Here is a 72,089-nt window from a genome sequence, read left to right on the forward strand (position 1 = left end):
TTAGTTTTTAAGATATGGCGCCCGCTGTTTTCAGGGAAAGGTCTCGGTACTGGGTTACATCTCGGGGAAAATGCGACCCGGACTAGGTAGGGGCTTTTAAGATTACCGTCCCATCAACTTAGCGATTTTAAAGAGAATATTGCTAGCATATAACACCTAATTTTATCTATCAATGAAAATCTATTGAAAGCTCATTCAAATTTATTTCAGATTTAAGGGCCTGAAGCTTCCTTGAACTTTTCGGGGGTAGGCTATGCGAAGAATACGAGTATGTTTGTTCTGTTTTCAAAATGAATTTGATGATTCAGTCCATGCAGAGAGATATTCGATAATTCAGGCCGAGTCTGTGTAAGTTCGTCTTTCAAATTACCATTCTAAAACATGGGTGGTTTTCACATTTATTAATAAATTTTTTTTTTTAGAAAAATTTCGTTTTAAGGATGATTTTCAAACGGTATAAGCGAGTATGTGGCCTGTTTTTATATTAGTTGTATTAGATTGGTAAGTAAATGGAACAAAAAGCTGTCACTTTTTTCAAGTAGGTATGTTGTACTTCTTTGATAAGTCAAGCTGTGAGACATCGTCGAAGATGTAATGTACCCGAGCTACTGAGATATTAAGTTTGTTAAGAGAGTAGTTTGGGACTAACTGATTTATAACGCACACACACAAAAGAAAGAAAAACTCCCGTCAACAACTCATGAAGGATTTGAAATTCGTGACAACAACTTGAAAAACTATGTTTTTTCTGAGAACTAGCCGGAAAAATTAACTTTAATTCTTTGAAATATACTACTTAGCGCAAGCGACGAAAATTTTTATTGTTAAATATATTTAACTTTGCCAATACTTTTTAATTTTGCGATGAAATACACTAAGTCAGCGTTTGTAGTATTTTCATATTTGAAGATATTTCATTATGAAATATTACCATAATTCTTATTAGTAAAATGCCATTGCGGATGTGTATTCGTTTTCCTATATAACGAAGTTATATAAATGTTATAGTATTTTGTCGAATATTACACATCACTGCTAATGAGAATAAGTAACGAGAATAAAGAATTTCGTTGATGGAAGTCTATGACTGATTCTTGACACCCGTAATCCTTTTAAACCAAATAGGAATAATTCAGACATATTTTCAACCCTCTCCGCACGTACACCCCATAGCGACACTTACCTTATCTTCCCTTCCCCTAGGATATGGTGAATAATAATGAGGCGGAAGGTGACATCGTGATTGCCCTTATATACGCCTCAGTTTTAGCTTTGGTTGTCAACTCCGCGCTACGTCGACAAAAACCATTGCTCAAGGTCTGTTTCTATGGGTGCCGCGATGGTTTTACGGCTTTGCTTCCAATAACATGCTTTGGGACCACGTCTATGAATATTGAGTGGTTTTAATCAGGTAGGAATTTAGGTTGCGTATGGGAGTAAGTGCGTAAGCATGTTCTAATAGATGAGTGAACAATGGAACTTTAATTTATTTTACAATAACTTACGAACACTTATGAACACAAACACCGCATGTACACACACATGTACACACACACACACACACACATATATATATATATATATATATATATATATATATATATATATATATATGTGTGTGTGTGTGTGTGTGTGTATGTATGTATGTATGTATGTGTATTCATGTTCTGCAAATAATTTATGTATTTATTTTGAAACTGCTACCACTCTCGCTTTTGTATTTGCTGTGTGTTGAGGTATAATATGCAACAGGAAGGTAATTTTTCGTTTCATTAGTTTCAGCATTATGTTTGTCGTCACTCACTGACGTAAGCCAGAGCTAGAAAGAAAATGGACGTAAGAATTAACGTCATATTCCTATTACGAATCTGAGTACACTCGAACCGGATGACATAGAAGATTGAGGTGTAAGCCGCCTCCCTAAGATTCCATGTACATGAAGCTTGAAGCCAACCTTAGCACCCTGGTGCAAGAAAGTTTGTCTTAATGAGGCTCGAGCCAGTAGTAAATGCTTGAAGTAGTCGAGTACACTGTTCATTCGTGAGTCCCCCATACATTTTTTTTTTTTTTTTTAAAGGATTGCCGTATATGTAACGTATTTCTGGACTAACTTGAAAAGGCAGGAAATGAAGGAGATAAGGTTTCTCTCTCGTGTCATCATGAATGGTCCTTATTTTGCAATCCCAGGTGAAGACGGTGTAATTTGTGCCTGTTTACCGAAAAACTTGCTGGTTTTTGTTGAACTAAGCAGTGAATCTTGTACCTTGTAATCAGTCGACTGTATTGGTTCTCATCCAGTGGCTATGGATAGCCAAGGGGAGAGAGAGAGAGAGAGAGAGAGAGAGAAACATTGGTTATTATAAGAAGCAGAAGGCCTCGGCAAGGTATACTTTCACCCCTACGGGATGGAAAAATTCATCAGAAAGCCCTCCCCCCCCTCTCTCTCTCTCTCTCTCGTTAAAATAATTTATTTAATGGAGTTAGCAAGCATTGTATACGCAGCGTCGATCCGCTGTTGGTATAAATCTATTTGATTATACGATAATCAGTAATTTAATCTGCCCAGTACTCTGTATTTTAAAGGTGGAGGTGCTTGTTATAGGGTATCCAGATGTGGAAATAATAGTCACAATAAATAAGACGTGTAATTTCAGTTCGTTTTTGCACATTTTAATTTGAATTTATTAAATATGTGGAAGTCTATGTGCCTCAGTAGGTTCATTATAAGACTGACACGTATTATATATCATCAGTGTATGGGATTAACATGTGTATCAAATCTTCTTCCATAACATGATAGCAAAGCTGATTAATTTTTGTTGTGAAACCTGATATGAAATATATTTTGTCCTCCAGTGTAATAAAACGCTTTCGTTCAGGAGAAAGAAAATAATGGCATGGCCAGTTTAGGAAGATTAATTTGTTTCTGTGGGTGAAAAATTATAGCGACAATGGACAGATGTACCGTGACATCATTAAGTTTAATTATCGTGATTCTCTCGTCGCGGGGAGTCATCAAACGTCCATTTCGTGACTCGATTGAGCCTTGAGCTTGGCATGTTTGTAGAGAAAGTCATTATTCTCTCCGCTGGTTTGTAGTTAAGGAATGTGTCGACACCATCAACAGTTGCGATAAGATTGTATTTAGATGCACCTAATTCCATAGGTATGTGGGAGTTATGCTAATATTTTAATCTCTTGTATTGCCTCTCATCTGTATCATAATCATAATCATCATCCACGTGCATTCGCCCGAGTCTCCCTCACCCTCTTCTCCTTGATATTATCTCTTTATTTTCTCTTATTTCCACCTCGTTGTGATGGGATTTTGGACTGACCTTCGGGGAAAGTAATGTCGAAAGAGGAGGAAGGGTCAGGTCCTCGAACGTATGTGTGAGGGGGACGAATTCCAGAGGCCGAAGGGAAAGCGGGTGTTATTGATGCATATGTCCTGGACGGAGGTTTTCAGAATTGCTTCCTCTTAGGTATCCCTTGAGGCAAGAGGCTTGCGACCCCTGTTCCCATTATTTAGCACTTTATTACTGATTTTTTATAGATTAAGACTAGTTCATTATTAAATTGTTGTACAGGGGGTGTAACTGGATGGCATTTAAATACTGAAATGTCGAATGTTTGTAAATTAATTCTCGAAGTATTAAATGGTGCTACACTGGGTTTTAATGGATTGACTTTTCATCATCACCAACATTCACTCTCTCTCTCTCTCTCTCTCTCTCTCTCTCTCTCTCTCTCTCTCTCTCTCTCAGCAAACTGCAATAAATTTTCTTCATCCATCTTATCTAATAGAGGCAAACCTATTCAAGCCTTAAAGTCTCATGGACCCTTTGGTTATAATTTAGGATCCAGGATGCTGACTTTCTAGTTTGTCTTCTTTATAATGTTTATTACCAGTGAATATTCACATCTCTAACTTCGTTCCAAATAGACTAGTTTAGCTACGTCTAAATGTACGCTTCTTGTTGTACAACTGGTCAACTGTTATTTATTTATCTTTTTTTTATTGTAATTTGAAATTAACAATTATTTATGCCGTGACAGGTTCAATAAGCGGAAACGATGGGGAGAAACCTTTTTACTGATGTTTCCCTTGACAAGGTCAGTACTCAATTTTTGTCACGCAAAATGGAGAGCCTTGGAGCTTCCCTCCCGTCGCGCTGGGGTGATGTTTGTTGTCGTTTTCTTGCCCTTCCTTTTCTTCCTTGATTCTTCCTACATTATGGTGTTGATAATAGTTATTTCTATATTTTCTTAGGTTTCGATGCAAAATGTTTTGATTGATGTAAGTCACATTTAATTGTTGGGCTTTTACAGTCTTGTGGATGTAAATCTTGAAACAACTACATAAACCGAAATGCAAGATTTTAATGAAAAGTTTTAGGAAGATGACATAGTGAAGGACCGGTTCGCAGGATTTGGACGATACGATAATTAGACAGTTATGCTTGCAGTCTCAGGACTCTGAATCTTTGAAACGATGTATCTACCTCGTAAAGAGATTTCATTATAATAATTTCGGAAATTTTTTTATGATGTTAATGGAGGAGATGGGTTTTTTCTGATTCACTCCATAATAAATAGGTGGCCCTAACACTAATTCCAGTTTGCCATTGACGAGGTCAGTTTACCCTAGAGAAAAATTTTGTCACGCAAAATGGAGAGCCTCTGGAGCTTCCCTCCATTGTGGTTGTTCAAGTAATGGCATGTATCGATTTGGTTGCTGTGTGTTGTGTGAGGAAGGGGTGGAAAAATATTGCCCTGTTGGGGGGCTTTCGTATTGTCCAAAATCCTCACAAAATTCTAAGTTCTTTGACGGTGGATTTCAGATGTTACTCTAAAACAATTATTTACAATACATGAGGTGCTTTTTTTAGGAAGCTGACCTTTTATTTAAAGTCAGTGGGACTTGAACGTGGGAGGTGATTATCCCCTACATAAAATAGTTTAAGGTGTTGTGTCTTAGTTATTTCGGTTCTTGTGTTATCCTGAAACGAGAACAGGAAGAACCCATCGTCATTTGGTTATGCTTTAGCCATCCGTCTGTTAGCATAGCAGAACTTAAGCTTCTCAGAATATGATGTCCCTGTATTCACAGATTTGGTTTGTTGATTTGACTGTAAATTAATGTGCATCACGTTAGAGCTTTCCCGGTTAGTGATCTGCAGCATAAAACCATTTAATTGGAAGCTGCTGTCTGGAATCCTGGTTGTTTGCTGGTAGCGTATCGTCATTAATCCGTAATGGTTTGTAGTATGTACGTCATTTAATTAATGGGTGGCTTGATTGGTAAGTGCCATTCGTAGAGGTAGGAAGGTCTTTCTTAATGATGGTAACTGTTGTGGGAGTCAGGTTGTGTCGAGTTAGTTTACAAACCCAAATTTTGATGGTCTTAAGAAATGGTGCTTTAGAAAAGAGCTTCAGTAAGAAGTATTTGGAGATACATTTATAGCTATAGCGTTTTGTCATATTCAAGTTAAGTAACACGTATGGGAACAGATTAGTAACTTTTAAGTAAGTGAAGTTAGAGAATGCAAAGCATAGTTACGTTCCTTAGCTGCGTAATTAAGATCGTCTTGGTAATGTAGTCCGTATATAAATTCTAGCGGCAAATAGACCCTTGAACTCGGTAATGATGTATAAGTTGAATACAGGCACAAAAGGCAGTAAGTAAAATCCACAAATACGGAGCGAGAACGGTTCGGTAAATACCCATTACATCATCCGTATGACCTGAAAATGTCATTAAATTTTGTCTATTTTTACCCCAGGAACAACATTCATTTATGCTGACATTTAAAAAGTAAATATAGATTTGCTTTATTGGGATAATAGCTATGACGCCTGGAGCAGCATGTTATGTACACTGTAAATTAACCGGATTACAAAAACAAATTTGTTTGTGGGCTTTGTGCCTACAGTTTGATTAACTGTCGGGCACAGAATTCTGTCTTTCATGTATTGTACACTAAAATTAAAAGAATTTCATATATGGATATGTATATGTGTATATACAAGTAAATTATATATATATATATATATATATATATATATATATATATATATATATATATATATATATATATATATATATATATATATCATCCAGTCATTCCACATGCCTAAACCATCTCAAAACGATTTGGACCATCCGGTCACCTACGCTAACCTCTTTACCACTTCCACTTACCCTTACCTTTTTTCAGTTCTCACACTGTATAGGCTGTGCGAACAGTAAATCTCAACAGCTTCAACCTTTCTGCTTTCATACACTTCACTTCCATAAAATGGAGTGGGCTCAACAGTCCCTGAGTACATTTCCACTCTGGCTTTCGTAGACCCTCTGGTTCTCTTCTGCAATCTACACGTTAACTTGCATGTTCTCTTAGCCTTCTCCATCTTTTATATTTGCTTCCAAATATCTATATTAATCAGTTGCTTCCATTCTTCCAATATTCGTATTAGTAGTAATTTCTCCATCTTTCTGGCTTCCATTTAATCTTAACTTTACTCTGCTCCCATTTATTCTCAACTTTATCCTTTTGCAAACTCTTTCAGACTATTAATAGCTTCTGCATCTTCTCTTCACTATCTCCAGTCGGCACTATATCACTTGCAATTCCTATTTTCGTATCCAACTATTTTTCACCTGCATCTACCACACCTTTTACTTCTTGCATTAATCCGTGATTGGAGACATGTAACACCCATGAATTACTCACGCCCACTTTTACACAAAACCAGTCGTTCAGCTTTCTACATACTCTTGCATGCTTTGCTTTACTCATAGAAACCTTGATTCACCCTCGACAACTTATCTGGCATACCTCATAGTCGCAACACCCTCCACATTGCCCTTATCAATTTTATCATGTTTTTCTCCTTACTTTCAAACTTTCCTGTAACTGCTTTGTAACCCTCAATAGATTCACACATCAGCCTCTTTGTTGAAAACCGCACACTTCATATTCTGTCCATACCCTTATCATCTTTCTTGCTTTCTCAGAATCCTACCGAACCGAACAACTTGTCTGTTATTCTAAGATATCATATGCCATTTTAATTCTTACAGTAACCTTTATAACCTTCACCTTTATAGAATGGAAATTAATTCCTCTCAACCATTTTTTTTAGAACCTTAGCCTCTGCTAGACACAGTTTTAAAAACCTTGGCCAACACCTTAATCACACATTGCCATCATACTATAACATCTAATATGTAATCTCACCAGTTCGTGATGTCTTTCCATTCAGTCTCCCAATTACTCCTTGTATCCAGCCAGTCACTTCCAAGAACGTTCTCAAATTTAAATGAATTGTATCCAATGTCGATTTGTTCAGCTCTGCTGCTCCTCTGTCTTATGTATTAAACGAGTTTCAAAATAATCACTTCAAACAGTATCTCTTCATTTTCTTTTTTTCATTCTGAGATCGATTTAATTTTTAACCACTCTCGCTCTATATATTGATCCCTCTGTAGAATAGCATCTTATTCAGCATTAGGTTCTCATTCACCCCCTTCCTTCAATTTTCATAAATTGCCGCTTTTTTCTTTTAACTTTCTTCTTGATTACCCTCTCCACGAGCGTCTATTCTGTCAAAGAGCAGCACTTCTTATGATGTCCATTTTTCTTTCAGTAAACATTTACTTTCATATTTCTTGCTACCACTTGTTTTTATTTTCTCATCCTACCTTCCCATACCCACAAATACTCCCCAGTTACCTTTGACCCCTTGGAATTTTCACCCATTTTCCTCCAGGTTAATCGTACATCTATCTTGTGTCTTTTCAACAAATAATGATCAAATATACTCCAGCCGTTTCTTTCTTCACCGTTACATCTACCAACTACCGCTTTCATCTATTCTGTACCAACATAATATAGCAAACTCGTTTCATAAATAGAAATGATTAAGCAGAGATGTAACAGTTTTTTCTTTCCCACCGTAAAGATTTCTTCAGGCCCTATGGAATGTTTGAATAGAAAATTTCATAAATATTTGCTGTACATTCGTTCTCATCGTGTTCATAACATTGGAGTGTACTACAGTGTGTGAACTCTGAATATCAAATGTGATCAAATTATTAAAAGAACATGCTCAGGCTTTCATCCTCACAGAAGTAACGTCATCATCCCTGTGCAAATAACCTCTAATATAAGGCCCCTTTTGCACTGGCGAAGTGACGATGTAACTGACTGGTGTGACTAAAAGCTTATGCTCAGTTGAGAGAGAGAGAGAGAGAGTAAAGCAGTAACGGAACACATTTTCTGAATGAAATAACTGGGCATAATAGTTTTCCTTGTTAGTAGTAATGGTATTGGTTAAGCTATAAAATCCGATCCAATTTGAAAGAGAGAGAGAGAGAGAGAGAGAGAGAGAGAGAGAGAGAGAGAAGGTGGGAAGTGGTCGTTGTGGTGGTGGGGAGGGAGTAAGAAATACAAGAATTCGTTTTATGTATAGAGACAAATACAATAGCAGAAATCATTGTCCGATTGAAATAACTGTAAATTATATTCTCTAATAATGTTAGCCTATATATAGTATGTTTTCTGATCCAAATTTGACGTAAAGACAGAGATAGAGGCTGGGTTGGTTGGTAATGGGGGGAGGAGGGCGGTTGTTTGTTGATGTCAGACTATGCAATATCACCCGAAAGTGATGCATGTTATGTCCTTGTTATCCCTGGAATCTTCATATCCGAATATCAGATCTTCCTTGCAGAGCAGAATTTTCCATTCCACTCGCTGGCCTGTTATGACTCGGACATTATTCGGAAATTCCCCCTTGGAGCAATTTTCGCCGTATTTGTGAATTGAAAGGATGTTTTTACCTTCACTCGATATTGAAGCTACGTATTTTTTTTTTCTTTCGCTCTTGTTATGGCTCAGTTCTTTTTCAGGCGCGTTATGTTTACAAGAGCCACCGGGCGTGCATTCTCTCACGAGGTAATGAAATGTGGCTCTATTTCCTGCATTCTCTGGAGGTTTTTTCCCTCTTCTGACAATTTTTGTCATTTCTCCATTCCTTTTGCTCCAGTGCTTGCTTGATGGTCTCTGAACCCGTTTTTGCCTGAAACTGTTTTAGCACATGTAGTAGTCATTATACTTCGACCCTCCATTGCATGGGGTGCTGTTTGGTTCGTGGTATACTGGCGAAAATATATTGGCGAAAATAATTCGTTTTCGCTAGGAACTGCAGGGAACGATGGCAGCTTTGACTAGTGTATTTTTCGAGTTTTAATATTTGTCGAATTTCCATCCCTTCTCTTGTAACCCGAATGCGCGAAAAACATTTTTGCTTCCTCGTCAGTTCAAACATGACCTTTGACAGAGCTAATTAGACAGTCCGAAGATGCCTAATTAGCTGAGTGTGTTACGGGAGATTTCATCCGCAATTTTCCAGTTGTCGTAATGAGGATAGATCAATACTTCCTTGAACTGAGATGAGATGTGCGTGTTGCTTTTATCTCAGATCTAAAGGGAAAGTTAAGCAACTCTCTAGTTTGTAAAATTAGCCGTATTAGAAAATCAATAATTTGGGAAATTATTAGATTCTCCCTCTGACTATATGTGTGTGTGTGTGTGAGCGCGTGCGCCCGCGTTTGGTTCTTTCATGTACCCTTGTCAGCTAATATGCTTTGACGAAAAATTGTAGATACTGGAATCATTAATATAATGAAACATCATTACTATTTCCATTGATTCAAAGCTTTGAAGCCACAACCGAAAATAGTGCTCATCATAGGTTAATCATTGATCAGTTAACAAGGCGTAACTCCACAGATCCGTTAATCGGATTCATTGCGGACAATTAAGATAATCCGTAACAGTTCCGTCTGCAATGGAAATGTTGATATGTTAATTACATCTCACCTACGTCCTTCAGTTTGGTCTCGCATCCTTGGTGGATCTGACCTCTCCAGTCATGGGGCTGTATCCTAAATTTGTGTTTTGTTGTTATTTTTGAGGTTTGTTTTATTTTGGAATTGGTGTATTATGGTTCTGTTTAACGGCAAATTACTGAATAATCGTAATTATCACAAAAGAGCAGCATTTATCAATTTTCCCGTGCTGTCCTTTTTTTCCCTTATAGTTTTATATAGGAATAAATAATAGGAACTTTTTATGATATTGTTGATTTTTATGCAAAAAACTCAATGTCGTTGCAGTGAATTAGATTCATTATTGGTAATGATATTGGTAGCGGATCATTTAATGTTTATTAATTTTTTATATCAAGGTCAGAATTTGCTCTGGCGAATTAGATGATTTTTTAAATCCAGGCTTCATGATAATAAAATGATGAGTTAATAGTTAAATGTGATGGGGCTTGAGGACACAAACTGATTCTCATACCAATTATTGATAAGATCGCAGCTGTATCTGCGTTGATGAACAGACTCCCGTTCGAGATCGGAAATACATAATATAATTACATTTGAATGTAATTATATGTTTCTCTTTCAAAATGATGATAAAGGGGTAGTAGATGTGACTGTAAAAATTAACAAATTGCTACAGGATATAGCGAGTGAATAATTTATAGGAAAGTTGGTTGCATGAGAGGGGGGGGCCCCCCTCAAAAAGCTGCTGTTTTACCTTGAGAACTTTCTAGTTATACGTCCCGACAAAGCTTCTGATAACCAGAAACCTTCGACTGTTATAACTCCATCTAGTTAAAGAAACAGTTCTAGGATTTGGATTTTGAATTAACCTGCGACGTTGAAAAATTATTTGTGGTGAAAAATATGGAGATAAAATGATTAAAAACTCCTTAAGTGCCAACGTACCAAGCAATGTTGAAATTGATGAAAGGATTATATCGTGGTTTTAAAATGGGCAAAAACATCATTTTTGCGCAGGTATTCTACGATATACATGAGATCTACCACCCTACGATTATTTCACTCAGAAATAGTTTATTCTTGTGCAATGTATTAGGCTTATTTGTTCTTATGGTTTATCCTGATACAGTTGCCGCGGAGATTAATATTTTGTTTGCTTTCCTTGTTGACCTGATTAGATAAAGTCCTTCGCCCTGATAATATTTTGCTTGATGATGTCGCTGAGAATATAAACCAGTGATTTTTAATTATTGATGTCATGCAGTAGCATTTAGCTGATTATTTACTCTGCCAAGGAACCATAATGGCATTCTTAATTGAGGTTTTCATTTATATTTCCCTGATTCTTCACTGCCTACTGCTTCTGCCAATGAAGTTGGAAGGAGGCGATGTTTTCGTCCCTGTCTAACTGTGTGTGTGTTTTTTGCGTTTGTGATGTGTAAATAGCTGGTGCTATTAATATGAAAGGCCCCGTAGGAGGGTAGAGCCGTCATTGCACCTCATACGATGCACTGTAGGCATTACTTAAGGTTCTTTGCAGCGTCCCTTCGGCCCATAGCTGCAACCCCTTTCGTTCCTTTTACTGTTCTTCCTTTAATATTCTCTTTCTTTCATCTTTCCACCCTCTCCTAACAATCGATTCATAGTGCATCTGCGAGGTTTTCCTATTGTTGTACCTTTCAAACTTTTTACTGTCAATTTCCGTTTCAGCGCTGAATGACCTCGTCGGTCCCAGTGATTGGCCCTTGGACTAAATTCTATATTCAATTCAATTAATATGAAAGGGGTTGCCGAATCTTCCTTTCTGTTCTTTGATATGTTAACTGAAGTAAAATCGAAAGGGGTTCTGGGGCTTGATGAAAACTACGTTGGTATTTTTTTTTTTTTTTTTTTTTTTTGCTGATTACGGATGAGTATATTTTTTGTTATGAAGGATTAGTTTCTTTGAAATGTCATATTCCAGAGTCTGGAGGGAAGAAATGGTATGTTTCTTTGTTTGTCTTTGTTAGGCGTAACAATTTCATTACTTAATGAATCATGTAAATGCTGTTATTAATCATATGAAATATCTGAGTTACAACTAACAGAGGACATGAGATGTTAGTGTTTGATTAAATTTATTGTCTGGATTTTTTTTTTATACGATCTCTCGTAATGGCAGCAGTCTCAGTAATATAAATTTGCAAGGTTTTAAACAATGAAGCGTTTATGCAAATTAAGACTTTAAACCATCCACAGGAAAATAAAATTGAAGTTACAAAGCTTGTCGCTCTCCTACTTAATATTATCCTTTTAGGTGAAACTAATTAAGTTATTCATAAAACTGCTAACTTAAATTATATATATATATATATATATATATATATATATATATATATATATATGTATATATATATATATATATATGTGTGTGTGTGTGTGTGTGTGTATATATATATATATGTATATATATATATATATATATATATATGTGTGTGTGTGTGTGTGTGTGTATATACATATATATATATATATATATATATATATATATATATATATATGTATATGTGTGTGTGTTTATAGAGAAGAGAGAGAGAGAGAGAGAATTTCCTTTTTTTCTAAGCGTTATTATTAAGTGTTCCTCCTTCCCGCGCTCATGATTTGCCTGGATAATGAGATTACTGTAGATGTCAAACTTTTGTCATTCACAGAATTCGTCATAAATGGAAAAGGTTTTAGGGAGACAAAAGTGTATTAGTGTTGTTTTTGATACGCGTGCGTGTCATTAACTGTCAAGTAAACCCAATCGTGATAATGTCTCGCTTGTTTGTTAAAGTGAATAGTGTTTTATTTTTTTCCGCACACCAGATCCAGTTGATACTGTTTTCGCCTTTGACGGAAGTTTCCAAGGGAAATGTTATCCATGAAGGGAACTAGTGGTCAGAGGAAAGAATAAGTATTCATCTCATATAAAAGTTTTTTCTATCATGGTTTGTTGAACTGTAAACACGATAGGATGGATAAACTAAAAGAAAAGGTTTAAATGAGGCATGTAACTTCTTGCTTGTGATGGGTAAACCTAAAGAAAAGGTTTAAATGAGACCAGTAACTTCTTGCTTGTGATGGGTAAACCTAATGAAAAGGTTTAAATGAGACAAGTAACTTCTTGCTTATGATGGGTAAACCTAAAGAAAAGGTTTAAATAAAACAAGTAACTTCTTGCTTGTGATGGGTAAACCTGCAGAAAAGGTTTAAATAAAACAAGTAACCTCTTGCTTGTGATGGTAAACCTAAAGAAAAGATTTAAATGAAACAAGTAACTTCTTGCTTGTGATGGGTAAACCTAAAGGAAAGGTTTAAATGAATCGCATAACTTCTTGCCTAGTACGTCAGTGATTTAGAAGTATGTTAGTACAAAACCTTTAGTATTTAAGTGAAAACTGGTATCTGTTGGTGAAGGGACCTTTTTGTAATGCTGTAGGCAGGAGAAAAAACGGATGTTAGAATCATAATAAAAACGGTTTCGTTTTTTATATGGATTCATAAACAGCGATTTTATCGTCACTCCGATAGTTTGCCTCGATATATTTAATACCTCCAGTAATGGAAATTCGTCAAAATGATATCTCCTTCAATTTGGACACGAGTTACTGTAATCCTGAGATAATGGTCCTCTTGCGTTCTCTTTCCAAAAAAAAATTGGAAAGGGGATTATATCTTATCCCAGTACGAGCCATTATTAAACTTGAGATAGCCTGGAATTGGATGGAAGAGCTAAAATTAAATCCGTCAAAATAGCTCAACTTTCGGTGTTCTTGTCAATATGATGGCCTGGGTTCGTGGTTGAGTTACTGTTGTGGATCTTAGCTCTCTCTCTCTCTCTCTCTCTCTCTCTCTCTCTCTCTCTCTCTCTCTCTCTCTCTCTCTCTCTCTCTCTCTCTCGGATTAGGCAGTTATTAGTCTCTTTTCATATGCATAGGAATGTTAGATTTGAAGGTGTCTCTCTCTCTCTCTCTCTCTCTCTCTCTCTCTCTCTCTCTCTCTCTGAGACTGTTATATCATGATTGGCGTTCGCTTTCAAAAAGTTTTTTTGATTTGTTGGATAACAGCTTTTCGAAACGTTTTAATTAACATAATTGATTACAATTACAATGTACCTTGTGGTTTTAATTTTGCTAAATCATAATAATCAGTATTAAGGTCTCATTGCATGATAGAGGTAGAATTATGATCATATTGATTGCAAGAGAATATGCAAGAGTATTGGAAAAATAGATTGATCATGCTTCTAGTGTCAAATTCTCAGAACATTCATGCATTATACAATTATACATCATGAAAGTGAGATACTGAACCCTTAGTTAATGGCTAAAAGTAACGTGGAGAGGATACAAGGTGGTAGTTGTACTCATTTAGAAAATCCAAGGTTCAAGATAGTGCTATAGGAGTATGCTCCCTCAAATAATTCATTATTAATTTAATTTTAGACTTTACAAAAACTATTTCAAACGGTAAATTTGGTTGTTTGCAAAAACTATTTCAAAAGGTAAAAACGGTTGTTTGCGCCTGAGCAGAAACAACCTAGAATGCTGACTTTCAATTGAGTTCTTTCGTATTTACTGATTATCACAGAATCCTGGCCTCTTCTCTGGCCGTAGAGTCATTATCACTGTCTAAAGGGTAACACCTTTAGCTTCCAGAAAGCACAAGATGCAAGAATATCTTAGTGAAACGGATAGAGAGAACTATCTGTCAAGATATGAATCACAGATTGTGCAGCCCAGGATCAATTATCAGTTTGAAACAATATGCTTCATATCATAACACAGATTAACATATTCATAAAATCCGTGATCAACTTGGGATACAATACACAAAATAACACTGGAATTCTTCGTTGAATGAGTTGGTGCCATTAAATCAGAATTAAATCACATTCACTGAAATTCAGTATTTGACGAACAGTCACCACAGTCTCTCATGCCAGGGGAAATATGAAATCAGGATTTTACATAGAATAAATATAATAAATTTAAACGAATATTGAATCAGCAAAGTACAAATATACTTTATTAGTCATGCAATATTTTACACTGTTTCAGTAACTGACAATGAGCATAAAATGTGATGTTTTAAGCTCCTGAAGTACTGATAAAAATCAGTTACTTGAGGGGTTCTCAGACTCAGAATTAGACCAACCGGTTATGTCGAACAGTAATTAAATAAGACTGCTCTTCAGCTAGTTTGTAATTGACCCGTCGTTCTTAAAATAAGATGAATCAACACTGTAGTCATCTGTTAACAATGTTTTCCTTAAATAACAAATTTTATGTTAGTAGCTTAGGCTTTGCAAAAATGAACTTTACAACAGTAAGACTAGATTATTTAACATTAAGACTAGATTTCCATTAGCACCTAATCAGTTGCAAATACAGTTCTTTACCTATTCTTCAGTAATCCAGTAGAGACTCGTTATCTTCTACTACATGTGGTTTTCAGTGTTCCCATTACCTTTAGCTGGAATCTGACATCCGTAACAGGGAGGGTTCAAGGAGGCACTTATTTTTGGGGGGGAAGTTTCGCGGGCCCGTTGCTAGGACACAGTTCGCCTTGAAGGTTGGGCATGAGCAAAATTCCAAGTGTAGTGATTTCACAATAAAAAGAGTGCATATCATTTAAATGATCTGGTCTACTATATATATATATATATATATATATATATATATATATATATATATATATATACATATATATATACATATATATATATACATACAGTTATGTATAATATACATAATTTATATATGTATGTGTATATATATATATATTGTAAAAATAATAATAAAAATACACACGTGATTTGTTTATCAGCTGCAGCCAGCCACAGGAAAATCTTAAAAAGAAACGACAGAATGCCAAATACTCTCATGTAATTAACGCATCTTCGGGCACCGAAGATGTGTTCATTACACGAGAGTACTTGGCAGTCTTGTCGTTTCTTTTCAAGCTTTTCCTGCGGCTTCCGTTGTTGTATGTATGTATGTATATAATACATATATATATACACACACACAAGATGAACGTGATTTTAGTATAAGCAAATACCACAGGAAAATTACATGCAGTGCAGTTTACAAATGTGCTCAATTCACAAACTGAGGGACCGTATTCAGTTCTCTGACTGAGGGAGGAGGGACAAATGAGCACGTTACCTCAGATCTAGTGTATTCCTTCTGACATCTGCAGCAATTTATGCCCTTAGATTAAGTCGAAAGTTATAGGTCTCAACTAGTTTTTAGAAGAGAAAAATAACACTAGAGGCAAGATTTATTCCTCCTTTAAGAACAAAATGTATTACACACACACACACACATACATATATATATATATATATATATATATATATATATATATATATATATATATATATATATATATATATATATATATATATAATATATGGAACGTGGTGAAATAGTAAAGAAAAATCCACGAAGGAAAGAGAAACAGTGGATTGCTTTTACAAGTAAAGGATAAGTTGAAAGGCCTTGCAGCACTGCATTGTTTCTATCGTGATTTTCTCAATATATATATATATTTATATATATATATATATATATATATATATATATATATATATATATATATATATATATATAAGGTGCGTAATTAAACTGTGAAGTGTTTCCGTATTCACTATCGTTCTTTCGATGAAATTTGCGAAAGTAAATTTATATTCTGTGTATTCATTAAGTAAATACTTAAGTTTATATGCGGCTAAACAGAAATTTGACCAGAAAAAACGAGTTTTACCTCTTAAGAGTTCGCCCTTGAGCCCATTTTCTTTGCCTCTCTCTTTCCGGGAAGCAAATTCCTCAGATTTATGCTATTATTGCACCAGCCCCGGTTTTTGTTGCTATGCCCCTAGGTTTGTGATACTTCTGTTGACCTATTAATTTGGGTGCGGGAAACATAATGAGATTATTTTCAAGAAAATTCTATGGTTAGTTTTTGAGATATGGCATCCCGCTTTTTTCAGGGAAATATCTCGGTACTCGGTTACGTCTCGGGAAAATGCTTCCGGGAAGGCTGTCAGCCTGCTAATGATTCCTTTCCATGGGGGGTCTTTGGATCCTTTAGCCAACTAGCTCTTGCTTCGTAGAAGAATTTTTTTTATACAGTTCCTCATATGTAATAACACTCGCATTGGCGCTTTATTGGTTTTCCTTTTGTAGTTTGCTACGTTTGATCCTTTTATAAGCCTGTATTTTCTGGTACCACAGTTTCCTGTGCTTACGGATTTGATAGTTTCCGTCCACATTTTTTAACTTTTTCAGCTTTTCGAGTTAGGTAGTTATATATATATATATATATATATATATATATATATATATATATATATATATATATGTGTGTGTGTGTGTGTGTGTGTGTGCGTGTGTGAGCGCATGTTTGTAAATATCTATATCTGGATATCTATCTAACTCTGTCTGTAATTATATATATATATATATATATATATATATATATATATATATATATATATATATATATATATATATATATGTGTTTGTGTATGTGTGTACGTGTATGAGCGTATGTTTGTATATATATCTACTGTATATCTGGATATCTATCTATCTATCTATCTGTTATTATTATTATTATTATTATATATATAGCCTATATATATATATATATATATATGTATATATACATATATATACATATATATATATACATATTATATGTGTATATATATATATGTGTGTGTGTGTGTGTACATAGATGCTGAAGTTTCACTGACCATATTAATGATTGACTTCGTAGGATCGCCAGTGTCTTCCATTTTATATATATATATATATATATATATATATATATATATATATATATATATATATATATTTTATATATATATATATATATATATATATATATATTTTATATATATATATATATATATATATATATATATATGTAGTGATATATAAGAAGTTTATTTATTTTGGTTACTGTAGCTACCTGGTAGAGCTATTCTTTGAGAGAAATGAAGACCGGAAGAAATAAACATTCATCTTTTCTTCAGACATATCTTTATAAGCCGCGATCTAGATTTCTTGGTACGCTTCCAAGGCGTCTTTGGAGAAGCCCGAGAAACTTGTTGGGTTTAATTAATCCTGTTTTTTCTAAAGCAATCTCTTGCTCGCGCTCGCGAGTTTCGTAGTTACGAGGCTTAAGACAAATGCGTAACCTATGCAGTATTCACCTAATCCGACATATATATATATATATATATATATATATATATATATATGTGTGTGTGTGTGTTTATTCATATATATATATATATATATATATATATATATATATATATATATATATATATATGTGTATGTGTGTGTGTGTGTGTGTGTGTGTGTATATATTACGCCACGTACGCGCTCACATACACACATACATATACATATGACAAATTGTTTTCCTTTGTTCAGTTTTTCTGTAACCATAATCGTGCAAGTAATTGTTTGTGTAACATGCATATGATATCAGTAGTTGGTATGTTAGCCCTAGTCATGGCATTGTCACGTTTTGTGAGTGATCGAGTAGTTAAATTTGATGACAATATTGTACGTATCAGTTCCTGCAATAATTGTTTTCTCATTTGTAGTAACTTTTAATTAAAAATTTAGTGTATAAGTGGTGATAGTACTGGTGAAAGCGAATGTTAAGGATATGTTGTTTTGTTGAAAGTGATCAGGATAGATGAAAGATCTTAGAGGAGATTTTTTAAGTAAATCAGTGTATGTGAAAGCATAAGAGAACGACTAATTATATGAAAGTAAAATTTTTCAAAAGCCATTTGGTAACTATTTATTGTGGGAGTACCAGTTATATAAAATTTACTTTAATAACTAATTCTGAATTGTGAGAATAAAGGTAATAGTAGTAGTATGTTTATATAAGAGAAACTGTGCTATTATTGCATTATGACACTTTCCCTAAACTTAACTGACTGCACCCAGTTTTTAGCCTTTTTGCTTTATCTCCATTCCCTCACACCTCCATACCCATTTCCTTTCTCCATCTTGCTGTCCAACCTCTCTAGCTATTATTTCTTAGTGGGAGTTTGCTTTATCTTCTATATTCTCTGGATCTCATTATCTTGCTGTCTAACCCCTCCAACTCCCACTTATCATTGTCTTCAGCGCTGAATGGTTGAAAATACCCCCATATTTGGCTGTGCAGCCCAAATTTCACAAATCAGATTATGCCTATAATTACATATCCTGTAATGGTGAAGTATTAATAGTTCCCTTAAATATTATTATCCAGTGTCTGAATGAATATTTATCAAATTATGAAATTTCTCTAATTATATCGCCAATAAGATAGACCTAATCCACCATATCCCTTTAATTATACATCAGTTGAGCCCTTCTCATCCCAAAATAGCGTGAAAGTTTCACCGTATAATTAAAGTTGTGATTTCCTGGGATTAGGGTGACGAGCCTAAAATTAAATCCATCATAATAGCCTAACTTTCGGTGTCCTAATTTATGTGATAGCCCCGGGTCGAAGATAACGTTATGTAATCATTATTGGGTCTCTCTCTCTCTCTCTCTCTCTCTCTCTCTCTCTCTCTCTCTCTCTCTCTCTCTCTCTCGTTTTGACGTCTATTGTTCAGGACAGTTAAGATGCGGTTGGAGAACTGAACCAGAATAAAGTGGCAAAGAATAACTGGCTGTAGAAGACTGGAGGGAGGAAATTGAGACCTTGATAGACAAAGGACGGTATGAGAAAGCTTCGAAGAAGAATATATATATATCACTTAAAAGAAAACAAAGAATTTTTATAGTTTATGTAAAATTATGAAGGAACATCTTTGAAACTACCTCAAATTGAAAAAATGTCTTCATAAATATGAACCATATTGGTTTTCTGATCTGTAATAATTCAATTATTACAGATCAGAAAACCAATGTGGTTCATATTTATGAAGACATTTTTCAATTGTCTTCATAAATATGAACCATATTGGTTTTATGATCTGTAATAATTCAATTTTGTCAAGTGTTACCACCAGCCGATCGAGACTACGGTCTACCCTAAAGCCAAACCAGAGTCCTTCAAAAAGAAGGCATCGTGCTTACCCGATACAAAAATGGGAAAAAAGCACGTTAAAGGAGAAGAAGAAGAAGTTATCACCATGTTCAAAGGGGGCTTTGCTTTCTTTAGTGTTATGATTAGATAAGCCCTATTAATATGATATAATTAGGGAGATATCCTTTCTCAGCTAGCACTCTGCTGGTCCCACGTTCGATTCTCCGACCGACCAATGAAGAATCAGAGGAATTTATTTCTGGTGATAGAAATTTATTTCTCGTTATAATGTGGTTCGGATTCCACAGTAAGCTGTAGGTCCCGTTGCTAGGTAACCAGTTGGTTCTTAGCTACGTAAAATAAATCTAATCCTTCGGGCCAGCCCTAGGAGAGCTGTTAATCAGCTCAGTGGTCTGGTTAAACTAAGGTTATACTTAATTTAGGGAGATATCCTAGGATAATCATAACTCGGAAATATTGTTAAATCTCCTCTAAAGATGCCATTGTTAATTTTCATTAAACACTTAAACACATGCAATAAAGTTATTTCGGTTATACCAAATGACTTGAATGCAAAAGGAAAAGAGATAAATATCCTATCTGATATGCGTAGAAGGCACATGAACCAGAAAGAGCCACGTTGACTCTTCCAGGCTTCTACAAGAAGGAAGGGAGCAAAGAGGCCCATTTTATTAAATAACTGTTCTGGGAGTTATTTACCTCTCTCTCTCTCTCTCTCTCTCTCTCTCTCTCTCTCTCTCTCTCTCTCTCTCTCTCTCTCTCTCTCTCTCCACTGTATGTGTAACAAGTTACTGTTGTGAAAATATCTCTGCATACTAGAATGTGGACAGATTTGGGAAAGATGGAGATCACTGAAGATTGAAGAGTAGTCACTGACATTTTTACTGATAAAATAAGACCTGTCTTTTTGTAAAGCTAACCCATAAATATCAGTATGGATTTTCATGACAGTGGTAAATACTTGTGACAGATCCTGTGATGATCATCTTATAACAGTGTTTGCTGGGTAAGATTTCTATGATGTATATATATGTATATATATAAGTGCGTGGTTGTATATATATATATATATATATATATATATATATATATATATATTATATATATATATATATATATATATATATATATATATATATGTGTGTGTGTGTGTGTGTGTGTGTTTGTGTAAATATATTCATGTGATTAAATGTCACATGATTAAGTGAATCCTGTCATGCAGTGTTCTGTAATGGCAGCTTTATCATTTAATTTGAAATGTAATATCCGCATACAGTGACCCGTTTGCCCATGGTTGATGTGAAGAGGACGGTAATTGTTGGCCTTATCAATTGATGAAGCTGATATGTGATATCAGTATTATATCTGAACATTTTGCATGACCTAGAATTTATGAAATGGTACGGACGCGTTTTCAGTGAAAGTTTATCCCACTTATTATACCATTTAATAAAAAAAAATGAAATTGCCCTGTGGGGCTTTTGTTTCGTGATGATGTTTGCAATTGGGAAGTGTTCTTATTTGATTGCCGAGCTCGTAACTAATTGCTCATATTTGATTCCCCAACTTGCTCCAGATCTCTCTTTCGCAGGTTGCCGAACTTACATTATATATTGTGTTTTATTTAAAAGCGGGCTTTAAAATAACTTGGTCCTGTGCTCGTAACATAGGAGTGATTTCTAGAATACAGATACAAACATTTTTCAAATTGTCTTTCTAGCAGGCAGGGAGTTTTAATCCCTTCTTGTTTGCTTTATTCTTTTCATCGTGCTGCATAACATAATGTTGGTTCCATTTTGAACAACGAGCAAAAATTTATACCCAACACTTACGATGAATAATCAGTAGCGAAGAGTAGTATCGGGAAGCAAAAAAAAAAAAAGTAATAACTATAATAATAAAACCAACGGATGTTGCAAACGGAAAATCAATCCTATCAGGTCTTATCTCAGTAAATGACTAATTATTATGGATATGACTGTTTAATGATAATTCAATAAGGGCGTATGTTAGCTCTTATGAAAATTGATATGAAATGCCTTCAGGGTTTCTGTAGCATCAGCCCCATAAATTTGATCTCGAAGTGGGGTTGGTTCTCGGAATGACCTCGTTTTCTGTGGCTGATGGTTGCATTTTAGTGTTTTTTTTATAGTAACCTATCTACGTGGGCTTTGCCCATTTACAAAGTACTCAAGATGCTAATACCGTCTCATAAAAGGTCATGTAAATCATGTTTAGCTTCACATACTTGCATGCGTACATACATACATGCATAATTACTTCAAACAACACAAATTCCCCGTGTATAAGTTATTACTTCCACAAAGGATCTCAATAATGCGGAAGGTTCAAAAGAGGAGACTCTTTATTTCCAAGCTTTCAGAGGCGCGTCTGCCTTCATCATCACGGGACCAAATTATTATATGCATATGAGTGAAGTCCGTGTGTGCATTCATACCTACATACACCTATTATGTACACATATAAATGATATATGTATATAGGCCTATGCATGCAATTGTCATTGAATGCTTTTGCAACGTGGTTTTACTCGGAACTCTTTCTTCCTCGTCCAGTGTGTTATAGTCTCCATTCCACTGGAATCTCTTGCTCTCGTTAACTGCATCTCATTTCCGCGTGAATTTGAAATGACCTTATAACTCCTACCCTAGTATTTTACCCACAGAGATACTCATTAGCGCAACTCTTGATGCAACACAGTGATATATATATACACAGTATATTCTCTTGAATAAAAATGACATTTCAACAAAGGTCCCTCGTTGTTGAAGCATCGTTAATTAAATTTCGTCTTATTGGGAAACGTAGTACTCTTGTGAAGTTGACTTTGGTCCTGTCTCCATATTAATTTTAATTGAAGTGATATTCCCTTTACTTTTGTCTTTCCCTGATTGATATCAAGACCTTGCATGAATGCATGAAACAGCCCTCCTCCATTTTTTTTTCAACTCTATTGCAGTTAAACCCTGTACCATCTACTCAAGTTATGAAGTAGTTTTGTGATAGATGTTACACAATCACGTTTTTTTCTTTCTATTTTCCATTAAAACTTACTGCTATTGTTCTCGTCAGAAAATCAGCTAACAGCGGTGTCTGACGACTTGGTTGTGATCTGTTGCTCATTAAAACTGTTTTTAGTCTTGTTATAATATTGATAAATTGCTGTACCAGCTCGTTACTGGCCTTGGCTTGCTGTACAGCCGACCCATGATGGTTAGTGAGCAGCTGTCGTAAACTTGAATTGCTGATAATAAGCGTAAGAAGTGGCATCTTGACGAAAGAATCATATTTTTGTGTGTGTATATTTGGAACCTTTGATATTTAAGTTTTACTCTAAAGTGTTATGTTACACCCCTATGAACAGCTATTGTTCCATACATTATATTCTTTGGGCATTTCAAGAATGTGAACCATTTCAGTGATAGCAATTCACTATTAACCCGATTGGAGAGTGGATTACATATATATAACAAGAGTTTGACTGTAACCAATATATATGTGTCTGTAATTATTAGTTATGAAATTATTTGATCACCTGAATTAAAGTACTTTTAAGAGGTGTCATCGACTGTAAATAGTTCTATATTAGGTGAAAGGTGGAACATGAAGTTAGGGAAACTATATAATAAAAATAAAGATTGTGAATTGAAGATAGTAATTGAAGATAGTAATTACATGACGGTCAAGAGGTTTGACCAGTGGAAGATATTAACCGTTGTTTATTTTGACCAGGAAAATAACAAAGAAAGAGTTGTCAGGAATGTGTCGAGATTAGAGAACTCTTCTTCAATAAAGAATCGAGATTAGAGAATTCTTGTGTTATAGAGAATCGAGATTATAGAACGCCTGTGTTATAGAGATGTGTTCAAGATAATATAGAGATAGAGTTAAGAATCCGCGGCGTTGCAACATTGTAGCATTTAATATTATTGTGCTGCATTCTGTTTTGCTCTTTTCTGTTCCTCTTTAAATTTAAGTGTTCATTTTGCATTATAAAGGTCAACGAATTAATATAAGAATGGAAATGATTTAGTATGCATTTTTTTCACTATTTAATTATCGTTGATGTGAATGAACTTATTACAGTTCTATCTAATTTTTGTTGTTGAGGTGCATTTTGATTATCGTCCTGATGCGAATTTCAGTTTTTATTTCGATTTATTATTTATATATTTTTTTTTCATTTTCCATTACACGTGTCATCTTGACGGCATTTTATCTTAATTGTAGAAATGGCGTGCACTTTGTTTGAATGCCCTGTTTATTTTTTGTCCCTCTGTAATTTTTTTTGTTGTCTTTGTTAAATCTTGAGTCGAAAAGACTGATATCTTGTGTATGTTTGGTTGGAGCGATGCAGAAGGTAGTTTAGATATATTTATTTTTGGTTATTGCAGAAAATTAATTACAGTATCGAAAAACGAATTGGAATTCTCATTTCAAAATCGAATACGTGCTTAGGTACGTTTGGAGGACAGGACACTCTCGCCTCTCTCATCTCGATGACTTTTTTTCAGAAATTTTCTTTGGAAGATAACTGAATATTTTAATATCGCAGTATCTTAGTCTGTGCGTAACTGTCTTTTACATGTAATCATCCTTTTACTCATAATGTTTAAAGTTACATCGCTAATGGAGAGGGCTTAATAATTCTCATTACCTTTGGCAGGAAAATTGCCACGAAGAATCGCAATTAGGTACGACTCAGTGTGTGTGTGTGTTTGTCTGTGTATGTATGTATGTATGTATGTATGTATGTATCTACATCCGGATAATAACCTTCATGATATTACGGAGACTTACTGTTTAATTTGATACTCGTCCGCAAGCTAAATGGAATGTGGGTTTACGTACGTGCGTGTCAAGATTGTAAGAAACTCCTCCATGTTAAGTAATGGTAAGGTGTCAAGTATATTTACTTCGTAAGTTTGTTATACCCAGTTCACGAAATTCCTTTTTGCGCGCTGTCCTGTAAAGCTTTTGTGTTACAATATCAAAATGTTTCATTGATGTAAGTGCTGTACTCGAATATCCTTTCATGATCATGAATTTGAGTGGTGTTAGTATTGCATGATACCACCCGCTGGCGACGAAATCGTATTTTTGAAATATTTGTCTTTAAACCTGAAATGACAGAATGATTTCGAATATTATATTGACCTTAATATTCCGTGTCATGGAACTGTTATTTATATTTTACGTTGAAACTTTATTTCCGTGGATACTGCTGTACTTTACCAAAATTACATCCAGCATAATTTTTTTAACCAAAATTTAAATTATCATTTGCTTATCCTGCCCTTTCGTTTTACATTGTTGTTAAATTAGTTATTGCCAAGTTTCATCACATCCTTGGAGTATATTAGCCACGAGACAAATACTAATCCATTATACATAATTTTAACTTGGTTCAGGATTGATACCCAATTGCCAAGGAAGGCAAATATTGTCTACTGATATAAGGAAACGTTTAGAAAAGATCGACCACCCATCAAGGAACCAGTTACTCTTTAATTTTTATAGTGATCCGAATCCTAGTCCACTTCCATATTTGGACAGCTAGCCTGTGAGGTAAGAGCTAAAACCATTCCATTAGTCAGATAGTGACTGGAATTTAGATCTTATAAGAGAACACCCAATGTCATAATGAATTTAGTTTTAATGAAGCTCATTTGTAGATGTATTGGCCATTAAATAGGAACATTGCTATTGAATTGCAAAGAGAAGCTTTATATTATGTGGGAACTTGCCATACATTTTTACGAAACATTTTTTGAAGGTTGGCCAGAGCCCACAAGCCTCCTAGTTTTTAGTGCCTAAGCAGATTTGGAGGAAGGATGATCAGTCGTGCTTAGGCATAGTATCTACCGAGTATTTTTTTTATTTATTATAAGTTCATATATGTTTTTAGGAAGGGTTTAAGTTATAATTCTAGACGTGCTTGTATGCATTATTATGTTGTTTTGTGCAATTGTTATCCGGCGTTTTCCTTTAGTGAGAATAAGATTAGCTGTGGCCTCGTAGAAGAGTCCTCGGAGGGGAAGTGGAATATGGTGCCATTGGCATCTTTAGATATATTGAGGAAGCTGGTCTTATTTATAAACTTTAGCCTTTAATTGTATTTTTATTTTTAAGCTTCTTTTATTTTTAAATATATGATTTTATTGGTTCTGCGTTTTAATGTATGTTGGTGCCGACACCAGAAAGCTAAAACTTATGCACAGCGAAATTGTTGTTGCAGGGACTAGACCTCTGTTTTTTATCTGTACTTTTTTGCGCCGATGACCTTGCAGTTATGACGCCAGATAAATTTTACTCAGTCAGTCAATCGTAAGAAAGAGTTCATCTGCCATAAAGGGGCGTTTCCAACTCGATGGATTCCTTAACCTTCAACTAGGTGCTTTAGGATACATTGTAAATGCAACCCAAACCATAAGTATCTCTCAGGAAATACAGGTCGTATCGCTTACAACCAATGCCTTAGCAGCCCTTAGCAGTGAAACGTAATGTCAGTTTTGGTTGCTGTTGGGCTCAGAGGATAGGCTCATCCGCCATTGGGAATCATTTCCTCTCCCAAGGAGTTCACAACCATCTAAGCAATCTCTGTCTTCGTGTGCGGTTCATGAAAGTCCCAGACCATTGGCACCACTACCACGGCAGTCAAACTCTCTCTCTCTCTCTCTCTCTCTCTCTCTCTCTCTCTCTCTCTCTCTCTCTTAGTATGATCTATAAATTGTACGATTTTATTTTGTATTCGACCTATTACTTTTCCTTTTCCCGCATGTTTTCGTGGATCATCGTAACGTTTTCATCAAAAGTCTTCAAACGAATTTTGTAAAACATTTCCAGTGACCCGGAAAAATAAATCTTTGACGAATTTAATCTCTTTTATTCCCACTCTCTGGGTTTTATATTGGGTTATATATATATTTTTTCTTTTATTTCTGATCCTAGTCCTGTTTTGTTTTCCGGTATGTAACTACATGCCTGTTAGCGAATGATGCTAGATCTTTCAGGCTGAAAAACGCTGCTGAAATTGTTCGTTTGTGTTTGATTGATGATGTAGTTTTAAAAAAAGAATTTTTTTCATTACAGAAAACACACCAGTTTAAGCCACAGGTGCTTCTGTTAAAACGTTTTCGTCAGTAGGTGGTGTCATTCTTTGAAGGACGAAGCTTAGGAGCAAAGAAGGCGTGGAAAACATTCAGATTAGGGTTTTAAACTGCTTTAAAAAATCTAGGAGTGGCTTCTCACAGAGCGAAGCGTTGTTGTTTATATATTCAGATGCAACTTATATTCAAGAATGATAAATGGAAACAGGGAAAAACTAACGTAACCCTTGTCGACTAAGTGCGGCAAATATTGCAACGAACATTTAGCAAACAATGGAAGTACACCACTCTGGTCACTCCCTTTTATCTTAAATAGAGAAAAGATTAGTTTGGAATGTGATGTAAAAGCATACATAAGCACAGAGGGATGATTGTAGACCGGTACAAAATTAGTATGACAATTACAGGAACATGTCAACAAACTGAACCGGATTCTTATACGTTTCGAAGGTTGTTCTAATTGCAAATAGCAATTAACATACGTAAGTACCCAAACAGGTGCGTGTGTGTGTATATATATATATATGTATATATAAGTATGTATTGTGTATGTGTGTATATATTATATACATACATATATATGTGTATGTGTGTTATTTAATAGCCACAATAACCTATTAACCCTAGATTTCTTCAAACATATTGATAAACTTGTCACTGCAAAACCTAAGAAACGTATGAAGAAATTCTGATCTGACGCCTGTGGCAGGATTTGAACCCACCCAGGATGTCAGAGTAAGGTTTCTTAAACCATTCGACCCTCAAAATCGAAAAGTTGAAAGGCTTTTGTGGCTACTATAAATGCATATATAAGTAAATATATATATATATATATATATATATATATATATATGTATATATATATATATATATATAATGTGTGTGTGTGTGTATTTTCAGATATATATATATATATTATATATATATATGTATGTATGTATATACATATATATATATATATATATATATATATATATATATATATATATATATATATATATATATATATATAGGGGTGTGTGTGTATATTAGTATACACTCATATACAAATAAATTTGTATATGCGTATATATATACAACTACCTTTTTTAATTTTTTTAATTACTACATCCCTTCATGGTAGTGCATTTTCATGCATGGTCATGATTTTGCCTTTCTACTCCAGAACTATATTTTAAAAACTTGTCGTTTCAGCCAGACAGGACAATTTCCCTTAATTAGTTTCCTTAAAAAACGGTTTTCTACGAACACTTGAAACTGTACCAACAGTCAGTTGTGCACAATCTCATTTGCTTCGCTTCTTCGGGCTTGTGTTGAAGTGGAAAGAATTGTAGCGAGCATAGGTACTACTCCCGTGCTTCAAAAATATGAAGTGGGCCCGGTCTTCATCCATTTTGCCTGTCGATGCGGCTAAGCCTTTATTAAATTTTGGCGAACGTCGAGGCTACCTTTGATGAAGAAGCATTTAGAGGGCGCACTTTCCACTCCGCTTTTATTATGACTTTTCGTTCGTTTCCAATATGCGCATTTCATCGCTTTAATTAAAAATTTGGTTCCTTGCGCATATTCGAACATTCATGTATTTCCGGTATACGTATATCAATGTCTTTTATTTAAATTTGTGTCTGTACGCATATTCGTACTTTCATGTATGTATTTTTCATCTTTTATTTAAAAAGTTTATCCGTACTCATATTCATACACAATTTGGCAGAAATTAAGGGTAAACTTTTGAGGTAAAAACATGGATACCTGGTTATTATTTTTTTACTTATAAAGTAATTCATCGGGTCAGTACAAAAGGAAATAGGATATTCACATAAATGGAATTTAAAAATGATTTAATTTTGCGAGTGGACTTCCCAAGAGTAAAAAAAAATAGATAAATCTTTTTATGAAAAAACCTTGACGTTGAGTGGCATGTCATCCGTGTAAAGAATTACCTCGGTTCTGGAAATGACGGTCAAGAATAAACTCAGAGCAGTAATTAGCGAAGGAAATGTTTATCTTCCACCACCAACGTGAAAGACATTTGAAATGTTAATAATAAAAAAAAAAACAAGATCATAAAAAGTAAAAATCCCCATTTAATGTTTTTGAGAGTTGACTGCGAGTAGCGTTGACTACTTTGCATGCATTACTTGTTAACCAGTTGGAGTGTACTTAATTTTGTTGTTTGTTTTATAATTTTTACCTTATTTTGATGATCGTGAGTTCATGTATTTCCAATGCTTATTTCATTGTCTTTTGTTTGATATTTGTGACCGTATTCATATTCTTACACAAAATGGAAGAAATTAATGATAAACTTTTAATCCAACCTGGTTATTATTTTTTGACTGATCGAAATTCAAATTGGCAAGGTCATTACAAAAGGATGTAGGAAAATTGCAGAGCGGACTTCCCCAGAGAAAATAAAATTAGGTAAAAGTTTTTATAAAAAACTTTGACGTTGAGTGGCACCTCATTCATGGAAAGAATTATCTTGGTTCCGGAAAGAACGGTCAAGAATAAACTCGAGCAGTAAATAAAGAGGGAAATGTTTATCTACCACCACCACCATAAAAGTCATTCGGAATGATGATAATAAAGAACAGTATAAAAAGTAAAAATTTCTATTTAATGTTTCTGAAAGTTGACTTTGAGAAGCGTACATTGCATGCATTTCTTGTTAACCAGTTGGGGTGTCTTTTATTTGATCAATCCTTATGAGTAATTTTTGATATTTTAAATAATTTCAAATTACTGAACCCGTCTTCGCAAGGAGTGAAGTCTATTTCTTTATGTCGACACTTCAACACTTCAAGAACAATTTGTATACATACCTAATATTTACATTATATATATTTATATATATATATATATATATATATATATATATATATATATATATATATATATATATACATACATATAAATACATATACTGTATATTTATATGTATATATATAATTTGTTGAAATGTATCCATATCCATGTCTTTAGTATTGGGTGTACTATTACAGTACCTTACATATGTTCGAAAAACATATGGATATGGAAAGACTGCCTTCCGGTGGCTTTGTTTTGTTTTGAATTAACAAGTCGTGTGTTGACACATTTGCATTTTTCCGCAATGTTGATGATCTGTCGTGCAAAAATTTCAACTTGCAAAAATTTACACTTGGATTTTTATTTGACTTTGACGACTTCTTTTTCTTTGTTGTTGAAGTTTGCGGTTTACCATTCACGTCATTATACATTGTTGTAATAGCACTGAAGAGACTAGACTCGGTGTTTTCATCCTAATTACCACTACGAGTAAGTTCTTGGAATGAGTTTTTCCCTTCATGATTGACTATTTTAGTAATCCCTGTGTCCTCCTTTGTTCATTGTGAACGATTACTAATAAATTTATGTGTTTTGTTTTATGTATTTTACATTTTCAACCACCCATTTCTTGTCATGATACTACTTTGCTAAGAAATGCAGTTTAGCCAATGTTCAAATTTGGTTATGCGTTTGTTTGTGTGAAATGTATATATAACACGTCGTAGGTAGATGTATTTGGAGAATGGTCGTAAGTGTTCTGATGTTATAATATCCAAAACATACAGCATAAAGAAAAAAGAGGTAATTTTGGGTGCCTGCGTTTGTGTGTGTGTGTGTGTTAGAGAGAGAGAGAGAAAGAGAGAGAGAGAGAATGTATCAGAGATAATGCGGTAAGGTTCAGGGAATGTTTCGTTCCACAGAGGCAAGAGTGGTATTTAATTACCGAATGTTGGTAAAATGAATAATAAAGCTTTTTGTCAGAAACTTTTCACCAGGATACGCTCTTTATTAGCAAATAACACACTGTCCCTGTCTTGTCCATCTCCCATAGTTTCGATCATTTTCGGACAAAGGGCATAAATACGCCTTTTCTGTGGAGCAGTGCTGTACAACCTTTTCCGTTACCACAACGGAGGGAATTTTACCAAAACCCTTTGGAATCGTTCCCATATCAAGGCATAGGCCTACCCTATACACCCTAGTCAGTCTTCACCATCATGATGTTGCAACTCACTAGTAATCCCATGTATACTTTCATATCGAGTGTAGTACTGTACTTAAGTGGCCTTCAGTGATAGCCAGATGTTCTGTGGCACACAAGTTTGTATGACCATTTTGGGACAAGGGTAAGGGACTAGTAGCCTCATCCTGTGAATTAGTTATTGGAATCTTAGAACAGTTCTCAAAGGTCTGGCGTGAATAGCATTGGGTCACAATGATGCTTGAGAAACCAAGGTACCATGCATTCTTTGGCTTAATGCAGCTTTCCTTTCAAGCTTCTTCGAATTGCTATTTTTTTTTTTTTTGTCTTCAATAATTAGCCGAAACTTTTGAGTAAGCTTTATTAATTTCTTTCAATTTTCTTGTTTCAAGATTTTCTCAGTGTTGAACGCAAAGTACATTATTCTTTGGCTGTGTGTTTGTTGAATACAGAAAAATAGTTAAATATGTGGATACTGTTGCGGTTTGTAGGATTGTTATTCATTAATAAAATGTCAGCGTCAATGGCTTCTCATTACTTAATTTTCCTATGTTCCTAATTTTATGGTCAATTTCCTCTTCTTATTTATTTTGTAATTTTTCAGGTTTGAGACTATACCGATGATTTTTGACTTCCAGGTATTTAGAAAATTTATTTATCGCGTACTTGACGATATGCTTGTTTATTAAGCCTCCTCGGTTTATAGTTTCAAAATTAGCCTTTTCACTGCTCTAAAAGATTCGAACGAGCATCTAATCTGGTTCTGTTTTAGCCACAAACTCTGCTTGTGATCTTTCCCAGTCATCATGTTAGGGTTTATTGTTCGAAAACCGTTTCTTGTGATTCTGCTTTTGTATTTCCGTTTCCTCTCCTGTTTTCCAGTGCACAAAGCTTGAAAAAATAGAGCGTGTGCTGGTAATCCTGCTGAAAGCGTTAGTACAGTCTGCGCCAGTTGAATCTTTATGCCAGTTTGCTGGGGCATGCCAAATCCCTTGCAAAGCTTGACATATATGAGGACTTTTCGGGGTTCCGACTGCCCGTTGTGTTTTGAATTCAGCAGAAAAAACTATCAGCTGGTGTTTGTATTTAATTTTCTTCTTTTATTTTTCATTTAGATTTCGTAAAATGTGTGGTAGCATAATTTGGTTTAGCACTACAGGTTCATTTGAAAGAGACACTGAAATGTGAGGTTTTATTATGATAATACATTCTTTACCTCTACCTCTGCTCTTATGGTACTTGACCAGAGATAAAAATATATGATAAAATTCTTATTCTCAGATTAGTATTAGACTAGACAAGGAACAATAACTTGAAAGCTTTTAACTTTGGGTCATTTTGGCTTTTTCAAACGACTCGACGTGTCGAAGGTGGTTTTGTCGGTTTTCAAAGAATTTCTAACTCACTGATGGAATCGACCCCAGTGACGATGGCGGCGAGTTTGTTCAGAACTGTGCTTGGGTCGTCTTCGCTTGGGAAGAGCGAGAGGTCGAATTCTCCGATGTTCCTTCTGAGGTCCTCCTTGAAGCAGGCGTTGGTTCTCGTCTCCTTCTCGCATTCCATCGCCATCAGGAGGCGCTGGAGGTTGAGAGGGAGGGGAGAGCGTTGGGCGTGCAGTGGGAGACAGTACTGGGGAGAAAGAAATGCTGGTTATTTTTATGAAGAATGCAGATAGATAGTTCATCGAACCTTGATAACTCTGAAAACAGTGTTCAAGACTTTAGATAGCGTAGGTGATGATTTAAAACTTAGCTTCTTTAGACAGTGTTGTGGAGGAAAAGTACTATATGTAAAGAAAAAACCCTCCCCCTTGCTATGTTTAAACTGCTGTTCTTGTACATATTTTGTCCCCCAACGCTTTTGAAAATATGAATCTAAACGCCCCAAGACGTTAGTAGATAAATTCAAATCACTATTTAGACGTAAAATAAGATATAGGTACCTGCCAAGAACTGATATGGTTCCACAGATAAAATAAAGTTTACTAATGTAAATGTGTTTTAATGAAACACTTACCGACATATCTCTGCAGTAGTGGATGCCGTCAACAAGATCATTCTTTAACTGTTGACTGATGGGCAGAGCAGCGTAGTGATTGATGAGGATGTCGACGTTGAGGTTCAAGTATTCGTCAATCTGCAGAGAATATAGAAGATATTGTTTCATCTGGTTCTATCAGTGTTGGTCTTCTAAGATGATGTTTACTGAACAATATTACTACGAGGGAATTTTATTTCTCTTGTGAATTGTGTTGTTAATAAAATGCTTTAGTAAAAGTAGCTTTTGACAGTTTTTTTTTTTTTTTTTTTTTTTGCTGGGTTACCAGAGTTATTCAGTCAATCAGCCAGATTTAAGTGAATATTCGGCACAAATTTTTTTAATATATATATATATATATATATATATATATATATATATATATATATATATATATATATATATATATATATATGCTTATACATATACATACACACATATATATTATATATATATTATATTTATCGATAGATAGATAGATATTACATAAAGTACTTAAGTTTCTTTAAAGATAAATATGTGAATTAGGTATCAATTAACATTAGATTTATGTCGTTATTCTATGAATATTTTCAGAAGCACTGGTATAACTTACAATTCCAATCTGATGCAGAGTGCACGTGTAGTTACTGAGGGAAGCCGTGATCTTGTTGACTGAATCCAGCAAGTAGTATTTGTCGAAGAACGGTTCTTGCTGTTGCTGTGGTACTTGTGGCACTTGTGGTACTGGTGGTACTTGTGGCACTGTTGGTACTTGTGGCACCGTGGTTTGTGGTACTGGTGACACACTTGTTTTTGGTACTGGTGGCACTGTGGTTTGTGGTACTGGTGGCACTGTGGTTTTTGGTACTGGTGGCACTGTGGTTTTTGGTACTGGTGGCACTGTGGTTTGTGGTACTGGTGGCACTTGTGGTTGTGGCACTACCACTTGCTGTGACAACCGTGATCCGAATGGTTCCTGATCCTCCCCGATATCTCCTGACAGATCATCATATTCTTCCTCCTCCTCTTCTTCTTCTTCTCCTTCAGGTGGTAGTTGGGTGGTTGGTACCTGCCCCTCTTCCTCCTCCTCCTCCTCCTCCTCTAGCTGAGCTTGGCGTTTCTGGGAAATTCAGATAAGACGGGGTCACGATTCACATTCTAATTCATTTTTACTTTCAGTTGAACCATTTTGCAGTTTTGCTACAGTGAAAAGTGTATGGTACAGAATATTTGCTGTTACGAGTTATTAAGCACATTGTCACGAGAAGTTTAGTATTGTTTAAATCTTTATAGTTATATCGCTGTCGCTGGTTGTTTATTGCTTGACTGAAAATAAGCGATTAATGGGGCAGTTTTTCGTAGAGAAATATATTTCATCACGATTAATGCTTGTTATTGTAACTATAGGCAAATATTATACTTCAGGGTCTAACATAAAGTATACGCTTTGCATTTGACATCTATCATGCACAATTTTTTTTTTTTTGTCATGATGACATGAGTGGTAGAGATGAACATAAAAGATTATTGTATAACGATTTGTTCTGGCCTTTTATACGGAAAAATGTTTTGTATACAAATGTTTACGCGTACATACATATTTACCCTGTGTTTGTGTTTATATTTATATATATATATATATATATATATATATATATATATATATATATATATATATATATATATATATATGCAGAAGTATGAAAGTGTGTGTTTTATCATTGTAAACAGAGAGAGAGAGAGAGAGAGAGAGAGAGAGAGAGAGAGAGAGAGAGAGAGAGAGAGAGAGAGAAAATCATATATGAAGTATTCTGTATTCGTTCATACATTCATATTTAAATAATTTTTTCGTTCTCAGAATGCCATAACATCATTGTGTTGTTCTGTCAGAAGTAATTACTAATCTGAGCTGCTTATATTGTAGTCAGAAAATAGGTGAACTACGGTGATACCAAAGAGCTAGAAATGCTTGATGTTAGAAAAGAGGCGAAAAAGTTATAATATTATCTTGGAAAGTGACCTTTGGACGAAAGTGATTTGAACATTTTGCTCTTGGAAACAGTTCAAGAATAGTACAGTGGAATGTAAAATACCTTTCTGTATTGGAATTGCTGGTAACCATGCGGTACCCCTTGATATTGAGGGTATCCTGGATGGTAGGATGGGTAGGGCACGTATGAGGAATCGCCTCCGAAGTGTCGTGGGTATCCCTGTGGTAAAACATAAACAAATAATTGAAGGATTAAAAGTTGCCACTCATTAGTAAAGGTAGTTATACTTGGATAAAATTTTATGTTTAATTAACGGTTACAGGTGGTACCATGATATAATACAAGCACATTATAATGTTACCCTGACAACATAAAGTCGTTTAAGCATGATAACATAATTATGATACAAATAATTATACCAAACATGAGACTATTTAGTATATATTAGTGTCTTTGGGGCCACTTACAGAAAGAACAGTTTCACCATATTACACGCAATACGAAGGTGCTGCTTGTAAATAGAACAGTTTCACAATATTAGACTTAAATACGAAGAGAAAAACTGTTACTTACGACACTCGAAGAATAGATGGAGAAGTCGAGACGGTAAAGGTTGGAAACTGGAAGTTGCAGGCAGTTTCGTTGGGCAATTGCAATCGTCGCCAAATAGTCATAGTAGATGCCTTCCCCGAAGCAATTAGCCATGGTCTTTGGAAATTAGAAAAGACTTCTAAAATATTTTATTTATATTTAATGTGATGTGTGTATAGAATGTTCCGTCAGTATAAATGGAAGTAATTTATATATATATATATATATATATATATATATATATATATATATATATATATATATATAATATATATATATATATATATTATATATATATATATATATATATATACACACACATATATGTTTATATATATATACTGTATATATATATATTATTTATATATATACACACATACACATGTTTGTATATATATGTATGTATAAATTGTATATATATATATATAAATAAATATATATATATTATATACATATTATATACATATTATGTATATATATTATATATATACAGTATATATATCGTGTAACAGTTAAATGTTGTACAAATGATGTACAAAATTTACGTTCAGTTTCAAGTTGGGAAGTGTGAGCGATTAAAAATGTAATATCCAACAAAATGTTTCTGAAAATAGCATCGATGAAACAGTAATTTTTAAAAGCATTGAGAAATGAAGCTTGAATGCAACATAGGATATGTATAGGAAATGATGGCTGCTTTTATGAATGTCATTTTATAATGGTGATCTGTATTTAGCAGTTATGGCTTGATGCATTTTGTTCGAGAGTGTGTCACAGTTTATGTTTTGTGCTCAGTTTTATTCGTGAATATACATATGATAATAATAATAATAATAATAATAATAATAAAAATAATAATAATAATAGCTCCAGGACTCATGCAGAAGAGCGTGCTATTAGAAGCAGCGCACATAGTGAGAAAATTGATGGACTCCTAAGGAGGCAGGATGCAACCCGGAACCCCGCACTATAAATACCACTCAGTCGAACAGGATGACTGAGATAAAAAAAAAAATTAATAATAATTAATAATAATAATAATAATAATAATAATAATAATAATAAAATAATGGGTATTTACTTGCAGTAATAGAAATGATATTGCTACTACGAACAATTAAATACGAATAATTAAATCTTTGATAATAAAAATTACCAGGAAAAGAGAATAGTAATTGATATGGTAATAACATATTATAATTGAAATGACAGTAATGAAAATGTAAAATAGATAATGAGAATGAGAGTTAGAAGAGAAACTATGAACACAAGTTTTTACATACCTTCGTGAAACCATACTTTTCGTAGAAGCCATCTTGGGCTACGACGGCGGCCGCCAGTGATAGTAACGCCACAGCATACATTATCTGAAAGGAATTTAAATATATGCTAATACTTGCCTGTTTTATTTAATCTGTTTGGTATATTATGCAGGAGGCAAAAATATATTTTTAGGACACTGCACAGCTAGCAAAAATTACTTTTTTTATGTGAATTTTTTTACATATGCTGTAAAGGTATTTATGTTTATTTTATACTTGGGAATAAGTTGGGGTCAATTAGGTAATACCTGGAATTCCGAAAATTAACACTGGGATAATTTTTTAAATCATATCGATAATCCTGCAAATTAATACACTGGAACCAATTACTTAATTCTGAAAATTTCTGAGGATCACCTGATTATTAAAGAATTTTAAATTTAATATGTCCGTACAAAATCGAAATATCTGGATTGAAAATAATGTATATTACTGGGGATCATATATTATAGTATTCAGATAATCTAGCTGTTTAAAGTCGAAGTGTTTATAAGTAAAATACCAACATATCTGATGTTCAAATAATATTGTCATTAAAATGTTAACACAAAGTACAAACTCTGCATCTCCTAATCTGAGAGGCGCTTACCTTCTTGTAGGTGTTGTGACCAGTTAAGTGGTAAGGAGATGGGTCTGTCGCCTCCTTTTATACACACGCTGCTAAGTCTATCAGGCCTGCGACGTCCTCCCACCCTATGTTTGTTGTTATCCCGCAAACAAAGACGCGGTCCAAGGGCGGTTATGATAATTAAAATTATGCTAAATGCCATTCCGCTTCCATGAGTCTTCTGCCTTCGGGGGACATTCTTCGGTCTCTCTCTCTCTCTCTCTCTCTCTCTACAAGACTGGTATTTTCAGGGACTGTCTTCCTCTCTCTCTCTCTCTCTCTCTCTCTCTCTCTCTCCAAGACTGGTATTTCTAGGACGTTCGTCTCTCTCTCTCTCTCTCCAAGACTCTCTCTCTCTCTCTCCAAGACTGGTATTTTCAGGGGACGTTCGTCTCTCTCTCTCTCTCTCCAAGACTGGTATTTTCAGGGGACGTTCGTCTCTCTCTCTCTCTCTCTCTCTCTCTCTCTCTTTCCAAGACTGATATTGCTCTCCTGAAGCAAGTAGGTAGTCTTTGAATTCTCCTACCATTAATCTTCTGCCTTCGATGGACATTCTTCTCTCTCTCTCTCTCTCTCTCTCTCTCTCTCTCTCTCTCTCTCTCTCTCTCTCTCTGCAACACTGATATTGGTCTTTGAAGTGAATAGGCAATCTTTATTTTTAAATATCTACATTAGGGTCATTTTCAGATGCTTATATTTAAAACGGGGCTGCCATTGTAACCATATTTTTAGCTTTTAATGTGAATTTCCATGTCACATAATGGCCCTCACGGAGCTAATTAATCAGCGTTAATAATTCTTTGTCTTTTATGTATCATCTTCTTGATATTTAATTTGTCATTATAAAAGTTTCTTGGAACTAAATTTATTCTTTAGTTTATAATTAATGTAAATTGGCTTGCCTTATCACTGGCTATTATATGGGCGTAACGTCGTAGGCTAATAATAGGCAGTAGAATTTCGGGAAAGTTCGAGTAATTCTCACGAATAGGTCACTCATATCCAGACTCAAGGATAGTTATTTGCTTATGGTTTTCAAGGAATTGTCCTCAAAGACTATCAACGTGCGGAACTAAGAATTCTCATTGAGATAATTACCCTTGGTTTAAAAGAATTGCTGGCGATTACTAGTTGACGCCTTGCAGTTTTCTTTCAGAAAAAAAAAAAAATATTGGAATTAATGTTAAAGATACGGACTCTTTTCGATAATTATGTTTATTCTTGCAGATTTTACTGTCATTAATTTTTCAGGATTATATTTTACTCTCAACTTGTATGAATAATTATCTCGTATAAATAGATTTTTACATCTGTGTCTGTTTCATTTCTATAAATTAGCAAAAAAAAAATTTTTGAAATTTCCAGAATTCGATTGAGAAATGAAGGTTCCCGGTACCCTTTTGACATGCTAACATTTGAGTAGAACAAGTTTTTGAATTTGTATCCTTGTTCAATTAATCTTATAATTTGATTATTGGCGTCGCTTTCAAGTAGAATTACTGCAATTAACTCTTAATGTGGTGCAAAACTCTTTTACAGAATGCGAGAAGAAAAATGTAATTAGGAGTGGGGACGAGGTTAATTTTTTCAAGTTCTAACACTCAGTGGCGTGTGTCCGAATTTGCTCCACATTTTTTTCTGTACAGCATATGATTTCCCTTTTTTCTGCTTTAGGATTAAACGATGAACGACAAACATCTTCAGTTTAAGGTTAATACGATATTGTTTCCATTTATCTCCATTTGTTGTTGTTCCGTTGAAGCCGACTGTTTCATTATATTGATAATGACATCTGCAGTTGTTGCAGTAGAAGTAATTATAAGACTATCATTTCATATTAATTTAAATTGCATTCCCTTCCTATGAGCATATAATCATTTACGTAACGCGGCCATCATGTTTATTATAACCTTGTTACATACAAAGTGCCATTGATCACACGGAAGAGAATATATTACGCAGTTGGTTACTGAGGCATCGAATCTTAAAAATTGTCTTAACACGCAAAGCAAACATTATCCAAACCGTCCTTTCCTATATCCCTGTCCCTGAAGTTTGAGAGAGAATTTTCTTTCCAAAAACCAGCACCTGCGAAGAACTCAATGTTTGGACCAAGCGTGACCCATACCACTTATCCGTGGACTTCTCGAAATCCCCGTTCTACCTTATAATCAGAACGCGCTGAGAATTGCCATCCCCACCACCTTTGTTCATGTCCTTATCCCGTGTTCCTTTTTAAAGTCTTGTATCATGCAATGACCACACAAACTACACTGTCTTTGCCCACTTGAGGGCGCCATGATTTCTCAACCGTCTCCCCTGTTCCCTGATCCTATGCTGCGCAAATCCAGGGGTTAAACGCCTCTCAAGAATGTCTTGGGGCTACAGGATGTGAGGATCTGCCTAAAATTCCTGACAAGCAAAGGAGCGAAGAGGTACTTTACCATACGGGGTTAATGGAGCTTTCTGTGTGGTTGTCAGACATGCGATCTTCTTTCTGTGTTTCCCGTAGGGTAGTAGTGCCGTCAGTCCACCTCATGCGGTTGCAGTGTAGGCATTACTTAAGGTTCTTTGCAGCGTCCCATCGGTCCCCAGCTGCAACCCATTTCATTTCTTCCATCTTACTTTCCACCCTCTCCTAACAGCTGACTCATAGTGCAACTCCGAGGTTTCCTTCCTGTTATACCTTTCAAGCCTTTTTATTTTCAGTTGCCGTTTCAGCGCTGAATGACCTCATAGGTCCCAGCGCTTGGCCTTTTGCCTAAATTCTATATTATATTCTTCTTCATTCTGTGTGCGATAAATTTTTAAATATTAGTTTTAATTGTGTTTTTTTACTAACATCGTTTCTTGACTTTTTTCAGTTTGAAAAGTACTGTTGAAATGTAAAATGAAATAACAAGAGAGTCTTTTTATGTTTCGCGTTTGATGTGCGATGTTTTTAAATATGTGTTGTAGGGTGTTTTGTTGACTAAATCTGTTCTTGATTTTGTATTTGATTTGAAAAATATTGTTGAAATGTATAATGAAATAACGGGAGAGTCATGATATGTTTCATGTGTGAAATTTTCAGTCAAATGAATCAGTTATGTATTTGGTAAACATACAAGTAAAATTGAAGTTCACTGTGATTGCTGTGAAAGGTGTATAGATATAAAAAAGTTTTATCAGTCTTTATATAAAGATTTCGTCCGTCTGTGGTCAAGTTCTCAGTAGAACGAAAGATGTGGAAAATTTTGTGTATGTCTAGATACCTTCCACATTTTAGTATAATTTGCACATTTTATTGAATAAGTCATTGAACATTTATATTTTTGTACCAAAAATATGGCATGGTATTTTTTTCTCACACTGGCAAAATATTTGAACGTTTATAGTATATTGTAGTAATTGTTATTCCTATTAATATTGTAGTAATTGTTATTCTTATTTTTACATGCTTTTATTTAACTTAACTTCTGCATCTGTCCATCAGTTTGGGTCGAATCTTGTAACTCAATTTTCGACCTGTTCTCTTCGTCTTATGGACTTGAAATTTTCCGTGGTTACTGAATCCCTGTGACCATACAACCTTAAATGATCAGTAGTTGAGCAGTAACCCTACAGTGACCTGTCCGAGTATCTCGGAATTTGCATGAAAATCTTAGGATTTTTCTTACCTTCTTTAACTCTCTAGAATAAGTTAATACCTCTACGGATTTTCAAACCTTCTTTGGCTCGACAGGATAACACGTTCAATTTCGTTAGCGACTATCGTAGTTCGGTTACAATTTTTGTCAAAACTAAACAAGTAAAAAATGAGCCGAAGTTTGTTGGGCGCAGTTGAATTTTCTGTGCAGCGTATAATCAAGGCCACCGAATATGCACGATTATGTCTAACTTTACCTTAAATAAAATGAAAACTACCGAGGCTAGGAGGCTGCAATTTGGTATGTTTGATGATTGGAAGGTGGATGATCAACATACCAATTTGCAGCCCTCTAGCCTCAGTTGTTTGTAAGATCTGAGAGCAGACAGAAAAAGTGCGAACGGACATACAACGCCGGCACAATAGTTTTCTTTTACAGAAAACTAAAAGTATAAAATAGAAAAAATAAAAGAAAATTAAAAGGCGCCTTTATTAAAATGCACTAAAAAGTAAAAAATAAATTTTTGAGACGCACCAGCATTTTCTTAAAATTGATCATGTCTACGGAAATAAAAGCTCGGGCCCCAAACGTGGAAGGAAATGCTGCAGGAAATAAAAAAAAATATATATTTCTTTTCTTTTAGCATTTCCGTCCACGTTTGGCGCCCACGTTTTTATTTATGTAGACATGATTAATTGTAAGAAAATCCTGGTGTGTCTCAAAAAATTATGTTTTGCTTTTTAGTGCGTTTTAATAAAAGCATTTTAATTTTTGTGTATATATTTTTTTATTGTATATGGCTTATACATAACCGAAAATTTTGGATTTCTGCAAAAAGGGCAGGAGAAGCACATTCTATACACTTCTCACTTACGACAAGGCAGTTATGTAGTCCGGTTTGTTTGTCTATTTGTTAGTCTGTTTGTTAGCAGGATTGCGCAGAAAGTTATCCTATCTGTTGATTTTGACTGAAGTTTTACTAGAAGTGGACTCCGCAAGGGGGTAGTGCCGTCAGTGCACCTCACGTGGTGCACTGTAGTCATTACTTAAGGTTCTTCGCAGCGTCCATTCGGACCTTAGCTACAACGTTTTCCATTCTCTTTTACTGTACCTCCGTTCATATTCTGTATCTTCCCTCTGACTTTCCACCCTGTATAACAGTTGTTTTATAGTTCAGCTGCGAGGTTTTTGTCCTGTTACACCTTTCAAACCTACTTACTGTCATTCTCCCTTTCAGCGCTAAATGACCTCGTAGATCCCAGCGCTTGGCCTGTGGCATAAGTTCTATATTCCAGTGTCAGCGAGAGGTGGATCTCGTGGCTGGCAACACGTGATTATATTTCGGGGAAGATCAGGATGTGGGTAAGGGGTCTTTTGGAAAGTGTTGTGAAATGTTCAGCCTTCGCGAAAGTTTGCGGTTTCCGGACTTTCTTGCTATAAACTTGTAATTCTGAAAATGGGAAGTATTCAAGAATGGTCTTTGCATTTTGTGTACTCTATCAACATTGATTTGAAATTTAGTGGCGACATTGTCCAATTTCGCAAAGGTCCTGGAAAAGTTAGGAAGTTAGAGGAGTTTTAGCAGTTTTAGGTGTAAGTCAGTATACGAAACGTTTCTTAGAGAGAGTAACACAAGTGTTTAGGAATAAAAAAAAGAAGAAAATACACTTGTCAAAATTCACGTGGAAACTAAAAAACCAAGATGCTAGCCAGCAGGACTATTAGCCATATGCATTTTTAAAATCTTTTAGAAGTTAGTTGATTATTGGATTAGAAATGATTCATTGATTGAGTTTAGAATTTATTCAGCTGCGGTGAAATCCTCTAAAGGAGAAGATGGGACAGAGCGGGAAGTCAACAACAGTAGTTGAAAGGAGGAAAGCAGAGTTTGCAAATATTCTTGCAGGTTTTAGCCAAAGGTAGGAGAAAACTTTTAGAAGTATGAGAAGTCATGCTATTATATTTTCTAGTTACATAAGGGCTGCAGTCGTACGAGCTTTGCCTTTGCAATGATATTGTACCCTTCAGAATTTAACAAAAATAAGAATTGAATAAGCACGATTATGGCTAACTTTAACCTTAAATAAAATAAAAACTACAGAGGCTAGAGGGCTGCAATTTGGTATGTTTGATGATTGGAGGGTAGATGATCAGCATACCAATTTGGAGCCCTCTAGCCTCACTAGTTTTTAAGATCTGGGGGCGGACAGAAAAAAGTGCGGACGGACAGACAAAGCGGGCACAATAGCTAAAAATGCGTCTGTCACGCCGATCTCGCTTAAAGTGCCATAAATGGAACACAGTAAAGGAAAATGGAGAAGAGATAATACTTACAGTGTGACAGCAGCAGTGGTGGGCTCAGAGCAGCGCCGATCAAGTTCATTGTATTAAGAGGAGTTTCAGACTTTAAAGTAATAAAATGTCAAAAAATAAAAATAAAAAAATAAGCTGCTTGGTCAATGAGGGTATTTCTTTCTGTGAGTCATGTTGGGTGTTTGGTGATGTGCTCCAGATTAATGAGAACATAATAAAACTCAAGGTTCCCCTTGATTAGGTTCGTTCTTTAGAGAATAAAGATTACGTTCTTTACTTAAAAATCTCCAGCCTGAGTTTAATGAGTGTTAGTGTCCAAAGACTTCAAAAACTCTTTGACTGTCGGCTAGTTTTCAACAAAGGAGCCACGTTAAGGAGATTGATAAGGACAGTGAAAAATGCAAAGAAATGCTGTAGTTGTAAGCAGGCCCATTTTGAAGAACAGAATACAAATTTCGGAAATCGACGTCGAGTCTCGTAAAAAGGGTTTTAATTAAATTGATGTGCACGCGTACCAGAGCAGAAACAACTGAGAAGATTTTGTCGAGATACGAAAAGAATTAACAGACTTACTTTTGACAGTTGTAATTCAAGGGGTGAAGGTGATTAGACAGAGAAGATGAGGGGGAGTGTTCAAGAAAGGATAGGTTGGTGGAAGTCCTTGAGATGTATTTTTATACGAACGATGAAAAAGATTATCCTATCTAAATGGTAACAGAAAAGGAAAGGAGGTGGATGTAGGAAGATTTATGAAAAACTAACCTGTGTACGTTGTGTACTTCGAATAATAGGTCATATATCTGTTTCCGATCTAGTGTCTCCTTCAAAAACCACTTTTCCGTAGTCTCGAAAAACTTAAGGCGGTTTATTTTTCATCATCATATAAACACTTCCATAAGAGTTCATTGTATCGAACAGTTTGGTTCAGTGGGCCCTCGTAGTTAAGGGGTGAGGGTGCACGCTTCACCAGCGAAAGATCTTTGGTTCTATTGCATAGTGAGCCCCAACGCTTTATGCAAGCTGACATTTTTTGAATCCCGTTGTATTCACGTTGACCCAGGTGGTGAATTTGGCACCTGACAGTAGCCTGGGGTGATTAGACAAGAACATGGGTAAAAGACTTGTTGAGAACCGACAGGGTACCGTAAGGAGTCATCACCTTTGAAAGCAAAAGGGGTATGGTAAAAAAAAATGTATGTGGTATGTATTTGTCTGTAATTTATAACAAAAATTAAAAATGAAAACAGTCCTGATGGAAATATTCAACAGTGTCATCACTCGTGATTTCTTGGAACAGTATCAACATTCAGTCTCGACTTGCTGAAAATACAAAATACGCTTTTTAAATCTCTACTGTAGCAAAGTAAGTCGCCAGTATACTGATTCCCCTCTTGACTATAATCTGTAAAGCTGCTTTGCTTCATAACAGAACACCTGCGTCTCTCCGGGCTCATAGAACGACTTAGCCTCCGTCTTGGTGCTGTCTTCCTGGTAGAAGAAGTGCGGATTAATTCGGATGGATTGGTCGGAGACGCATTTCCTTAAGATGACACATTCATTTCGTGTGCCCCCAAGCTCATTTGCCTGACACAGAGGAGGACGACGTGCGTCGTTTCCCTCTGGGGAAGGCGTCGTCGTCGTCGTCGTCGTCATTATCATCATAATCCTTTATGATCATTATCATCCGCGTTGTGCTCCCTTGATAAAATTTGGATTATGGTTTTCCCCATATACGATGACGAACTAAAAAGGGTTTCATAAGCTATTCATTTTGCAGCAGTAGTGTTGCATGTGTTTGTGTCCCTGTCCGGATTTAAGTCGTTTCGGATGTGGCGTGATATATTTTATTGGAACAATGGTAATGAGGGATTCATTAATGCTTTTTAATGGTGAAACATTTACCTCTGTAGTTGAAAGGGACTTTATGGTCACGCTTCTGTGCGTTCATCCAAGTTCCAAATATATATCATTGCTGGCTGCGTTTTATTTATTATTCGGATATTCATTGTAAGTTTTGAGAGAGAGAGAGAGAGAGAGAGAGAGAGAGAGAGAGAGAGAGAGAGAGAGAGAGAGAGAGAGAGAGAAGCTGTGGGCGTTTGTTGTAATGCCAAAGGAACCCCTTACCCCTACACCAAACGTCAGATTTAGGTAGTAAATAGCAAATAAGAATTTGACGGTATTACAGTATAAGGGTTATTTCAGCATGCGTGTTAGATAATTACGCTTTTTCAATTTATTTTCTTGATGTCCTCACATGAATTATTGAATGTATTATAAAAACTTCTATTACCATTTTTATTATGAAAACTTCTATCAACCTTTTTAAAAGTAAAATAACCAATAGGAAAAGATCTTTTCTAAGTGTTCCGTAGTTTTGTATAAGGAATGTTCAATTTCCCTAATTGTCACTGGAGAAACACTGGCCCAGTGGATATTGCTACTTGGCAAATGACGTTACCAGTTGTTAATGAACCTCATTAAGCATGGCGTTATAACTTTACCCGAGAGACAAGTGAGACGTAATATTCCAATACTGTCTCGTTCGTAATGTTATTCCAAGGGACCTTGAAAACACACCTCGCTGTTATTCAGCTACGCAGACGTAGGCCTGCATAGAAAACCGTCTGGATAATACCAAAATCATTATCATACAAGCTGTATGCAGTCTGATAGTAAGACTTGAGAGAGAGAGAGAGAGAGAGAGAGAGAGAGAGAGAGAGAGAGAGAGAGAGAGAGATTTCAAACAGTCTTTAACAAAGAAGCGAAAAGATCTAAATCATGGGAGTAGGCATAAATACGAGACTTCTGGTTCTTGAGTGTTTTGTGAGATTCTTTGTTTCTCCGACAGTTCTACCGTTATTGTTATTATCACTATTTTCTTCATATTCATTTTTATTAGGCTAATGGCCGCCTTATTAGCTATCTGCGTTGAAGGTCGGTGGTGATTATATTCCGGCTGCGTTTTTCGGTAAACTGTTTTTTATTTTGTTTTCCTCTACTGCATCTATGTCCGTAGAGATTCATATTATTGTCAAAGTTACAATGATTATCATTTTGATTATTATTATTATATGACTTGTCGCTCAAATATTATAAGATAATTTTGCATTATTACTGTAAATAATATTCAGTAACGTGAGCTTTCTTTTTTATGTTTACAGCGCATATCATTATTATTATTATTATTATTATTATTATTATTATTATTATTACTTGAAGTAATTGTATTTTTGCACGCTCTCTTTTGTATCCGATTTCTAGTTCCCAAGGTTAAGAGATTCTTATCCTTCCTGTCTTATGGGAATGAATGACAGTTCTGAATTCTTTTCCAAACTTTATGCTTGAATAATTTCGAAGATAGAGCATACAAATTGCCAGCACGCAGGACAATAATTGGGAGCGAAAGTTCCCAAGCAACGTATGCATCACTGCTCGCCCTACTCCCGTCGTCCAAAATAAAAATGGGGAAGAAATATATTCATGTCAAGCAAATAAGTCACTGAATGTGTTTCGCTTAAATTTTATTAAATTGGCTTATTTTTTTTTTAGTATACCTGATCGGAAGATTTCATAAGTCCAATTGTTTACGATCATCTTATGGTAAAAGGGTCTGTTCTGCCAAAAACTTTAAGTGGGTGAAGTTTCCTTAATGCTTAAATCTGCAGAAATATGTCTGAAGTTTTCAGAGGTGCTCATTCAAATCTAAAATATTTATAATAATAATATAATAATAATAATAGTAATAATGGTAATAATAATAATAATTATTATTATTATTATTATTATTATTATTATTATTATTATTATTATTATTATGCTTGCTTTGTTCTGTCATTTGAAATACTTCAGAAAATTTAGTTGATTTTCTTTCCCCCGTTTATAGGTTTAACCTTCGTAGTTTAAAATGTTTCTCTCATATTGGTGGTCCAATTTCCTTTGTTATCTTCTGTGACAGGACTGAAAGAAGAGTAATGTCTCTCTCTCGAGCCCTTCCCCTAAAAATGATTCACACGGTTATTCTGTGGGAATCGGAGCTAATCGTATTGCGGTGGTTTTTTTTTTTTTTTTTTTTTTTTTTGCTTTCCCTCTACTGTAGACTTTGGAATTCCTTCCTCGCTTTGTTGTGTTAGGTTAGTCATCACTTCAGGGCCAGGCACAACTTTTTTTCTCTTCCTGTTTTCCATTAGGTTTGTCCTTCATAAGAATGTTAGGTTATTCACTCCATCGGGCCAAACATTCTGAAAAAAATTTTTAGATGTATCGAAAACGCATTCTCACTCAACGCCTCTATAGCTTGTAATAATCGTGTTCATCTTCACATTCAGACTTCGCCAGTGGGAGTATTATTAATGGTATTATTAGCAAAATAGTGGGGGTGTTTTGTTAGCTAGAAAATTACCTATTCTGTCCTCAGGCATGGGAACACTTCTGAAGAAGTGTCGTTAGTTTTGTTGGAATGTATCGGATGATTTTACTTTTAGTAACTTTCTTTTAAAAATTTGGTTATCATTCTTGAAAAATACGAGATTTGTAGACTTATAAAGGATCCGTCTCCAATATGTTCGTTTTTGCCTCCATGATTATTTCCGTGTGAGAATCTCCCTTGCTTTTCTTACCGTTAAATTTTTTCATTACCAGCTAAATACCAGGAAAAATAACATGAAATATGAATAAAATAAAGTATCTAAATTATCAGGTAAGATGCACGTCGTGATGAGAAAGGAGGCTGTAGGGCTACTGCGTAAGATACAATTCCTTCCACTGACAAATGATGCCTAAGGAAATAACCGGTTTTTCATAATCGTTTCACTGCAGCCTAGAGGTCAAGCTACCACTTCGCTTGTGGGCATTCTCAAGCAATCGATTATTTAAAGTCTGTCTAGTGTCATATGAAAGTATTTAGTCATTGTAATCTCAGAGTGAAACGGTGGTAAGCAGTACTGTGTAAGTGAGGGGATAAGCTGGTCCCAGTCTACACTCGGTGTCTAGAAAACAGGTTTTAGTGGCGAGGTAGGCACTGAATTTCTTATTGAGATTTACTTGTGTTATCCTACTGTGCTATCTGAGACATGGGTCACCCAAAATATATACCTACTTTGTATTCACCGTTAAGAACAAGTGCAGTGATTTTGCCAACATAATAATACATTTTTTGAGTCTATGGAACAGAAAACAACTCTTCGAAGCCTGTATTTTAAGGAAGCTTACCTACTGTAGTCGGTTTATAAGATGTAAGGGTGTTTTGAGCCCCTGTGCGTTATGTAAAACGATGATGTATCCCAGAGCTAGGGTATACCGCTTCTCTGAGCAGCAGGCACTTCATAATTTTATATACGATGAAATTCTTTTTACATTTGTTTTTAATTGTTTCCTGTTTTAGCACCTGCCTACTTTAGATAGAGGTAATTGAAATTCAAGAGTTTTACTGCTCTGATAAACATATATTACCCAGGTTCATACTTTAAGTCTCTTAAATATTTTATGAAACCGTAATCAAAATATTTTTATGAAGATTACAAACACTTGATATATAGCCATACAAAAATATAAAATTCATTTTACTATATACGAAGGCGTGTTCGTATTCGAGATGAGAGACTAGTTTGCCAGACTAGGTGACAGTCCTCAGGGTGAAATGCACCGTTAGCTGCATATTTTCTGGTCTCAGCGACACATCAGCTGGGACACTATTCTATAAAAGGGCCGTATGCTGAAGGAATCGTGAAGAGATACCGCAATACTTAAATAACTTGCAGCTCGTTAAGTGAATCTGCTTCCATTACGATTGCAGCCAGTCTGTTTATTTTGTTCTCTTGGGTATCATCTTTAGGGAAGAGTGACAGATCGAAGTCGTCGATGTTTTTCCTGATGTCCTCCTTGAAGCAGGCGTCTGTTCTGACCTCTTTTTCGCATTTCATCGCCATCAGGAGGCGTTGGAGGTTGAGAGGGAGAGGAGACTTCAGCCTATCCAGCGGCATGCAGTACTGGAAGGAAAGCAGAGAATCAGAATGTGCAATGACCTTTGTAAACTTGCCTTGATTTGATGCTAGATTCGCTTCTGCTGTTGTTACATAAGTCTCGAAACCTATAATTATATTAGATGACAGTTTCGAAAAACAGTAAATGGCGAAAGTCTGATTTTTGTTTTTCTTAGTTATGGTGTTAAATGAATCACCAGTTACAAAGTATAACTCGATTTTCACTCACAGTCAAATCCCTGCAGTAATAAATGCCGTCAGCGAGATCCTTCTTCAGCTCTTTGCTGATTGGCGCATGCTGGAATTGTGTGACGTAGTGTTCGACATCCAGGTTCAGGTATTCGTCAATCTGAAAGAAAAAATAAAAAAATAAACGAGCTTTAAATGGGACAGAACACAGCCTGTCATTCAAATGGGAGGGGCAAGGGCGGTAGTTCAATTGTACGGGAAGTATTAGAGAGAAAAATTATTAAAATAGGATCAAAAGAATGAGGCAGACCCATTGCTATTGTCTCAGCTTAAAAGAACGGGGGGAAGACATCTTGCTATTCAGTTTGTCCCCGTTTAAAAGTTTTGTTCAAGATTTTTACAACGATTTAGGTAATATGGAGATAACGGAAGTGATTGGTATTAGTTCGAAAAGATAAATGAAATGTATTGATGCCAGAACACGAGAAATTTACGGTAGATTACTTACGTCAAAATCCACGCAGATAGGTATAGATTGCCTTTATGCAAACCCCCCCCCACCTCTTCTTTTTCAAGTTTTCATCATCAGTTTTAATAGGAAAAAAAAGTTTATTACTCAAAACATTTTTCAGCTCCAGATTTTAAAGAGAATCAGACCAGTAACTTACAAGTCCAATTTGGTTGAGGACGCAGGTGTAGTTACTGAGAGATGCGGTGATTTTGTTAACCGCATCCAGGAGGTAATATTTATCGAAGAAAGGTTTCTTTGGTGGGGGCACTGTCACTGCTGAGGGTGTAGATGCCTTAGAGGCTTCAGAGTCCCGTTTCTGTAAGGTAGGTGTTTTTTTTTTATTAAATTAAGTTTCTTCATGGACTAAGCTCTCTTGAAAATTGAATAGCTGGAATTTGGACTTTACATAAGGGTAGTCAGTGTTTTAAACAATTTCTGACAATACTGCCTGTTGCAGTAACTAATAATTCTCAGCCATTTTTAAACTATTGTATGAGTGTTTTGACAATACAATGTATGAAGTTTTAAGATTGTATTTCTAGATAATTGAGGTAAGCGTAATACGATTGCATCCTCTGTAAGGTTTATTATGCAAAACTGAATACGGTTACAAAGCTTACAATTTTAAAAGTATTTTGATATTTGTGTTAATGAAAGTCCCTTTTATTTCAAACCAGTGACATCTCCATTTGTCTTTCTTCAAAAGAAAACTTTTTATTTTATTAGATTATTCGGACACATGCAAATAAACGCAATTAAATTTCCTTACCTTCACGTAGTGGTACTGAGGAACCCCCTGTGGTATCGGTCGATGTTGTTGGTATGTTGGTGGTACACTGGGGTATTGTGGGAAATTTAGGGGTACTTGGGGGTACTGAGGATAAGCTTGTGGCACACCGTATCCTATGTTATTGGTAGGAGGTGGGATGTAATGGGGATATCCCTGAAATTAGAATGGGACTTAGAATATTGTAGAATTAACTCACCAAGAAATGGATGTATTTTTAGATTCACTTGGAATAACTCAACGTTGAAAATATTCGTTTCATCTAACATTACTATGAATTTACTTTCAAAATAAAATATTAAGGTTATTTAAAGCAATAAATATGTAAGTGGCTAATTATAAGTGGTTCTGTAGGGTCCTTTTTCTGAAATGACTGTAATTGATAAATGTTACTGAACTACTTTGGTAAATTTTTATTAATTTTTTTTTCGGGAAAATAACAGAGTAAACTTACGGGTTGATGTCCAAAGGGTGGGTAACCGATGCTCCCCAAACTGGACACCGGAAGTTGCTGGCACTCTTTCTGAGCGGCGCTAACTAGTGCCAGATAGTTGTAGTACACTTCTTCCCCGAAGCAGTTTGCCATGACCTGGTGAGGAATTTTGAGCATTTTGAATTTCATTTTATTAAAAAGAAATTCCATCGAATGCTAATAAAATGAGATATGATAGCTAATAGGTTTCGAAAAAGGTTATAAGTGAAGGAAAGTACAATAGAAATTAACTAGTTGGGCTTATTACATTGTTGATTTGAAACCTCCTCCTCCAAAAAATGTGTATTTATCATATTTGGATGTGGATTAGTAACATATTCATTGCTATATAATATGAGAACCACTGACTCTGAACTAATATGCACTACAGTAACCTTGAATAATGTAACTTATTTCTGAGAGTTAACGAATATTCACTCAAAATCAGAAAGAATATAATGATCCCTTAGTGTCTTATGTGACTAGAAGGAAGATTGGTTGATTCAGCTAATACTAACATCATCTCGTCATACTGTCCTGTCAGTACTGTGGCACGGACACTTACTTTTGTGAATGTGTACTTCTCAAAAAAATCGTTTTGGCCCAAGGCGAAAGCCGCCAGTGGTAGCAGAATCACGGCTCGATACATATTGCCTGTAAAAGAAAAGGAAGAAAGTAGAGAATATATTGACAGTATCCCACATTACGTTGGCTGTATAATTTATGGCGATGAAATGCGTGTCTTAGGTTAGAGAGCGTTGAGTTGTATGATGAGAACCTGATTTGGATATACTTAATCTTTGCAATCCTTGATCCTTAAACGCTTTGATTCACTTTGCATTTTAAAGCGAAATACTTGTAACGCGCACCTTTTCTGCCAGCTGGAATAACACACTCATTCGTATTACCACCATCATGCGAGGAAACAGTTGCAAAACAACGCGATATATTCTCACACTCAAATTACGATCTCGGCGAACTATCAAACGCTGAAATACGAAAATCACTCAAGCGACGAAAACTACAGATCCACAAAGGACCGACGTCAAAATATGAATACATCGAGGACAAAAAAAAAAAAAAAAAGTCATATCGGCAAAGGGCGGCTTCATCAAAGAGCGAAACGCTCACCGGGACAAAATGCTTCGATATTTCGATTCGTTTCCTTTCAACACTGTCGTTCTCTTACCGTCTATCCGATGTGCTGCTGGACAATTTGTGACACCAGGAGAGAGCCTCTTATTGCCTTTTATATACGCGTCCGTGCACGCTGACTTGGCTGTCCCACCCACCTGACAAAGACCTTGTCCAAGGGCGCTTTTAAATGATTTGAGATTGGAGGTTTATTTTGATGCTGTTATGAGTTGCTTGAGAATTGTGTATATATATACAGTATATGTGTGTATATTAACGTATGTGTATATATATATATATATATATATATATATATATATATATATATATATATATAATATGTGTGTTTGTAATGATATATGCATACACATATATTAATATATATATATATATATATATATATATATATATATGTACGTATGTATATACATAATATATGTGTATATTTATATACACACACACACACACATATATATATATATATATATATATATATATATATATATAGAGAGAGAGAGAGAGAGAGAGAGAGAGAGAGAGAGAGAGAGAGAGAGAGAGAGAGAGAGCAGGATACCTGGAAAAGTTTTGGAAGTTACAAGAGCCGGATTAAGAAGTACAATATTGAATGTATGAAGGGGTGGTTGAACCATCTCTCCATATGGAAGTGAAGTGTAGATGTCAAAAGTGAAAATAATAAAGATTGATAAGAACAGGAATAGACCGTTAAGAAAAAGATATGGTGAAAAGATTAACTGTAAGTGAAAGGTCGATCAGAGTGTTTTGAGATGATCTGGTCGTTTGGAGAGCATGAAGGGCGAAATATAACAATTTTGAAGTTTTAAGGGGCAGGAGGACAGAGGGATAGAGTAAGCATAGATTAGATAGGGCAGATAAGGTGGTACGGAACGGCCTTGGTACCCAGGGAACTCGAGAGTGCTTGTGTAATAAAGGTGAGTGGCGCATTGTATTGGAGACATAGACGTGCTGCTGGTGAAGCAGAGGAGATACATCCTTGATTCTGCACCTAGTTTAAGGGAGGGCGAGGCAGCGACTCTCCTCTCTCTCTCTCTCTCTCTCTCTCTCTCTCTCTCTCTCTCTCTCTCTCTCTCTCTCTGCAGCTACTTCCCTATTAGGAGGAACAGCTTTTTGCAGATCATTTCCCTGGTATAAGAGCGGAAGCGCTCGCCTTCCTCGCACACATTAGAGCCAATTGTTACTTCCAACCCGCTTATTTAAATCTGTGATATTGAGTGATTTATTTGACTCCTCCTTTCAGCAGCGTGCTTGGTTTTTGTTAAATGTTTTCAGCTGAGAGAGAGAGAGAGAGAGAGAGAGAGAGAGAGAGAGAGAGAGAGAGAGAGAGAGAGACACTTTTTCTCAAAGATTACGAATTTTTTTCGCTGAAAAAAAAAAAGTTTATTGCACTTTGTTTAACATTTTAGGGGGTTGTCGTACATATTCCCTCCTAGTTGAGAAAGAAAAAGAGAAGAGACTCGGTTCGAAACTGTGTGCGGTGATAAAATAATTCTTTTATATTTTCTAGATTCAGGGTTGTCGGTTTGCAGTGTCCTTGTCCTTAATCATATTTTCCTCATGTGGCCTTTTGGATAAATGTTCTTAAAAGTTTTGTTGTAAGTTCGTTATGTGAGGACATTTTCTTCCGAATAGAATATAAAAGGACTTTATTGGATTTTGATGAGCTTATGATTATATTGCTTCCTCCCCCTCCCCCTTTCTCTCTCTCTCTCTCTCTCTCTCTCTCTCTCTCTCTCTCTCTCTCTCTCTCTCTCTCTCTGTTTTCATGGTATTTTAAATCGGATAACAGTACTTCTACGCAGAATAGGTAATATATTTACTACGTTTAACGGCTTACCATTTTCCAGGAAGATTAAGCTTTCGTATTAAACAGTACATATCTCTTCATAATCATGGCCTCTTTAACTCACAACCTCCAAAGGGGTATCTGTTAATAAGATAAGCCCCAAAAAAGTCGAGTCATTATCATCCTCTCGTGAAACATCATCATATTAAGATAATCCTAATTAGCCTCTAATGAGCAGTTTTTATAGGCTCGCTCATCGCATCATAAATTTAATCTTCCATTTATAAATACATCACAATTTAATCTTCCATTTATAAATACATCCCAGTGCATTTGAATGCTAAAATCTTAGTAATAGCCTTTTCCACCGTGGCCTGTTCGAACATCCACATAAATTATTACACTGCTTCAAAAGAATGAAGAGATATACTTTACAGTTGGTATTCAAGTGGCTAATCTAGTCCTTCCTTTGCTCACCTGCAAATGATGTCATCAACAAAGAAGATATGTATATTAGTATGAATTTTATTCCTTAGTGTGGTTTAGCACACACATATATATGTATATGTATATATATATATATATATACAGTATAAATATACATATATATATATATATATATATATATATATATTCCTATATAATGTGTGTAAATATATGTATATATATACATATATGTATATATAAATATATATATACATATATATGTATATATACATATACACACACACACACACACACACACACACACACACATATATATATATATATATATATATATATATATATATATATATATATAAAATAAATACCTGTTCTGAGGCAATAGGATTCCTAAACCATTAGTATAATAGTAAATGCCTCTGGTATTGAAGTTTTTTTAAAAGCTGTGATTATATTTTATTTTTCCCGTTATTATTTACACTGTCATTTAAAGAAAGGCCGCAAGATTGCACACGGATGCATGGTCATTGTAACAAGTATGATATGCAATGCTTTTGTGTTTCCCCTGGTCAGTTCTGTCGATATGTTTGAGTTTGGTTACTTATTCTTACTGCTTTATCACTTTATAATCTGTTTGTGATATGTTTGGTTGATGCATTATTGATATCATTCTCTGAATCATGTACTCATGCCGTTGCCAAGCCCGTACATCAAAACTTAGTGGTCTACCGCAAATGGCTGTAAATAATGATATAGCCTGAAATGCAATGCCCTTTACTTTTGTTCGAAGTAACACTTTCAGCCTCTCAGGTTTTGAAGATTACTGATGAAAAAGCTTATAGGAGTTCAATTTTCTTTGTGATTTTTTTTCGCGATCTTCGTCAAGTTCTTAGTATTTTAGATTTTCTAATAATTCGGACAGAAATCAGATGGCTTTCAGCTGATCTGGAATTAACATAAAAATAAAAAAGAAAAAGTTTTTGCAAATATTAATTTGTTCAGGATTTGTTTTAAGGTTTTTTCCTTGGTGCTTTGCTTAGAATTACGAATAGATCGTATAATATTTACAGCTGTGCGAATGTTTATCATAAATTAGTATGCTATATATTTTTGCATTCATTTACACATGCGTGTTCATTTCTACTTATGATGTAAATTAAGATTATACATATACATATATTATCAGATGTACATATATTATCAAATCTTTTTGGATTGTTATGTATTCATTAGTCTAATTTTGCATCATATGCATTCATTGTATAATGATTTAAGCAGTACGTTCTTATTATTTATAATTTTTGTATTAACCATTCTCGCTTTCAATCATTACGTATGGTCTCCAGTCCCGTCGGCCTTTGTAGAACAATTTACCGTTATTCTAAATTAAAGTAAACGCACGCAATAAAATGATCGTTAAAAAAAAAATTTTTACTGCTGTTGTAAATCAAATTTCTGAATAAAGTGGTTAATGACCATCGGAGTATTTCCGGAAAACCTGACGCGTGACCATTAAATTGGAGTCGATGGAATCTGTGTGACGTGGAAGATTATTGGGGTGATATAAATAGTGCCTTATCCGCCACGCGTTCCTGGTTTTCCCTGATGGTCATCATCTGCTTTGTGGGGCTAAGCACGACCTTGAGACTCGTAAACGTTGCTTAGTAGTACGGTACTACAGTCTAAGAGTTCGTTGTTCATTATTTAGCCCCAGGGAAATAAAGGATGTGATTGATGGCGTTCGTTCTGGTTGCTTGTTCGGAATGGAAATTTTGGGGAGTGAAACGTTGCATAATGCGCTGTTGTGATTGTCCATCAGTTTGGTCATAATATATCGCGTTATTCGTTCGAGTAACGTGTTCAGATAGGAAATAGGTGAATAAGATATTGGTTTTCGTTCTGGTAAAAGACTAAAAAGGATTTTTTTTTAGAATTGAAATGGGATAATTTTTATTAATTTTTCTCACTGAAATTCAAAGAGCAGTTTTACTTCTCATTTTCCCTTCTTTAACATGTGATGCCTTTTATGTATTGAGCTAAAACAGTGAAACTGGAACAACAACTAAATATTTTTAAAAATTAATCGTTTGAGCTAACATCGTCATCACGCTCACCTTGAATTTTCCGATTTTCCCTAGCGTCCACAACTAGCGATTACAGAAAATGAATTATAAGAATAAGAAAATCCTTTTTTTTTTACACGCTACCATAAATTATAATTTCTTTCACTCCGTTTGTGCCATAGTGGATAGCGCGCACCCTAATTTTCTAGACCTTGCATCTCCCTCCTCGCCTTGAAATCTACACAATTACGAATCCGATGAATGATAATTTGATCCATGCTTTGTTTATCTCATCGATGATTAGGATCAGGTAGACGCCCTAAAAGAATTCTTCAAGGAGAAGAGGAAATGGGAATCCGGATTAAAAAAAAAAATTGAGATATTCTCTTGCGTTACTAAGTAGCAGTGATTCGCGTCAATTGAGCACTGGTTTGCGCTAGATCATTGTACTTCGCAGGTGCGCTTTAGGTGTGCGTGTGTGTGCTTGTGTCAGTACGGTCTGTTCATCTAATAGTGACAAAACACACATTATTTGCGATACATTACTCTGATGCAATTCATTTGTGTTTGATTTAACGCTTAAAAACTCTCTCTCTCTCTCTCTCTCTCTCTCTCTCTCTCTCTCTCTCTCTCTCTCTCTCTCTCTCTGTGGTTCGTTTATCCAATAATGACCAAAGGCAAATTGTTTGTGAAACGTTGCTGTGATGCGAATAATTTGTATTTTACATTGAAAGCTCTCTCTCTCTCTCTCTCTCTCTCTCTCTCTCTCTCTCTCTCTCTCTCTCTCTGCCATATCGTTGAAGGTCGATAATATGTTGTTTTATGCAACGGTATTTGTTCTTAGCGGTAGAGCTTTTAGTGTTATTAATATCCTTACATGCATCGACATTAACAGGGAAATTAAGCTTGCCTTTCGGTTAATATCCTACCTAAATTATATTTTCTTTATTTTGTATAGATCATTTTATGGCAAGAAAAGTTTGGTGTGCAATAACACTCTTATATTGCAATATATTTTCACTAGAAGGTACTGTAGAGTACAAATCTGAGCCAGAGATGTCGGGTATCTTTCTGCAGACCGAAATACTTTGATGAAATCTCGTCGTTGCTTGTTTTGAGGTGCGAATTTCCCATCCCCAACACTAGCCAGCCATTCCACTTTCAGGATCATTGTCAGTAAAAGATTCAGTAGCAGTTCTTTGCTTCTGAAGATTCACTGCACTTGTGTCAGAGGTCCGGGTCGCAAATTCCTGAGATGTATGCCAGTATCGCACCAGTCCCGATTCTTTTTTTTGGGGGGGGGGCGGCCGCGCCATGCCCCTAGGTTAGGTTAGGTTAGGTTAGTATCTCTTTGGGTAGTTTTTAAGATATGGTCCTCGGTTACATCTCCGGTAAATACGTCCGGGTAAACTGTAAAACCTCCTTACCGTCGACCTCTTTATTGCAGGTTCTCCGACAGAAAGATTATGTAACAGACATTGCGTAGGACATTAATGCCAGTCACGAAAGTTTACAATCATTTTCTTCGGGGAAATACTAAGATCGGGGCATTTTGTAGGAAATCATGGTTTTTTTCTCGACACATACTTCTCTTTCTTGTTATACGATCAGAAATACTATCTTTATATATTAAACTGCACCTTAGTTGGCTCTCTCTCCGTCTCTCAGGAAACCGTATAAAATAAAAATTTTGTCCGCAGAAATAATCACACTTATACATATACGTATAACTTTATGTACTTTTATGATGGATGTTGACACAGTTGTGTCCTTCATTTCTAGGCATTTTTTAGGGTGATAATTTTCAAGTTTATGTATAAGATTTATCTCAAAATTATTAGTTAACGAATAAGAAAGATCTTGCGTTTGACCCAGCTTCTTTTTGTTTTCGCAAATTAACGTGTGTTGCACATAACAGGATCCTTAAGAATTTATGCAGAAGAATATACCTTTATTTTGCATATATATATATACTATATATATATATATGTATATATATATATATATATATATATATATATATATATATATATATATATATATATATATATATGTATATATATGCACATCAAAAATACTACCCATCTTATAACCATCCTTGTTTAATTTTTGTAAGTGTCTGTTTTCGTGACTGTTGAACCATTAACGTTGCACTCACTTGTTAATAAAGCAGCAAGTAACGATACCTTGCGATGAAACCCCGAAACTCCTCCGCCTGTGAGTCCTCCTAAAATTTTTCCACCTTGATGTCACACTTGAGGTTCTCTGAAGCATCGCATTGATAATTCGCCGTGATGTCAACTCCCAACATCAGGGAGGCCACGTCGCTGGTCCTTCGCCAACTCGCTAGGTTCTAGCATATCTTTCCGCAATATTCATGCTAAACTAATTTCTGGCGTCTGTTGCCCTAACTTAGTCTTGTATAATATCTGCAAGCCTCTCTTTACTCGTGTGTATTTATTGGCATAAGGAAAATTTGAACTGTTTTGTTAGTTGATGGTCATGTCTGTGGTTCACTAAATGAAGATTGCTATATTCCGAAAGTCTCCAGTCACAGGGTATTTATCTTTATTTCCCGCGTTTAATCCTATGCTGATAGGACTTGAGGTTACTTTACAACGTGAGTATTCAGTTGATATCATCGTAAACCCATAGTTAGGGGTTACGCCGTGATTACACTTCACTTAAGGCTTTTTCCACCGTCCCTTTCGCCCCAGCTGCACCCTTTTCATTCCTTTAATTGTACCTCCGTTCATATTTTCTCTATTCCTTCTTACTTTCCAACCTCTCCTAACAGTTTGTTTCATAGTGCAACTGCGACGTTTTCCTCCTGTTACTCCTTGAAAACCTTGTTGCTCTCAGTTTCCCTTTCAGCGCCTAATGACCTCAAAGGTCTCAGCATTTGACCTTTGACTTAAGTTTTACAGTCCATGCTATACCATCGTAAGCTTCACCTTCAAAAACACTTTACGCTAAAGACGTGATTTACTTTTTCTTTGATAACTAATCTTAGTTCACAAATGAATCGAACGATGTTTAACAAAATCCACCATTTAAATGGATGCTACGTCTATAAATTGTTGTTATATTTTTTGACTTGCATGTTGGTGAATAATAAGAAATGTAAGATACCCATTTAATTCTGAAACCTTATTGAGACCCATTAACGCCGAGTTTGAGTAACGATCAGTTTTTTTTTTTTTTTCTACCTAATGCTCAAATCTATTCCAGTTAATGTCAAAATTATTAACAGGATTTTTAGCCTTAAAAAACAAAGCCTTAATTCCCAAAAATGTTAGGAAATTCTCGGCTTTTCTGCTGCCCTTAGTATTCGTTTCCCACACTCCAAAATTAGAATACCATTACAGCTCAGCTAAGAGACTGCGTCTGTTAAATTTCTTGTTAGAGAGGCATAATGCCACATTCTGCAGATATCTAAGTGTTGTACGAAGAACATTGTCCAATGAAATGAAAGCTTCGGAGAAATGAATAGTTGTGACGGTTACAGTGGGTGGATAAAGTAAGTTTCGTTGATCAAGCAAAGTAAGTGCTGTGTACTAAATTCAGCCAGATGCAGAACATTTCAGTGATTTCAGCAAAATCTGGAGCATGTTGCAACAAACTATATTGATATACGAGTACCTACGTTGTAATGTAGTTATTTACACTGAACCGAACAAAGTTATGCAAACTGTATTCAAAATTAGTTATGTGGATTAACATATGTTTTTGAATGCATCCTCAATCAAAGCAAAACTTTGTTCGAACAAAGAGCACCGGATGGATTCGTAATCAGTCCGGCCAGAGCTGAAAGGGGACTATTGTAAATCGTGTTCAGTCGCCAAAAAATGAAACAGGATTGCATTGCGTAACGAAACGGTTTATTCTGCTGGAAGTGTATATGAATTTGAAAGCTTGTTTAGAAATTTTTTCTCTCTCTCTCTCTCTCTCTCTCTCTCTCTCTCTCTCTCTCTCTCTCTCTCTCTCTCTCGTGTATTTCACGACGCAAGTTAGTGAAGCTTTTTAGCTTTAACAAAACCTTTTTTTCAATATGTTTCGTATAATTTGACTTGACTGAACTATACTCAGATGGATTTAAGACATGACGGCGACCTGGGCTTAGTACCTTTGTCTCCATTAAGTGTATCGTTGAAGTACTCTATACTCCATCAATATTTTAAGTCGAACACCGTCTACAAAAGAAAGCATCCATTATTCAGTACTGGAAAAGCTCATGTTCTTTGCCTTTTTAAAAGGAAGGTACTTTTTAAGGACAGTCTTTTTTTTCCCCTTTTCGTTGAGATCGTCTCATGGTAACAAAAAAGAGCCTTGTTGTACATAATGTAAATATACTTATTGCAAACTGAAGTGGACTTGGAATGTCTTGAACTTTGTAAAAAAAAAAGAACATTTCCGTGAATTGTAAGCTATGTCACTGAATACCTTCATTACGAAGGCAGTTCTTTTTATAAGGCGCAATATATTTTCAGTCTAATCGTAACGCGTGTATTATATAAAATGTGCTTGCGAGAGTTTGTCAGTTTACTTAGGTTATTGTTAACATTATAAACAATGGAATTTCCCCCTCCCCTGCATGGCTACATATACAGTATACTCTCACTACCAGTAAGCCTAATGTCGTTGAACTTGGTTGCGTGTATGTGTCAGTACGTGATGATTCATGATTTGTAATTGCCTCATATTTCATTTTAAATAATAATTTATTTTTTATGTCTTCAGCTTGTATGGCTGCATACATACATACACTACCAGTAGGCCTGGATGCGTTGTTCTCGTATATATGTTAGTGTGTGTGTGTGTGTGTGTGTGTGTGTGTGTGTGTGTGTGTTGTATCAGTATGTGATGAAGGTGAGGATAATAAGGGTAACATTGACCGCGGTCTTTCAAAAGAATCCTGGATATATCCGGGTCTTGGAAACGTTCGTCTCCCCGAAGAAATTGCACCAGTGATCGAGACACAAATCCCTCCTAGTGAGCTTTGCTTCTCTCCCTTTCTTAATAATAACGAAAGAACCGAATCTCTCTCTCTCTCTCTCTCTCTCTCTCTCTCTCTCTCTCTCTCTCTGAGGTTTTTGGTTTCTCCTTTTCCTCTCCGCCGTCATCTGAAAGGTTGGCGGTGAATGTATTTGAGTGAGAGTTGGGATATCCAATTATCCGAAGACGGCTGTGAGGGTAGAAAAAAAAATAGAAATAAAAATTTGTTGGAAATCAAGCGAAAAATTATTTCTTGGGCAAAGAACTTAGAAAAATAGGTCTGTCATTGGTAATTATGTAACATTAAAGCAGATGAGCTTAAAGGAATGATTAGGTAAAACTTCATAATCAATGACAGTAAATAGACCATTTTCTTGTAATATTATAGCGGTTACTTTTGAGATATTATTTACAGACAAAATCGAATAGTACAGCATGGGCTTATCTATATATATATATATATATATATATATATATATATATATATATATATATATATATATATATATATATACTGTATATGTGTATATATATACTGTATATATATATGTATAAATATATAAGATTTCTTGCCATCTCAAACTTGAATAAGTTTGATTTATCGCAGTATGGCCAGACAAGGAAGTCAAAATGACATTTGAGCTGTGCGAGAATAAAAAAAATTCTGTTTAGCCGTAAATATTCGCTAAAAATGAAGTAATTTTGTGCTATTTATGTCAGCTGTTAAAGTTTTAAGTAAAGTTTTGGGTAAAATGAAAACATTTGCATGATATTTTATCAAGAACTCGTGTATCGATATATGCTTTTCATTGTTTGTGTAAAATTAATTTCAGTTCTCGGTTACTATTTTGGTGTCATTTTAAATGCGAACAGTTTTTAATTAAAATCGGTATCTTAAAAAAAAAGAGCAAAACAACAAAAATAGATCGTCAAATTGGCAAGCTGAAATTGGCAGAACAAAGATTTTTCAGGCCTTGCCATAAAAAATATTTATTGAAATAAATTGCTACAGATATATGAGTATAAATGGTTTTTGCCACTTGTGAAACTTCAATAAATTGGTGTTTTAATAATTTATTTTTATTTATGCCATCCATCACACAGTAAAACATATCCGTAATTTTTAACGATATGGGTACAGCATTTGTATTGTTATAAAATTAGTGCTGTTTATTATACCGGTAATTGTTTTTGTTTATAGATTGAGCTCAGACAGAGGAACATATTAACCTTAACATAAATTTTAATTTAATATAATAATTATATATGTATATATATATATATATATATATATATATATATATATATATACATATATATATTTACTTTATCACTTACACGATTGTTCTTCTAGATACTGTCCAGTATATATATATATATATATATATATATATATATATATATATATATATATATATATATATATATAATATATATATATGTGTGTATAAATATATACAGTGTACATATATGTATATATATATATATATTATACTTTGTATGTTTGTATGTATATATGTATGTATGTCTGTATATAAGTATGAGATTTTGCCGTCATTATAGACGGCATGGTATTCTGATATGAAGCAAATATTACATATATGGAATATTTGCAGTTCATTGTTTATTAAGAGAGGTAATTAAGAAGGATAGAAAGTAGCCTTGTGAAATTAAATTCATTTAAGCATGGAAGTATAAGCCCAGGGGAAGTTGGAAATTGGTACAAGACGAAAAATGAGAAAGGGGTTGATGGAGAACTTAACCCTCGTTGACATCAGTAGGAAACAAGTAAAAAATGCGCCGAAGTTTCTTCGGGGCCATCCAGTTTTCTGTACAGCCGCTACAGCGTATAATCAAGGCCACCGAAAATAGATCCATCTTTTGTTGGTCTCGGTATAATGCTATATGAGCCGCGGCCCGTGAAACTTTAACCAAGGCCCGTTGGTGGCTTATTCTATATCGTTGCCTTAAGCACGGTTATGGCTAACTTTAACCTTAAATAAAATAAAAACCACTGAGGTTAGAGGGCTGAAATTTAGTATGTTTGATGATTGGAGGGTGGATGATGAACATACCAATTTTCAGCCCTCTAGCCTCAGTAGCTTTTAAGATCTGAAGGCGGACAGAAAAAGTGCGGACAGAAAAAAGTGCGGACGGACAGACAAAGCCGCCACAATAGTTTTCTTTTACAGAAAACTAAAAGGGAGTGAGAATAGAAGGTTTCACTAAGTACTGCAGAGATACTTTTGCGGAAAAATTCATAAAGCAGAGTGCTGTGAGAATATCTTTCATCTGGTGTTGTAAAGCTGTTATGTTGTATTTCAGTGTTGTAAAATTGGGAAGTAAAACAATATGTAAATGCAATAATTAATATACTTCATGAAAATTACATGACACAGTGCCAACTTTCACCCTCTTCCTCTCATTTTTTTGTTGACAAAGTATGAAAAGATCATTCAGTCCTCAAAGAATCTGTAATTCATCAAGGGAATCTGCCTCCATGACGATGGCGGAGAGTTTATTGAGTTTGCTCTCCTGAGTGTCGTTCTTGGGGAAGAGAGAGGTCGAATTCGTGGATGTTCTTCCTGAGGTCCTCCTTTTTGAAGCAGGGCGTCGGTCCTCGTCTTTTTCGCACTTCGTCGCCAGCAGGAGGCGTTGAAGGTTCAGAGGGAGAGGGGACTTGAGCCTTTCGAGTGGTAGACAGTACTGGAAAGATAAAGAAAATGTTGAATGAATAGTGTAGTTTTGTATGTTACATAAAATGTATCCTATGCGCGTATGATTTTTTGGGCTTGAACAAAATGAAGGTTCTGTCGACTTGATTATTAAACTCGGTTGATATAAATTAGCTAATTATTGATGTCGAGCTTTCCAGTTCCTAGAGATGACCTTTTTACTTACAGTTAAATCCCTGCAATAGGTAATTCCATCAGCCAGATCCTTCTTGAGTTCTTGGCTAATTGGTTTTCGGTTGAAGTGCTGGATGTAGTTGTCCACGCGTAAGTTGAGGTATTGATCAATCTGGAAACGAAAGGAAGTAATTAATTTTCTTGAAAATTATTAGAAATAGAAATGAAAAATATATACATATATTTTATAATAGAATAGGAGACACTGACTGGAGCCTTCATGACATTGTGACTGACATAAATTTATGATAATCTATTGACTTTTACACTTGATGAATTACATTATCAAAATTATGAACGGAATTTATCCCTAATTTCAACCAGTTATCATCGACAATGCATTTGTGTGGTATAACAATTTCAAGTCCATCGGACGAAGCCCGAAGGGAACAGGTCGAAAATTATTACAAGATTTGACCCAAACAGACAGACAGACTGACAGACCGACAGACAGACAGATGCAGAAGTCAAGTTAAATAAAAGCATGTAAGAACTCACGAAGCCCAGCTTATGGAGGACGCAGGTGTAGTTGCTGAGGGAGGCGGTGATGGTGTTGACAGCGTCCAGGAGGTAGTACTGATCGAAGAAAGGCTTCTTCGAGGGAGCTGCTGTAGATACTGGAGCTCCTGTAGATCCTGGAGCTACTGTAGATGCTGGTCCCACTGATTCTCGTTTCTGTAGGAAGGATTCGGTTTTAGGTCGTTTGTGTAGTCTTTTGCATATGTGCTAGAAGTCAAACAGTGTTTGCTTGGTGTAGTCTCTCAAATGCAGCGCAGAGAAATATTGCACGAGATATTTTCTTTTCGTTACTATTTGTAATTACTGTTAATTCTTATTATAGTCCATTTATATAAAACCTAAACTCGAGAAGCGCTGTGGATATATCAAGGGCACGTCATCGTGAAAATAATGTTGAGAGTAAGATTGTTTAAGAATTCAGTTGCAAGAATGGTAAATGATTTTCGTAAATATCTTAATTGTCGCAGAATGATAATAAATGTACATTTCATTTGAGTAGCCAAGGATGCAAAACTGTCATTAGTTAAGGAAAAATAATTTTGAACACATCTCAACGTTGAAACGACAGATAAAGATTTTTACAAGTACTGTGACAAGAGTGTAAAAGTGTACAAAATACTGCTATTCATCATGAGTCTCTCTCTCTCTCTCTCTCTCTCTCTCTCTCTCTCTCTCTCTCTCTCTCTCTCTCTCACATCCTGCAATGAAAACAATGAGCCATATTAGTTACCTTTAAGTAGTGGTTTTGGGTATAACCGTGTGGTCCTTGATGTTGAGGGTAAGTATTTGGTGCGCCAAAGTAATGAGGATACGCCTGTGATCCGCCATGTTGCTGAGGATAGATCTGAGGTGCTCCTTGTTGCTGAGGATATATCCTTGGCCCACCATGTTGCTGAGGATAGGTGTATGGCCCTGCTCCTTGCGGAGAATAAGTCTGTGGTGTTCCGTGGTATTGTGGATACCCTTGGGAGACCCCGAAAACTGGGCCTGAATGCCCAGGATGGTAGGGAGAAGGTTGTATGTACGGAGGATATCCTGCATGACTGTTTAGGTATCCCTGCAGTGGAAGAACGTAGGATAGAGTATTAAAAAGGAAGTCTGAAGTATTTATTTTGAATTATGATGCTTATTGTAAACGTTTACCTTTTGAATTAGCCAAGATTAGGTAGACTGGTTGAAAAGTTAATAGGCTTAGTGTAATAAAATATATATTCATTAATATGACTCACAGTCTTATCAGACTTCATAATCTAGTATTTGGATTATATTTTGCAGACCATTGAGTTGACATGGTTAATGATGTTAACACTTTAATACTTACAGGTTGTGGATAGGCAGAATAACCAACAGTGTGCAGGCTTGAAACCGGAAGCTGTTGGCACTCTCTTTGGGCGGTGCCAACTTGTGCCAAATAGTCATAGTACACTTCATCTCCGAGACAGCTGGTCATGACCTGAAAATAAAAGTAAGTTTATGTTTAATATTTTTGACAAGAAATTTTTTTATTTTGGTTATCGTGCGTATTGCGATATATAATAGTACACTGCCTTAGAATTCATTACTGTCATTCAGTGATGAATAAAGGCCCTGGACTTCATTTGCAAGCTTGAACTGATTGCAAGACCCCTAAGAATTTGGTGCATCTGAAAAGCGTATCTCGTGATTACCAGGCTTCATCCATAGAGGGACTTCAATTTAGTATCCTAATTTAACAGACAATTCTACCTTACATGCGTTGCTGTAGTGTAATGTAAAAAGTGTGTGTTTATTCTACAACTTAATTTCGATTACTTTGTACCCCTTCAACAAAAAAAAGAAAAGATATCAGTGTTCTCGAAAGATAAAAAAGATCGTGTTTCCGGTAAAATGGTAACAGGCGAATGACAATTGTTACTTACCTTAGTGAAGGTGTATTTCTCAGAAAAATCGCTCTCGGCCACGGCGAGGGTCGCCAGTGACAGGAAAATCACAGCTCGACTCATTTTGTCTGGAAGAGAAAAAAGAATTAACATATCCGGTTTCCCTTAAAGTTCGTATTACAAAAACTCGGTTAATTTTGTAATGTTTGAAAAGAATGATTAAACACAAATAAGGAAGCAGAATAATTTTTTAGTGGTCTTTTTTCAAGAAACTGAAAATGATGGAACTTAAAATACGTTTCGCCCACAGGTGAGACGCCGAGTATGTGTTTTTGACTGCAAGCTTTAAAACTCTGGCGTAAAATAATATTGAAATTCATGGATCAAATATAAAAAATTTTCATTCAATTGTAATATTAATTATAACTTCGAGTTCTTGACGATATTTATTTATTATTCTGAAATCCTCAGTATACTACATTATCAAATTAATAAAATGTGGATATTAAAAGAATAAGTTAGCAGAGCAACTCTTACCTCCTTTGAGATGTGGTGGACAGTTATGACACGAGAAGTAAACATCGCGAGAGCTTTATATACAAGTTCCTAAATAGGTCTTTACCGTCCCACCCACTTCACAAGGGCTGCGTCCAAGGGCGTTTATAATTATTTGATTTGTTAAGTGACTAAATTTATGCTTTTGTGATGCTGTTTACACGTAAATACTAATTTACATACATGTGTGAGCGTAAGAATTTATATTTCTTCCTAGGGTATGACATGTATGGATGGAGTTATGTAAATAAAATATTTGTATAAGCCATTTAATGATCGGTCATTACTGTAAAAAAAAAAATCGCAACTTTACTGAAGAAGATCGTCAGATCATCTTTAAGCTCTTTGAATATAACATTTTCTTCTGGCCACAGAATACTCGTTAGAATTTCTGTGAACGTATGAAGCCCTTTACCTTTCTGCTCTGGCGTACAGTACCATTTCTGTGACATTTCAGATATAGCCTGAAGTATCAGCCTTTCCATTTACTGTGTAAATCTTACGAAGCTGTCCAAATATTGTTGTACATCCGGAATTCTGTACTGGAGGGACAGTTACATGCCAAATAGCGGATCCATCACTTAGGCGATATGAAGTCCTAATTCATGAACTGCATTGGAGGGGTGATGTTAGGCAACGCACAGTCATGTTGGTATTGATACATTTTTCCTTTAAGAGTAGGGTGTTTTCCTTTAAGATAGGGTGTTTTCTGTCATTTATGCAACAATATCTTTTCAACCTTATGTTCAACATTGCAAATGGCACCAGCAGGTTGGCTATAACCATTAGTGTACAAGAACTTTACAAATCTGATGCCAATGTTAAAATTTCCTTCAAACTGGTATCCTTCAAACTGTTTGTCCCCTTAGGGGGATAGTGCCGTCAGTGCATCTCACGTGGTGCACTGCAGGCATTACTTAAGGTTCTCTTTAGTGTCCCGTCGGCCCCTAGCTGCAACCTCTTTCATTCCTTTTACTGTACCTCCGTTCATATTCTCTTTCTCCCATCTGACTTTCCACCTTCTCCTAGTGCAACTGCTAGGTTTTCCTCCTGTTACACCTTTCAGACCTGCTATTGTCAATTTCCCTTTCAGCGCTGAGTGACCTCATAGGTCCCAGCTCTTGACCTTTGGCCTAAATACTGTGCTCCTTCCTTCCTTCCTTCTTGCAAACTGATTGTTCCAGACTCGTGAGATCTTGTAAAAACTGTAGGCTATATATTATCTAGTAATTACGTGATCAGAGTAATTATTCCCCCATGAAAACACTTCGAGGGCTTTAGTTTCTTTACTTTGTCACCTCCTAATGAGAGAAAAGACGGAAAAGGGAAATGGGTCTTATAAATAGGTCTAATAATTAGCTATCTATGATCTCAAACCCTTCTTATTGCAATTTAGTTTTATGAAATGCTTTTGATATATCCACAATTTATAGGAATTGAGTTCATTGCCTAGAAGCAACATTATTTATAAAAGGTCTATTAACATTTTTAACTTCTGAAAATATAATACTCGCCTAGTTTTCCGTTGTTCAATTCTTAATTGATTTTGATGTATTATGAGGTTAGAAAATGATTGAAAAGTATTTCATCGAAACATTGCTAATAGAAGTTAGTTCAATTCAAAATGTAACAAAAAATCAGCAGTATATATATTGTGGAACCAACCAGCCCAGTCCATCATGAGTTGAAAATAGTACAACTGGTGGGACATAAAGATATTTCAAGAAGAGCTCCTGTAGCAGCAGTTCCTCTTGTGATTGATTTTCTGTGCAGCGTACAATATTACATCTATATCAAAATGTGGATGCTGAACGTGAGATATGCATGAAATATGTTCATATGGCGTACTTGGTTGGTACTTCATGAGTACTCCTTAATTCATTTTCACCACAAATAAGTGTTTATCGCGGTCATTTAGTTGTGCGGTGTTCTGCGCTGATAATTACGCCTGCGTGTGTGCTGTTTGTGAATGTGTTTTCCGGACTGCTGAAGAACAAGAGCCCGTGCCAGTACAAGGCTGGCTTAATCTAGATGGATAGATAAATGGACAGAGAGAGAGAGAGAGAGAGAGAGAGAGAGAGAGAGAGAGAGAGAGAGAGAGAGAGAGAGCGTCCATGTTTATGTGTATGACGGAGGTTCAAGTGAGTAAGGCCTTATTTACTACGGCCTTTCAATGGAACCTTGAATACGTCTGGGTCTTCCTTATATCTGATCCCCGAAGGAATCCGCGCGACTGAGCACAACAACTCCTTTCTGATGTTCTTCATTCCTTTTCGTTTCCCTGGGAGTAATGGAAGAACCAGACCTGTCCCATCTTTTCTGATGTCCGTGAAACAGACTTTTTGTTTTTTAGTCTCTCATCCTAATTTATCATCAAAAGGGGACGGAGACAAGGTTTTTCAACAGCAGCGAATCTTTTGAAATGGGATTAAAATGTTTTTTTGGAAAATAAGTGGAAGTTATTAATACATCATTTCTTCTAATGTCAAGACGAATATCGAAGAGTACCTAGTTGTGGAAGCGATGATACTACAAAAGTCTTGTAGGATAGTGATCATTTAAGTGTCATCGTATCTTTGTTAGTTAATAAAGACTCAGGTAGAGCTAAGTCAAAGCAAATTGAGTGCAGTCTATAAATACCTGCGATAAATATATTTCGCCATTGTGGCGATGAAGCACTGGTCACTAGAAAATCAATTGATTCGGGTTAGCTTTAGTTTTATGTAAAAGAAAACTATTGTGCCGGCTTTGTTTGTCCGTCCATACTTTTTCTGTCCACCCTCAGATCTTAAAAACTACTGAGGCTCGAGGTCAGCAAATTGGTATGTTGATCATCCAATCTCCAATCATCAAACATACCAAATTGCAGCCCTCTAGCCTCAGCAGTTTTTATTTGATTTAAGGTTAAAGTTAGCCATAATCTTGCTTCTGGCAAAGATATAGGACAGGCCACCACCGGCCGTGGTTAAAGTTTCATGGGTCGCGGCTCATACAGCATTATACTGAGACACAGAAAGATTTTCGGTGGCCTTGATTATACACTGTACAGAAAACTCGATTTGTTCCAAAATAGTTTTCATTCCATTACACAAATATGATTTATTTTTCAATTGAAATTGCTGTGTTGTTTGCGACACTAAATCAAGTTTCTTATTCTTAATTACTTACTCTTTACCATGGACAGTGCGAAGGGGGGTCTCTGACTTCTCTGTAGACCTAACCTCCCTTTTTAAGGAGTTAGAAGCAGGAAGTTGTACATGATTTGACTTGTGGTGTAAAATGGATGTGTAAGTGATTCAAGGGAAATATAAAAGGCATTGTGTTGAATTGATCATTTCGACACATTTCCTTGTTTAGGAGATATATTATTATGTACCCAATGTCCTGGAATGAGGTTGCTGGACCCAGTAAGACAACTTTCAAGAAATATACTTGAAGCAATATTTGTAACGAAAGACAAAGCAAGCAGCCTACGTAACTCTTTTTAGAGATTTTTAATTTAGGAGGTAAACGCAAGCATATATGAGTTAGTGTTTTTGACAATCTTGTTTACGAGACCTGTGGCAGAAGTCTCTCCATTTTAATTATGGAATAACTTTATGCAAAGAATTAGACGAATAGAATCACAAGAATTGTCTTGGAGCGCACTCTTCTTTTTCCAGAGATTTATTGCGAGTCGTACCTTTATTTCTCAGGCTCCTGGGCTCAATAAGGCATTCTGTCAGTATTCGAAGGAGAGAGAAATAAGTTTTCTTTGAAGAATTCAGCACAAACAAAATTCATTTCGTTCAAATTAACTGCTGCCAAGATCTCTTTTATATTGAGCTTTTAGGTATTTTTTCGTAGTTCATTTTTTCTTGATTCCTTTGGCCTTTCGTTACTTCCTACATTCAGTGTTAGTCTCCACCCTTTCATATTTTCCTTATACTTGCCTAACCTTCCTTATCCATTAAAGCCTGCTACCTTATGGTGCTGTGAAGTTTCTTCCGTTGGCCTTTATACTATGAATAAGAAAAGGCGCGTCACAGAACAAGCTTCATTCAGATGTTGAGAAAAGGTAGAGATTTCAACGTCTACTTCAAAAGGAACACGATCAAGGGAGAGGCTTTCTCATATGCTTCAGAAGAGTCTATTTCACTCGCCCTATTTCTCTAACTATATGTATTTTGGAAGTGGAGTGACAGCTGTCAGAAATTCTTCTCGGTAGCTCACCCAATCTGAAAGCTTTAAGTGAACTCTTCTGATCAAAGTATTTTTAGACGTGTGTGTGTG

At 35.4% G+C, this 72,089-nt stretch overlaps 3 protein-coding genes across 3 annotated transcripts; all 3 read right to left on the reverse strand.

Annotated features, from left to right (window-relative positions):
- Nucleotides 1-32,308: 32,308 nt before the first annotated feature.
- Nucleotides 32,309-37,637, reverse strand: LOC136835127 (uncharacterized). Its single transcript, XM_067098328.1, has 7 exons — nucleotides 37,621-37,637; nucleotides 36,993-37,076; nucleotides 35,692-35,826; nucleotides 35,221-35,337; nucleotides 33,741-34,247; nucleotides 33,125-33,244; nucleotides 32,309-32,737 (listed from the first exon to the last, which is right to left on the reverse strand). Exons 2-7 carry the CDS (start codon nucleotides 37,071-37,073, stop codon nucleotides 32,495-32,497), a joined length of 1,203 nt encoding a protein of 400 aa, XP_066954429.1. The 5' UTR covers nucleotides 37,074-37,076; nucleotides 37,621-37,637; the 3' UTR covers nucleotides 32,309-32,494.
- An 11,398-nt stretch (nucleotides 37,638-49,035) lies between these two features.
- On the reverse strand, nucleotides 49,036-53,301 carry LOC136835846 (uncharacterized). Its single transcript, XM_067099693.1, has 8 exons — nucleotides 53,226-53,301; nucleotides 52,707-52,820; nucleotides 52,083-52,171; nucleotides 51,500-51,634; nucleotides 51,028-51,201; nucleotides 50,416-50,574; nucleotides 49,788-49,907; nucleotides 49,036-49,564 (listed from the first exon to the last, which is right to left on the reverse strand). Exons 1-8 carry the CDS (start codon nucleotides 53,299-53,301, stop codon nucleotides 49,322-49,324), a joined length of 1,110 nt encoding a protein of 369 aa, XP_066955794.1. The 3' UTR covers nucleotides 49,036-49,321.
- Nucleotides 53,302-64,438: 11,137 nt separating this feature from the next.
- On the reverse strand, nucleotides 64,439-67,818 carry LOC136835847 (uncharacterized). Its single transcript, XM_067099694.1, has 7 exons — nucleotides 67,800-67,818; nucleotides 67,302-67,390; nucleotides 66,725-66,856; nucleotides 66,134-66,460; nucleotides 65,383-65,559; nucleotides 64,877-64,996; nucleotides 64,439-64,681 (listed from the first exon to the last, which is right to left on the reverse strand). Exons 2-7 carry the CDS (start codon nucleotides 67,383-67,385, stop codon nucleotides 64,439-64,441), a joined length of 1,083 nt encoding a protein of 360 aa, XP_066955795.1. The 5' UTR covers nucleotides 67,386-67,390; nucleotides 67,800-67,818.
- Nucleotides 67,819-72,089: the final 4,271 nt, after the last annotated feature.

Source organism: Macrobrachium rosenbergii, chromosome 55 (genome assembly GCF_040412425.1).
Source record: "Macrobrachium rosenbergii isolate ZJJX-2024 chromosome 55, ASM4041242v1, whole genome shotgun sequence".
In the NCBI taxonomy this organism is placed as follows: Eukaryota; Metazoa; Arthropoda; class Malacostraca; order Decapoda; family Palaemonidae; genus Macrobrachium; species Macrobrachium rosenbergii.

Coding starts and splice junctions, on each gene's coding strand:
- LOC136835127 (XM_067098328.1), bottom strand. CDS start 37,073: ATGTATGCTGTGGCGTTACTATCACTGGCGGCCGCCGTCGTAGCCCAA. Junction 33,245..33,740: donor CTCTGCATCAGATTGGAATT/GTAAGTTATACC, acceptor TATTCTCTGCAG/ATTGACGAATACTTGAACCT. Junction 32,738..33,124: donor ACTACTGCAGAGATATGTCG/GTAAGTGTTTCA, acceptor CTTTCTCCCCAG/TACTGTCTCCCACTGCACGC.
- LOC136835846 (XM_067099693.1), bottom strand. CDS start 53,301: ATGGTTCAACCACCCCTTCATACATTCAATATTGTACTTCTTAATCCG. Junction 52,821..53,225: donor AACTTCCAAAACTTTTCCAG/GTATCCTGCTCT, acceptor CCCTTGGACAAG/GTCTTTGTCAGGTGGGTGGG. Junction 50,575..51,027: donor CTCAGTACCACTACGTGAAG/GTAAGGAAATTT, acceptor CCTACCTTACAG/AAACGGGACTCTGAAGCCTC.
- LOC136835847 (XM_067099694.1), bottom strand. CDS start 67,385: ATGAGTCGAGCTGTGATTTTCCTGTCACTGGCGACCCTCGCCGTGGCC. Junction 64,997..65,382: donor TCCTCCATAAGCTGGGCTTC/GTGAGTTCTTAC, acceptor TTTCGTTTCCAG/ATTGATCAATACCTCAACTT. Junction 64,682..64,876: donor CCTATTGCAGGGATTTAACT/GTAAGTAAAAAG, acceptor TTATCTTTCCAG/TACTGTCTACCACTCGAAAG.